The sequence below is a fragment of the Podarcis muralis genome, chromosome 9 (assembly GCF_964188315.1).
Source record: "Podarcis muralis chromosome 9, rPodMur119.hap1.1, whole genome shotgun sequence".
Lineage (NCBI taxonomy): Eukaryota > Metazoa > Chordata > Lepidosauria > Squamata > Lacertidae > Podarcis > Podarcis muralis.
Window position 1 is genome coordinate 6,091,678 of NC_135663.1, and position 69,547 is coordinate 6,161,224.

Genomic DNA, 69,547 nt, shown 5'->3' on the forward strand with positions numbered 1-69,547 from the left:
CCCTTTTCAAATTTGCCATTAAAAATGACCTCATTGCCCTTGATAATTTCACACTTGGTCTTAGTGAAACACACTCGGAAATCTTGTGAAGTGAGCTGCGATACGCTCAGAAGATTATGTGCCAGGTGTGGGACATATAGTACATTCTTGATTGTTGTGTTGAGGCTTTTAAGAAACAGTCCCTTCTCCCTTGCTCTGCAACAGCCCTCCATCAGTTTGATGAATCTTTCCCTCCTGCATCTCAAGCTGGATGAACAGGCTTCTGTCTTTGCAAAGGTGTTGGGTGGCGCCTGAGTCAATGACAAAAGACAACTGCAAACGTTGACTGGAACAGTGTGTGATCAAAGCTTTGGGTTGGGCAGGTCCCTGGGGCTTCCCCCCACCTCATCCTCTGGAGTCATGTTTAGATTTAGTGCGCTTTTTACAAAACTTCTGTAGATGTCCCACTTCTCCGCAGTTGAAGCATCACTGTGGTTTAAAAGCTATGTCCCCCTCCAGACTCTGTGCAGATGGTTTGGGAATGTTGCTAGTAGCCCTCTCCTAGCTATGATTGATGGCTACTCTCTGATCCATCTCATTAAGCAAAACACCCCCCTACAGGATCAACAGTTAACTGTGCTGCGGGGACAGCTGAGCAGCAAATGAATCAAAGGTTGCATCCAAACTGTTGATAATCATGAAACAGAAAATATATTCAGCAAGCGTCACTCCCCTCTTCTTAAGCTTCTCCCTAAGGAATTTTAGCTACGTCAGATGTGATTCCAGATCACAACCAGGTTGAAGCTGCATTTGTCAAAGCTTCTTAAAATATATGATAGAAGAGCCAGCAGCTGTTCTCAGATGGATATCTCTGAGAGCATCCCACATCTGCCTTGCAGTTTGCTTACCTTGCAGATTGATTAATTGGGCGTCAGAGACTCTCAATGCAATTGTGCCTCTAGCCCTCCAATCTGCGGCAGTCCACGCATTCATGAGTGGGGCTGGGGCATCCTCCGACACGACATGCCATAGCCTCTCATGCAGCAGCAGACTCTCCATTCGAAAGCTCCATGTGGCGTAGTTCGTCGCATCTAGGCAAGGAAATGTGAAAGCCTTGTTTCCACCCTGGGTTGCGGCCATTTCTACCATTCTCTTCAGCCAGCAAATGCAGCCCACAACAGCAGATATTTATGACTGGCAAAGCAATTCTCTTTCAGGCTAATCAGCAAACTAGCAGCAAAACAGACAGACATGCCTCATTAGCAGCTGGACTTGACCCACTTTCCATCATGTCGCCATAAATCACACAATTCTGGACCCATAACCAATAACAGATCACAGGACGCTCCCCTTGTTCTCTGAGTACCATACACAGCAGCGACACACATCCAAAAGATATGTGCACACATTAGCAGAGTCAGCAAAAACAAGATTGTGCAGGAAATGTAGCATTAAGGATTTTACTTACAGCAAAGAAAACAAACAAACCGAAAGAATAATGGCGTGCTGTGAGAGCGTCTTCTCACACATCCTCTCTGTCTGGAGAGAGAACAAAGAGCAAAAGTTGTCGATTTGACTTCCGCCCATATACATACAGTGGCAAGAAATGTAAACATTGGATCATGTGACCCTTTGCAATAGTTGGCAGTGAAACTACTGACAATAAGTACATCAAACATTAAAAACCTCAATAACAAGGCTGCCTTCAGATGTCTTCTAAAAGTCGGATAGTTGTTTATTTTCTTGACATCTGATGGGAGGGCGTTCCACAGAATCTGCCATGCTAATCTGCCCGGGCAGCCATGGGCCCTCTGAGAGGTTTTTTTGGGGAACCACGATGCTCTCGTGGTCTCGCCCTTCTTCAAAGCACTGGGGCTCTTTCAGCCGAAACAGCTCCCGGCTGCCATAACAGGAGACCAACCGGAAGTCAGCACAAAATTGCATATTAATGCCAGGTTCCTAAGGTCATTCCCTGCTGGTGTCAGGTCTGGGAAATGTCTTCTTTGGGGGACCACACTGCAGGGGTGGGGTGGGGGGGCATCTGAGAAGAAGCAACCTCTGCCACTACCTTGCAATTGGGGAGCTAGGCACTGGATATCTCAAGGGGGTCAGTTGTCAGACATCTCTCTTCTTTGTGTGTGGCAGGGAGGGCCTATGGGCAGTGGTGTAGCGTGGGGGTGCAGGGGGGGCCGGCCGCTCCGGGCGCAACATCTGGGGGGGTGCGCTCGCACTTGCAGCTCTCTGCCCCTACCTGGCAGGGGCGCAAATTACTTGCCTTGCCCCGGGTGCTGACAACCCACGCTACGCCACTGCCTATGGGGATATCCAGACACGGGTATGTTCCACTGTGAGGTACACCTCCTCTTTTCTGCTCTGTGGAACCATACAAATCTGATACGGACAAGCAATTGCTATATGCAGCAAGGAAAGAGATTCTGTACCTATTAAATTTTACTGGTTCTCCTCTGTGGAACCATACAAATCTGATACGGACAAGCAATTGCTATATGCAGCAAGGAAAGAGATTCTGTACCTATTAAATTTTACTGGTTCTGCTCTGTGGAACCATACAAATCTGATATGGATAAGCAATTGCTCTACGAAGCAAGGAAAGAGATTCTGTAACTATTAAATTTTAAGTGGTTGGCATCTGTCTGTCTTGCGAGACAATGGAGTGTGCCTCTACCTTAGCAGCACTGAAATGACCTCCTTGGGGTGCAAACCTGGGCAGGGTGGATAATGACCCTGCCCAGATGACAAGACCCCCTCTCAGCCTTGCTGATGTGGTCCAAAGGAAAGCAGAGCAAGACGTTTGGCACCAACTTAGTTGCAGGGCTTATTCTTACATGACTGCCTTCTTGTTGATACCGATACAGTGCTACCTTGGTTCTCAAACTTAATCCGTTCCGGAAGTCCATTCCAGAGGGATTGTTTTCCCATAGAAACTAATGCAAAATGGATTAATCCATTCCAGAAACTTTTAAAACAACCCCTAAAACAGCAATTTAACATGAATTTTACTATCTAATGAGACAATTGATCCAGAAAATGAAAGCAATAAACAATGTACTGCAGTCACACAATCAATCAATCAGTAGCTGAACTGGGTTCCACACAGTCACAAAAACAAAACAAAAAAGAGCCGCAAAAATGAAAAATATATAGCAAAAACAGACAGACATCAGCGTAACAGTCAAAACGGAAGTGTGGCACTCAAATCGGAAGCATAACACTCAAAACGGAGAATCTTCGACTTCCGAAGAAAGTTCACAAACCAGAACATTTACTTCCAGGTTTGCAGTGTTTGGGTTCCAAGTCATTTGAGTACCAAGGCGTTTAAGAACCAAGGTACCACTGTAATTCATTTTCAAAAGCACTTTCCCTGTTACATGCCAGTATGAATAAAGAGCAGAGGTGGTCTATTTTGTTGGAAAAACTGGACACGAAGAAAGGGTTTAATTTCCTTCATGAGTGTAAATCACCCCAAGAATGAGATAAGCCAACAGGCGCATGGTCAGCCAAGCCAGTTGCTATGACAACAGCCTATTGCCACCCATTTAACTGATTCTGGCACATCAGCTCATTGTGTCCGGGGTCTTGTGCTGCGTGTTGGGGTCAGGCTTGTGAAGTGAGGGAGTCTGTTCGGAAGTATTGATTTGGAGTCTGTGTTACGTCTTCAACTGCTGGAGCAGCAGAGATACTTTCTACTGGTATGTATATATCTGCAAAAGCTGTATGTATCAACATCCGGAACTGTTTTACTGAAGCCTTGTCTTCTGCCACAGTAAACGATTGGGACCTTAGGCTGCCTCTGTGGGGTGAGCGGAACTGGGGGCAACTTCTGCTACCTGGGTATCTCACCTCAGATCGCCAAGACATCCCCGTTCCAGAGTTTCCTCCTTGTGCAAGGCAAGTTACTCATCCCCTGGAGTAACGTTGCACACAGAAGCTAAGGTGGCTGAAAATGAGGAAGAATCAGTCCCATCTCCACCCACCGCAATGAAGACCCAACAAGTGCATTTAAAATCCTGCTAATGTTTTGACCTGTTTACAATGGTTTTGTATCTACATTGTAAACATTTCCCATTCTTTTTAAACTTTCTTGTCTTCTTGATTTCTGAGCTTCCAGAAGTATGGCTGTTTTGTGGTGGCTGCAATCGTGGCAGAGGAGGAGGACGCAAAGGGAGGGAGGGAGTGGAGGGGGCGGGGCCAGAGTGAGAGGGGCGGGGCCTCCACCGAGGTCATGATAGAAGTGTTGCGTTGATGCAAAGGGGAGCTATGAAGGGTATAAAGAGCCAGGTGGTCCAGGAAGGAGTCAGAAGCCAGGAGAGGAAGACAGCCTGCGAGTGGGATTTGCAAGCCCACCAAGATGCCTGAGACCTCTCTTCTAGTCTATGTCCTCTGCCTACTCACCTTGTCTTCAGCTAGCTACATCCAGAATTGGCCTTGGCGAGGAAAGAGAGAAGTCATAGAACGCAAAGAATACAGACCGGTAGGAGAGAGAGAGAGGAGAGAATCTCAGTTGATGCACCTGCAAATCTCAATTGATGCGCCTGTCTCCGAAAGAGACTGCTTTTCTGCTCCTTTGCTGGTTCTGGGGGAATTGTTCCAAAGGTGTCTTTGTGTCCCTAATCCCTTTTCTGCTTTGCTCTGCCTCTCAGACCTGTTTGTGCTCTACAGGGATGGAGCACTGCTCCTTATGGAAGAGAGAGAGGTGCTGCAACTGCTGTAGCCAAAGAGTGAAGGAATGCTCCCTCAAGGCTGCAGAGACGACCCTTCCTTTAAAGGACATTTAAAGTGCACCCGCCCCAAATCCTGGGAATGGCAGTCTACCCCTCACAGAGCTACAATTCCCAGGACCCTTAACAAACTACAATTCCCAGAATTATTTAGGTGCTTTAAAGGTGTCCTAAACACACGGGGTGTGCGCTGCTGTAGATTTACATGTCTATATGAGAGGGAGATAAGACAGTAAGCATCTTAGGAAAGACTTTAATTTGGTAATGGTGCAGGGATCTCGAAGCACAGCTTTCAACCTTGAATGCCGGCCCATTTCTGTTGCCTGTGTTAACTGCTGCTCTTCTCTGTACTTCTGTTCCCTAGAGAAGCTTGCAGGGATAGCAGAGCCAAGTGTGGTTGCTTGGGGTTCAGATTTGGCCCACAGCTTGCCACTAACCCATAGGTTAGACATGTGTCAGTATCTTCATTTATCTGTGAGCTGGACATTGTGAAACCCTCGCTTGAGGGAAGCAACGAGGTCATGCTCTGTGCACAACTCATGCACTAGAAACATTGCAGATTAAATTTATAAGCATTTTTCATACCAGCACTTGTACTGAAGTATTTATTCCCTTTTGATGCTCTTTTTCCAAGCTGCATAGCAAGTACACTGCCTTCCTGCAAGACCATTCCTTTGCAAGGGCCTCAATCTATGCCTCAATAATTAAATGTGAGTTCAGTGCAAGCCTAGACATAGCGACTCAAAAGTAAGCCTTATTGAGTTCAGTAGGACTTGCAACCAGGTAAGTAATTACAGGATGGTAAAGTAAAGCAAGGGTGGGGATGCTGAGGTCCTCCAGATGTTGTTGGACTACAACTCCCAGTATCCTCTGGGGTATTTGGCCATGTTCTCTGGGGGTCTGATGTGAGCTGCATTGCAACACCAGCTAGAGAGCGGCATGTCCCCCATCCCTGACTTTAAGCTTCAGCACCTACTTAAAACACTTTTCTTTTATTCAGATGATTTTAATACTTTTTGCAAGTTGCTTAAAGGCTTCATTACAATCAAGCAGGATATAAAATTTGTTAAAGAAATACATATTAATTGGTTGTGATCAGCTTGTTGAGCCAACGTTCACATTTGCACTCGGTTCAAATGAAGATTCCTGGTGTGATTGGAGTAAAAAGAAAGTCCATTTGTGAACTTTGCTAAATAGAAAACAGATTCAGAGAGAGGCACATCACTCTGCCTGGTAGATGTGGTGAGAAATATTAAATATAAAATGATTAACTAATACAATGCCTGTATGAAATGGGGAGAGGGAGAGCAATGTGACCACCTTGAACTCCTTCAAGAAAAGGTAGGATATAAGCGTTGTCATAATCATGATAATGTGCATTAATATTCAGTGTGTCTACCCTGAGTAACGTTAAGTGGGATGTCACCCATGGTGTTTAGACCTAGGACAATATGCTTAGGACTGTAGCCTCAAATGGTTTTCAAAGGGGAATTAGAGAAATCCATCCTGGGGGACAGGTCTGTGTTAGCCAGCATGGTTGGATGAAACCTTCAGCTTCAGAGGTAATATACCTCTGAATACCAGTAGCCAAGGCAGGGACAGGGATTCCCCTGCTTGTGAGGTACCTGGCAGCACCCGGCTTGTTGCTGTGGGACAGGGAACGGTGGTCTGGATGGATTTTCGTGAGCCCTGCTGGATCAGACCAAACACCCATCTAGTTCAGCATACCTGTAGTCACGTTGCCGTAGCCAAACTCGAACTCAGCACCACCCATTCTCTGTCTGTCTGTCTTTCTGTCTGTCTCTCTCTCACAGTGCATCACCTGTGGTCCTGAAATGAAAGGAAACTGCTTTGGCCCCAGCATCTGCTGCGGAGAAGAATTTGGCTGCCTCATTGACACCGAGGAAACTCAGCGCTGCCTGGAGGAAAATGACCTGCCTGACCCCTGCACATCCGGCTGGAAGTGGTGTGGTGAAGACGGGAGATGTGCAGTGCCGGGCACATGCTGCACTGTCGGTAAGGGTATCCGTGTGCGAGAGATGAAGCTCAGCAAGAGGGGGTGCTGGAGAGAGGAAGAGGGGGAATGTGAGTCAGAAAAGTCAAGTGGAAAACCACCGCCAAGGCAAAGACACATTAACTGCTACAATTCATGACCAAGGGTCATTTAGTACGGCCCCTGAAATGCAGGAATCTCAATTAGATCATACAAGACAGAGGACCATCCGACTTACCATTAAAAACTTCCATTGCCAAGCAGCTCTTACGCTCAGAGGGTTCAGCAGCAGAACGTTCTTCCTAATGTTTAGTCAGACTCTCCTGTCTTGTGTTTGAATCTATTGCTTTGGGTCCTGGAGCAGCAGAAAAGAATCTTGCTGCGTCTTCCATGGGACAGCCCTTCAGATATTTGAAGACGGCTCATATCACCTCTCCGTCTTCTCTTCCCCAGGCTAAACATACCCAACACTCCTTCAACCATTCCTCATCAGGCTTGGGTTCCAGACCCTTGGTCACCCTGTTCGCCCTCTTCTGTTTTTTTTTTTAAAATAAATTTTTATTGAAGTTTTAACAAACACCATAGCATAAAAAGAAAAAAGAAAAGAAAAGAGAAAAAAAAAAAGTACAAAAGATAAAACACGTATAACCTCAATTTTTACTTTCTTTAAGCTTACTTTCACGACTTCCTCATACCTTCCCTTTCTGTATTCTAATTTCAGATTCAATTTTCAGCAAATCCTTTCCCTACTTTTACAATAATTTTAGTAACAAATATTTTCTTCCAATTATCCCTTACTGCTTTTAACCCCTTAATAACCAATCCAACATTTTTCTAACCTTCATTAATTCCTGTTCGCCCTCTTCTGAACACATTCCAGCTTGTCAATATTAAACTGTGGTGACCAGAGTTGGACACAATGATCCAGGTTGGGTCTGAGCAAGGCAAAATAGAATAGTATTGTTACTTCCTTTGACCTGGACACTAGACTTCTGTTGATGCAGCTTAGATTAGCATTCACTTTTTTTGCTGCTGCATCACACTATTCTCTCACGCTAAGCTTGTGGTCTACTAAGACCCCAAGATCCTTTTCACATGTTCTACAGTCAAGCCAGGTGTCACCCATCCTATATTTGTGCACCTGTTTATTCCTGCCTACGTGTCAAACCTTACATTATCCCTACGGAAATTCATTTTTAAAAAAAGTTTGGGCCCAGTTCTCCAATCTGTGAAGCTCATCTTCAGTCCTGATTCTCTGAGGTCTTAGCTACCCCTCCCAGTTTGGTGTCATCTACAGATTTGATGATCATCCCCTCTATGCCTTCACCCAAGTCATGTTGAACAACAAGGGGCCCAGGACAGAACCCTGCAGCAGTCCTTTTCTCCCAGGATTGGGAGGAACCATAGGGGAGTCCTTTTGGGCCTCAGTTAGTCAAACAGCTACAAATCCACCTAGCAGTTCACATCCTCTAGCCCACATTTTACCAGCTTCACTGCAAGAATACCAGGAGAGACTTTGTGACCAACTCAAAAGGCTTGCCAGAAGATTAAAGCACAGGAAATTTCATATTTGTTTTTACTCCTCTCTTCCACAGAGAGCTGCACTGAAGATCCGGAGTGCGTACGTCCCTGAAGTCTGCAGGGAGGCAGCCTCCGAAACATCGGTTCTCCAACTTGTATTTCAGAACGCCCTCAGAAAAAGAAGAATCCGAAGAATATCCTAAATAGCGTAAAGAAAAAATAAAAATTTGCAAATGAAATTTGCAGCTGCTCCTCTCGTACATGTTTGCTATGTTCTTTTATTTGGCTAATTAGTAGAAATACATTAGGTGTGCTGCAAAACCTCCGCAGCTTCGCTTCTGTTTTACTCTGCTGGGTTTGGGTGCTCACATGAGCAGCTGTGAGTCCACAGCACCAGGACCTGCTCCTCAAGAATGCTGCGTTGGTGTTCCTGTTACCGGAGGAGTCATCTGAGGGTCCGAGGAGGTGCTGCTATCAGCCAGCTCAGAGAGAGGCTGCCAACATCTGGTGTTGCGTGTTTATAGCACATTCAAATCACTGTTTTTTACTAATGTAGCTGAGTCCCAAAGTGGAGCTTTTCAAACTGAATTCCATTAACTTTGCAGCTGTGGGACACAGAGCTGTCTTTCCCATTGGTGTTAGTGGTACATTGCGCCAGGGCGCCAGCCTCTCTGGGGCACCCTAGAGAGTGGGGGAGCTGCGCAGCTTTGCTGGCAGCCTCCCCTTTCCCTGCACGCCTCGCTAGCTATTTGGCTGGCAGGTGCGCAGCTTCCCTCCCAAGTCTCTGCTAAAGATGGCCCTGCTCCCGGTTGCGCAGCCTTCCTGGGCTGCCTTTTTGGGCGCCTGACGCTGGAGAGTATGTCTGCCAGCACGTTTTCCTGCTTGATCGCCACTGCCCGCTTGATCGGGGCAGTGGGGGAGGCAGAGGAGATTTTCCACCACCCTCTCCCTTGTTTTGGAGTTGCCGGGGGGGGGGGGCGCCGGGGGGATCTTTGGACCACAGCGCCGGATATGCTTAAGACGGCCCTGGTGGGACAGCAGGGATGATAAAATTCTTGTCCTACAAACTCTTGCCACCTTTGCATACCTGAAATTGCGACCATGCACAATCTTTCATTCTGAGGCAGTACAAATGTCTAATGATCTAGGGATGCTTTCCCTTGCTTTCAGACTGATTCATCTTTGGATCATGCAAACTTTGAAGGACGGCTAGGTTGGGACAGGTCAGTAGGTATGTTCCTTGATCAGCATCTGAAAGTGGCTTTAAAGGTAAAGGGACCCCTGACCATTAGATCAAGTTGTGCCCAACTCTGGGGTTGCGGCGCTCATCTCGGTTTATTGGCCGAGGGAGCCAGCGTGCAGCTTCTGGGTCATGTGGCCAGCATGACCAAGCCGCTTCTGGCGAACCAGAGCAGTGCACGGAAATGCCATTTACCTTCCCGCCGGAGTGGTACCTATTTATCTACTTGCGCTTTGACGTGCTTTCGAACTGCTAGGTGGGCAGGAGCAGGGACCGAGCAACGGGATCTCACCCCGTCGCGGGGATTCGAACTGCCGACCTTCTGATCGGCAAGTCCTAGGCTCTGTGGTTTAACCCACAGCGCCACCCGCATCCCTGAAAGTGGCTTTAGCTGGTGGCTAAAAGTGAAAGTGGTTTATCACTTCCCAGATTCTGCACATATTTTATGATTGATTGTCTTTCAATATTATTGAAATCTGCCTTGGTAGAAAAGTAGGATAGGCATTTGTGGTGTGTGTGCATTATTGATAGGCACCCCAAAACAGAGGTGGGGGGGCAGCTCTCTCCCAACCCAGGGGAAGACCTCTTCATCCTTAACAGCTGCATAATCAAGGGGCTGAAAATTAAGCCTTATATGATGAACACTTGAAGGAACTGGGTATGTTTAGGCTGGAAAAGAGGAGACTGAGAGGAGATATGATAGGCATCTTCAAATATCTTAAGGGCTGTGACATGAAGGGGGGAACACGCTTGTTTTCTCCTGCCCTGGAGGGTAGGACTCAAACCAATGGCTTCAAGTTTCAAGAAAGGAGATTCCGACTAAACATTCGGAAAAACTTTCTGACAGTAAGAACTGTTCGACAGTGGAATGGACTCCCATGAGAGGTGGTGGCCTCTGCTTCCTTGGTGGTTTTTAAGCAGAGGTTGGATGGCCATCTGTCATGGATGCTTTACCTGAGATTAGATGACCTTTGGGATCCCTTCCAACTCTTAAGATTCTATGATTCTATGAGAGGTTGCATTCAGCAAGCCCTGATTCCTCCAGACATCCACTTTCTCTCAAGCAGAGTGATGACAAACCAGTGCAAATATTTTTTTGTCTGTGGTCTCATTGTCTCTTCTACTTAAGCAGATCTGAACTAATGTGAATTCATTCCGTAGGTCCATTCTTAACCCGAAACCGTTCTTAACCTGAGGCGCGCTTTCGCTAATGGGGCCTGCTGCTGCCACCGCACCACCGCTGTGCGATTTCCAGTCTCATCCTGGGGCAAACTTCATAACCCGAGGTACTACTTCTGGGTAAGCAGAGTTTGTAACCCGAAGCATTTGTAACCTGAGGTGTTTTTAACCCGAGGTACCACTGTACAGTGATACCTCGGTTTTCGAACGTAATCTGTTCTGGAAGACCGTTTTGATTTCCAAAAAGTTCGAAAACAAAAAACTCAATTTGGAAAACTCAATACAGAGGCCGCATTTTCGACTTCCAAGGCATGTTTGAAAACCAAAGCATTTACTTCCAGGTTTACGGTGTTTGAAAACCGAAATGTTCGTCAACTGAGACATTTGAAAACTGGGGTACCACTGTGTATGTTCACCCAACTAAGGCAGAAGTGGAATCAAAGTACGCACCATAAATCATTCAGCTTTTCTCCCTGTTCAGTGAACTTTAACTCTGGAAAAAGCTATCCCGCGTCTCCAGCCTTTAAGCTAGACAGGAGCAGACAAGGGAAGGAGAAGGGAGGCAGAGCACAGCAGCTCATAGCACAACACGGTGCAAATGAGCCAAGAGATCCTGTGCAAATGAGCCAATGCCCTCCTAATGTGATTAATTTGATGAAGGCTTTGCTCCCATAAGAGAGATCATCACCGCCTGTGAGGTTGCTGCCCCATCCACTGCCATGCTAAAACTAACATCTCTCAAAACATTCTTATTCTAATCATAACTGATTTATCAATCGCCTTCTAAGCTGCCTCCTCAAGGTGATGTGCACCGAAGATTCTGTATTTTTTGCACCATAACACTCACTTTTTTCCTCCTAGAAAGTAAGGGGAAATGTCTGTGTGTGTTATGGAGCAAATGCCTACGGATGGCGGGGGGATCTACTGTAGTCATGAGCAGAGGATCCATGGTTCCCCTTCCTTCCCTCCTCCGTGGCTTGGTTTGAAACAGCAAAGCGGGAGAAGAGCCGCTGAGTGGGGAGAAGAGAGGGACAGAGAGCCTGCTTGCTTTAAAGGAGCAAAGCGGGAGAGGAGAGGAGCCGCTTACACAAGTGTAAGCGGCTCCTGTCCGGTTGGCTCCTTTAAAGCAACCATGCTCTCTGTCCCTCTCTCCTCCCCACTCAGCTCGCTAAATAGCAGCAAAGTTTTTCAGCTTGCTAAGCCGGGGAGGTGTGAGAGAAGCAGAGCCTGCTTGCTTCAAAGGAGCAAAGTGGGAGAGGAGAGGAGCCTTCTCCTCTTATACCCCTCGCCTGCATTATTAGCAGTATCCTTCTCCACCCACCCCACGCGTGTTCCTTCTCCCCTTAAACCCCTCGCCTGCATTATTAGCAGCATCCTTCTCCACCCACCCCACGCGTGCTCCTTGTCCCTTGAGTGCTTTTCCTTCCCTCCCCACCTAAAACGTGGTTACAAAGCATGGATCCACATGGATCCTCAGGATTTTTGCATTGGGCTACTCCAAACTCACCGTCAGATCACATGTCTGTGGCCACAGCATGAACCACAAAAATCATACATCCACTGTTTCGTTTATAATTTTTTTTTTCTTGTTTTCCTCCTCTAAAAACTATGTGATTGTTATGGTTGGGTGCGTGTTATAGAGCGAAAAATACGGTAATTAAAAACAGTTAAAGACGCAAAAAAGCAACAAATGCATTTGAAACAAGACTGAAACCCTGACAAGTTGACACTCTTGGTAAAAATCCACTTAGCCAGCCAGGAAAGCCTGTCAGAACAAAAATGCATTTGGCTGTTTCCAGAAAGGGCAGATGGCAGCTGTCTGTCCTATCATGACAGGACTGCTATTCCACAGAACAGGGGCAGCCACACTAAAAGCCCTGGTCTGAGTTACTCCGGAGAGGGGCTCTGAGATCTTGGGAACTTACAGGAGAAACTGCCCTGTGGACCACGGCCTTCTGCTGGGTGTTTAAGGGATAAGCCGGTCTCTCAATTATATATATATGTTTAAGACAATAAACAGCAACAACAACAGCATCAAATTTAGTGGTGGGTTGCATGTTACTGTATTATTGCTAGGGTGGTGCTGTGGGTTAAACCACAGAGCCTAGGACTTGCCAATCAGAAGGTTGGCGGTTCGAATCCCCGTGACGGGGTGAGCTCCCGTTGCTCGGTCCCTGCTCCTGCCAACCTAGCAGTTCGAAAGCACGTCAAAGTGCAAGTAGATAAATAGGTACCACTCCAGCGGGAAGGTAAACAGCTGCTCTGTTTGGTTCACCAGAAGCAGCTTAGTCATGCTGGTCACATGTTATGTACTGAGTTGAATAGGATCCAAAATGCAGCAGTCTGGGGGGGTTCCGCTAGGGGCGCCACGGAAGATGGCCGACAATACCTTCTCTCCAGCTCACACGAGGTAATTTAGAGGCTGAGATGGAAGTAATCAGCCTCCCAAATTCTTCCCGGTGGAAGGGAAGATGCAGTCTCATCTGCGGCTGCCCACAAACCACCCCCAAGTTCATAAAGAAGGAGGGGGTGGGGACACTGGATGGAAAGCCCTCGAGGGAGCTCAGATCTCCTGGATGCTGTCTCTGTGAGCGCTCCAAGTTCCATTTCTTAAGATAAAAGATTGGATATAAGAATTATGGACATGCTTCGAGTGAAGAAAGGGTATTTAATCTGCTAATTAAGCCAGCCACTGAGGTGCCAAGAGTGATGGAGTGGAAGAAAGAAAATATCAAAGAATAACATCTATGCTGGTATGTTGAAACGGAACAGAAAGGAGGGGGGGGTAAAACTTTTTCTTTTCCTACTACAATACTACTTAACAACCCTCCCCTCCCCCGAAGAACCGTCTACATTACTTATAACAAGTGAGATCGGAAAATATAAACTGTGTGGAAATAATAATATTAACTAAAGCCTTTGTTCTTTGAAATATTTGGAAGAAGATAAAAGGCTCTCCTGTACACACTAGTTAATCGGGATCCACCATTATGAGACAGACTGAGTTGCAGAGATTGATAGTCATAGGGGGAGGCAAGCTCTTACTTTGATATTATATCTGTATTTCAAGATTTGGCAAACCTCCTCTGGAAAGACTAATGTTTGGTGCAACCTGTCTGAGAAAATTAATGAGCAAACGCCTAGATTTTATTTCATCGGAACTGAGAAAAGATGGCGTCTGCCACCCGAGAAGGACCTTTGGATGGATTCAGCATAAACACCAGCGTGTGAGGACCAGCTGCAAAAAAAAAAAAAAGGAGAGTCATACAAAGTTCATACAGAAGTATATTATTGCTCACTTCAGCTCGCCTGTGGAAACAACTCAGAGGCTATGAAAGAAAGAAGGATTACAACAAGAAGATTTAAAGAAAGGACTATTGGACACTCAAGGCAGTAGAAACATGAGATGATGGGACCCCACTGAACTCGAAGCATGGGAACCCCCAACAAAAAAATTATAATTTGGCAAAATATTTGGACTTTATGATATGTATTTGTACAATTTGGAATATTTAATGTGATTTAATTGGGTTGTTAAAATGGAAAACTTAATAAAAATTATTATATAAAAAAACCCAAAATGCAGCAGTCTGATTGGTCCTAGAACAATAGGATTCAGAATGCAGCAGTGTGATTGGTCCTAGAACAATGCAGCAGCATGATTGGTCCACAGGAGCCACCCAATCCAGCTCCAGGTGGAAGTGAACCCACAACCTGATTGGCCTACAGGAGAATCCCAAAAATAGCCAATCACGTGCAGCCCATAGTGTAAATAATGTATATAAAGCAAATATTTTGGGGGAACTTTCATTCCTCCTCACCACTATGAGCTGAATAAAGAGCATGAAATCCACTCTTGACTCCGAGTATATTTCACTACATGACCCGGAAGCTGTACGCCGGCTCCCGCGGCCAGTAAAGCGAGATGAGCGCTGCAACCCCAGAGTTGGTCATGACTGGATCTAATGGTCGGGGTCCCTTTACCTTTTGTTGTTGTTGTTTAGTCGTTTAGTCGTGTCCGACTCTTCGTGACCCCATGGACCAGAGCACGCCAGGGACTTCTGTCTTCCACTGCCTCCCACAGTTTGGTCAGACTCATGTTTGTAGCTTCGAAGACACTATCCAACCATCTCATCCTCTGTCGTCCCCTTCTCCTTGTGCCCTCCATCTTTCCCAACATCAGGGTCTTTTCCAGGGAGTCTTCTCTTCTCATGAGGTGGCCAAAGTATTGGAGCCTCAGCTTCACGATCTGTCCTCCCAGTGAGCACTCAGGGCTGATTTCCTTCAGAATGGAGAGGTTGGATCTTCTTGCAGTCCATGGGACTCTCAAGAGTCTCCTCCAGCACCATAATTCAAAAGCATCAATTCTTCGACGATCAGCCTTCTTTATGGTCCAGCTCTCACTTCCATACATCACTACTGGAAAAACCATGGCTTTAACTATACGGACCTTTGTTGGCAAGGTGACATCTCTACTTCTCAAGATGCTGTCTAGGTTGGTCATTGCTTTCCTCCCAAGAAGCAGGCGTCTCTTAATTTCGTGACTGCTGTCACCATCTGCAGTGATCACGGAGCCCAAGAAAGTAAAATCTCTCACTGCCTCCATTTCTTCCCCTTCTATTTGCCAGGAGGTGATGGGACCAGTGGCCATGATCTTCGTTTTTTTGATGTTGAGCTTCAGACCATATTTTGCGCTCTCCTCTTTTACCCTCAACAAAAGGTTCTTTAATTCCTCCTCACTTTCTGCCATCAAGGTTGTGTCATCCGCATATCTGAGGTTGTTGATATTTCTTCCAGCAATCTTAATTCCGGCTAGGGATTCATCCAGCCCAGCCTTTCGCATGATGAATTCTGCATATACGTTAAATAACCAGGGAGACAATATACAGCCTTGTCGCACTCCTTTCCCAATTTTGAACCAATCAGTTGTTCCATATCCAGTTCTAACTGTAGCTTCTTGTCCCACATAGAGATTTCTCAGGAGACAGATGAGGTGATCAGGCACTCCCATTTCTTTAAGAACTTGCCATAGTTTGCTGTGGTCGACACAGTCAAAGGCTTTTGCATAGTCAATGAAGCAGAAGTAGATGTCTTTCTGGAACTCTCTAACTTTCTCCATAATCCAGCGCATGTTTGCAATTTGGTCTCTGGTTCCTCTGCCTCTTCTAAATCCAGCTTGCACTTCTGGGAGTTCTCGGTCCACATACTGCTTGAGCCTTCCTTGTAGAATTTTAAGCATAACCTTGCTAGCGTGTGAAATGAGTGCAATTGTGCAGTAGTTGGAGCATTCTTTGGCACTGCCCTTCTTTGGGATTGGGATCTAGACTGATCTTCTCCAATCCTCTGGCCACTGCTGAGTTTTCCAAACTTGCTGGCATATTGAGTGTAGCACCTTAACAGCATCATCTTTTAAAATTTTAAATAGTTCAACTGGAATACCATCACTTCCACTGGCCTTGTTATTTGCAGTGCTTTCTAAGGCCCATTTGACTTCACTCTCCAGGATGTCTGGCTCAAGGTCAGCAACCCCACTACCTGGGGTGTACGAGGCATCCATTTCTTTCTGGTATAATTCCTCTGTGTATTCTTGCCACCTCTTCTTGATGTCTTCTGCTTCTGTTAGGTCCTTACCACTTTTGTCCTTTATTATGGCAATCTTTGAACGAAATGTTCCTTTCATATCTCCAATTTTCTTGAACAGATCTCTGGTTCTTCCCATTCTGTTGTTTTCCTCTATTTCTTTGCATTGCTCGTTTAAGAAGGCCTTCTTATCTCTCCTTGCTATTTTTTGGAAATCTGCATTCAATTTCCTGTATCTTTCTCTATCTCCCTCGCATTTTGCTTGCCTTCTCTCCCCCGCTATTTGTAAGGCCTCATTGGACAGCCACTTTGCTTTCTTGCATTTCCTTTTCATTGGGATGCTTTTCATTGCTGCCTGCTGTACAATGTTACGAGCCTCCATCCATAGTTCTTCAGGCACTCTGTCTAGCAAATCTAAATCCTTAAACCTGTTCCTCACTTCCACTGTGTATTCATAAGGGATTTGATTTAGATTGTATCTTACCGGCCCAGTGTTTTTTCCTACTTTCTTCAGTTTAAGCTTGAATTTTGCTATAAGAAGCTGATGATCTGAGCCACAGTCAGCTCCAGGTCTTGTTTTTGCTGACTGTATTGAGCTTCTCCATCTTTGGCTGCAGAGAATATAATCAATCTGATTTCGATGCTGCCCATCTGGTGATGTCCACGTGTAGAGTCGTCTCTTGTGTTGTTGGAAAAGCGTGTTTGTGATGACCAGCTTGTTCTCTTGACAGAACTCTATTAGCCTTTGCCCTGCTTCATTTTGCTCTCCAAGGCCAAATTTGCCCGTTGTTTCTTTTATCTCTTGATTCCCTACTTTAGCATTCCAATCCCCTATAATGAGAAGAACATCCTTCTTTGGTGTCGCTTCTATAAGGTGTTGTAAGTCTTCATAGAATTGGTCAATTTCAGTTTCTTCAGCACCAGTAGTTGGTGCATAAACTTGGATTACTGTTATGTTAAAAGGTCTGCCTTGGATTCGTATCGAGATCATTCTATCATTTTTGAGATTGCATCCCAGTACAGCTTTCACCACTCTTTTGTTGACTATGAGGGCCACTCCATTTCTTTTGCGGGTTTCTTGCCCACAGTAGTAGATATGATGGTCATCCGAACTGAATTCGCCCATTCCCGTCCATTTTAGTTCACTGATGCCCAGGATGTCAATATTTATTCTTGCCATCTCATTTTTGACCACCTCCAACTTACCCAAGTTCATGGTTCTTACATTCCAGGTTCCTATGCAATATTTTTCTTTACAGCATTGTACTTTCCTTTCGCTTCCAGGCATATTCGCAACTGAACGTCCTTTCGGCTTTAGCCCAGCCGCTTCATCAGCTCTGGATCTACTTGTACTTGTCCTCCGCTCTTCCTCAGTAGCATGTTGGACGCCTTCCGACCTGAGGGGCTCATCTTCCAGCGTCATAACTTTTATATGCCTGTTGTCTTTGTCCATGGAGTTTTCTTGGCAGGGATACTGGAGTGGCTTGCCGGTTCCTCCTCCAGGTGGATCACGTTTGGTCAAAACTCTCCACTATGACCTGTTCATCTTGGGTGCCCTGCTCAGCATAGTTCATAGCTTCTCTGAGTTATTCAAGCCCCTTTGCCACAGCAAGGCAGTGATCCATGAAGGGGCCCTTTACCTTTACCTTTACCAAATTCACCTATTAATACAGCAACTCTGAAGGGCAGTGATTGTATTGCAGGTCTTTGGGGAGGAGGAACAGAGAATGTATTGTGGACAGATTTCACAGCCTCCAACATTTCCCCAATGAAAATAGGGACGTCAATAATAATAATAATAATAATAATAATAATAATAAATGTTATTATTTATACCCTGCCCACTCTGGGTGGCTTCTAACGTATATAAAAACATAATAAAACATTAAACAATTTAAAAAATCTTCCCTATCTGTTGCGTTTGCAAAGTAAAGGAAGGACTGGACCCTGATTAAAAACAAGACACGAGGCTTTGACCAGCAAGGCTCTCGGAGAAAGTGCGTACACCACACCCCTCACCAGGCCATTTTATTAGCAAAAGAATCTTTTACACAGTGCTCGTAAGAACCAATCATATTTCCTCTGAGCATTTCATCAAACCCACGTGGGGAAAAAGTTACACTACAACACTAATTAGCATGCATATATTTTGGGGTAAATAAATTGAGAACTACAAAGGGGTAGTAAATAACTTGAGAACTACAAAGGGGTGCATCTGGCAACCCCAGAGGTGAGAAATAAACATGATAAGAAGGATGGCCAGAAAGACCAGATCACTACCACCTTCATGTGAGATCTGTTTCCTGGCTCCAAGATTAACATCTTAAGATTATATATAAGAAAACTACATCAAAGTAACTTGCCTACTATCTTTATGGCACAGGATGCCTGCCTGGCGAAGCAACTGCTGTGTACTGCTGTGTACGTGACGTGAGGAGAGAGAAATGGGCAGTAGAGTCAAAAGGGCCAGAGATGCAGAGGTGTAGATTGATCAAAAATCATATCAAAATAGTTTAAACCCAGTCAACGCAATGCTTTCATTGCTGACACAGATGGCTTACTCTATATTTGTTATAATTCCTCATAGCAATCCCACCTGATCACTACATCTCTGGATATTTGCACTCCTACACTATCAAGGGCTGCCTTCTAAAGGTTGTGGAGTTACTTATCTCCTTGACTTGGGGGGGGGGTCGCCAATACCCATACCCTCCAACATTTCTCCGATGAAAACAGGGACATCCTAAGGAAAAGTGGGGCATTCTGGGATCAAATCAGAACCCAGGACGGCTTCTATAAATCCAGGACTGTCCCTTGAAAATAGGGGCACTTGGAGGGTTTGAGCTTTTGCCCCTACCAAAACCAGATCTCCAAATGAAGCATAATTTGAGACTGTGGCACCTCTGGTTTTGTATCCCATGCTCTGTTAAATCTGTTCTGGGCTTCCTCCAACCCTCCAGGGCAGGTCTGGGGAAAGTGCAGGAGGTGGGCAGAGGTGGAGAAAGGGAGGGTGGTATTTCTACCGTGCACATAAATCATTGCACTAACAGAACAAGGGCACTAGGTATTTCTCATTGGTCCTAAGTATAGGGCAATGACAAGACTCCTGCATCTTTAATAGTACTAAATACTAAGGTGCAAAGTCCTGCCTTCTTTTGCAGCTGACTACTCTGTCCGAATGACCGATTAATCTGGATGAAAAGCAGGTCTGAAAAGCAGAGTGTGGTCCAATCTGAAGGTCAGCTTGTCTTTTTTAACACCATTCCACCAGCTCTGCTTTCCCTTAAGTTGGTTTTCTTCTTCAAGCCCAGCAAGAGGGAAATGCTAATTTGTTATGTTGTTCTGGTCATAACCACCTTGGCTTAAAGGCAGCTGTTAGGTAAGGAAGAAGATCAGTTTTCCAGACTGCATTAAGGAAATTACTGAAAAAGCAGTTGCATTAGAGAGAGCGGCAATCATGCAAGACCTTTTATTCCTGACTCAGAAGAGAATAAAGGAGATGCTAGGTCAGGGTGGCTGGTGCTTGGAGGTTATCTTCAAGTTATGGCCCTTTTGTGGTGTTTTTCTACAATCGTCTTGAAATATACTCGGCGTTGAGTGTGAATTTCATGCTCTTTGTTCAGCTCATAGTAGCAATGAATGAAACTTTCCCCAAAACGTCTAGCTATATATACATTATTTACACAATGGGCCCCACGTAATTGGCTAATTCCGGGCTGCTCCTGTAGGCCAATCAGGTCGCTGATTCACTTCCACCTGGAGCTGGATTGGGTGGCTCCTGCGGACCAATCAGACTGCTGCATTATGGATCCTATTGTTCTAGGATTCAGCTCAGTACATAACACATCTGAAAGTGGAACCAGAGCAGCACACAGAAACACCATTTACCTTCCCGCCGGAGTGGTACCTGTTTATCTACTTGCACTGTGATGTGCTTTTGAACTGCTAGGTTGGCAGGAGCAGGGACCGAGCAATAGGAGCTCACCCCATCACGGGGATTCGAACCGTCGACCTTCTGATTGGCAAGTCCTAGGCTCTGTGGTTTAACCACAGGGCCACCCGCATCCCTAGGTACAACACTATATAGAATGCTATATTATCAGGCAATGCCCATTCCCAAAGCCAAACTCCTTCTATTACATTTACTGTACTCAGAAGGAATTCTGTTGAGCAGCGTTCCCCTGCAATCTGAATTAGAAGTTTCCTTCTTGTGACTTCTGCTTCTAATTGCTTCCTAATTGCAGGCTTCTGCTTCCAAGGTGCATCTAATTTTATCTTAATTGCATGGGGCAGCTGAAGCATTACCGTATTTTTCACTCCATAGGGCGCACCGGACCATAGGGCGCACCTAGTTTTTAGGGGGGGGGGATAAAGAAAAAAAATTATTCCCCCCCCCAGCCCCAAAGAGCAAAGAAGCCAAAACAGCAAGCAGGATCCATCCCGCTGGCTGTCTTGGCTTCCTCTTTAGCCGTGCGCAACCTCTCCACCCGGGAGAGACTGTGCGCGGCTTTGGCAGAAGCCAAGACAGCAAGAGGGATGGATCCCGCTCACTGTCTTGGCTTGGTTTTTAGCCGTGGGGCTGGGGCGGGGGAAGCCCAAGCTTCCCCCGACCCCAGCCACCAGAACAGGTTCGGGAGCGACGGCAAGGTTGCGTGCAGCCTTGCTGCCGCTCCCGGAGCTTGCGGGGCTGGGGGCGCGCTCCTAAGGCTTGTGGATAGCTGCCTGAAGCCCGGGGAGTGCAGTGGGAGTTGGCGCTGCGCTCCCCGGGCTTGAGGCTTCAGCCTGCAAGCCTTTGGAGCACGGCGGGAACTCCTGAAGCCTGGAGAGTGAGAGGGGTCGGTGCTCATCGAAAGCACGTCAAAGCACGGAGGGAGCGCACCCTCTGTGATTCGGAGGCTTCGCGTTGCTATCGCTGAAGCCAAGGAGCCTGCATTCGCTCCATAGGACAAACACACATTTCCCCTTCATTTTTGGAGGGGGAAAAGTGTGTCCTATAGAGCAAAAAATACGGTACATACAAATTGTCTTAGAATTGAGCCTTCTTCTTCCCTGAAAGGGGAAGGAACTTTTAATTACTGGCTTCCTCTCATCATGGTTTTCTTTCTTCCCTCTACAGCAAAATAATTGCACTCTATTGTTCTAACCAACTAAAGCAGGCTGAATTCACTACCAGTGTGGATTTGTGTCCAGAACACAGCTGCAATAAAACACCAGCGTTAAGGGGCCCAAAGTTTCCCCACCATGTATTTGAAAATATCAAGCGTTTCCCTGCATATATGACACAGGACAAAACATGCAACACAATGCAATAAAAGACTTTTATTATTTGCTGTGTGTTTACATTTCCGTCTCCAAATTTTTATTTTTTCTTTACGCTATTTAGGATATTCTTCGGATTCTTCTTTTTCTGAGGGCGTTCTGAAATACAAGTTGGAGAACCGATGTTTTGGAGGCTGCCTCCCCGCGGACTTCAGGGACGCACGCATTCCTCATCTTCGGTGCAGCTCTCTGTGGAAGAAAAGAGTAAACACATATAAAAATTCCTGTGCTTTAATCTTCTGGCAAGCCTTTTGGGCTGGTCACAAAGTCTCCCCTGGTATTCTTGCAGTGAAGCTGGTAAACTGTGGCCTAGAGGATGTGAACTGTTAGGTGGATTTGTAGCTGTTTGACTAACTGAGGCCCAAAAGAACTCCCCAATGGTTCCTTGCAATCCTGGGAGAAAAGGACAAGTGGGGTGTCATCAAATTTGCAGATGACACCAAACTGGGAGGGGTAGCTAAAACCTCAGAGAATCAGGACTGAAGATGAGCTTCACAGATTGGAGAACTGGGCCCAAACTTTTTTTAAAAATGAATTTCCATAGGGACAAATGTAAGGTTTGACACGTAGGCAGGAATAACCAGGTGCACAAATATAGGATGGGTGACACCTGGCTTGACTGTAGAACATGTGAAAAGGATCTTGGGGTCTTAGTAGACCACAAGCTTAGCGTGAGAGAATAGTGTGATGCAGCAGCAAAAAAAGTGAATGCTAATCTAAGCTGCATCAACAGAAGTCTAGTGTCCAGGTCAAAGGAAGTAACAATACTATTCTATTTTGCCTTGCTCAGACCCAACCTGGATCATTGTGTCCAACTCTGGTCACCACAGATTAATATTGACAAGCTGGAATGTGTTCAGAAGAGGGCAAACAGGGTGACCAAGGGTCTGGAACCCAAGCCTGATGAGGAATGGTTGAAGGAGTGTTGGGTATGTTTAGCCTGGGGAAGAGAAGACGGAGAGGTGATATGAGCCGTCTTCAAATATCTGATGGGCTGCCCCATGGAAGACGGAGCAAGATTCTTTTCTGCTGCTCCAGGACCCAAAGCAATAGATTCAAATACAAGACAGAAGAGTCTGACTAAACATTAGGAAGAACGTTCTGAGTGTAAGAGCTGCTTGGCATTGGAAGTTTTTAATGGTAAGTCGGATGGTCATCTGTCTTGTATGATCTAGTTGAGATTCCTGCATTGCAGGGGTCGTACTAAATGATCCTTGGTCATGACTTGTTAATGTGTCTTTGCCTTGGCGGTGGTTTTCCACTTGACTTTTCTGACTCAGATTCCCCTTCCTCTCTCCAGCACCCCCTCTTGCTGAGCTTCATCTCTCACACACGGATACCCTTACCGACAGTGCAGCATGTGCCCGGCACTGCACACCTCCCGTCTTCACCGCACCACTTCCAGCCGGACGTGCAGGGGTCAGGCAGGGCATTTTCCTCCAGGCAGCGCTGAGTTTCCTCGGTGTCAATGAGGCAGCCAAATTCTTCTCCGCAGCAGATGCTGGGGCCAAAGCAGTTTCCTTTCATTTCAGGACCACAGGTGATGCACTGAGAGAGAGAGAGAGACAGAGAGATAGACAGAGAGAGAATGGGTGGTGCTGAGTTCGAGTTTGGCTACGGCAACGTGACTACAGGTATGCTGAACTAGATTGGTGTTTGGTCTGATCCAGCAGGGCTCACGAAAATCCATCCAGACCAACGTTCCCTGTCCCACAGCAACAAGCCGGGTGCTGCCAGGTACCCCACAAGCAGGGGAATCCCTGTCCCTGCCTTGGCTACTGGTATTCAGAGGTATATTACCTCTGAAGCTGAAGGTTTCATCCAACCATGCTGGCTAACACAGACCTGTCCCCTATGGGGTTTGGAACTTAACAGGTTAAGTTGTTCCCATGATGCCTCAGCATTCTGACGTCAGCTTTCGAAGCTGGGAGGAGTTTTCTCTCTTCTTCTCTGTTCTTTGAGGGAGAAGGTCGCAGTTTGCCATGGCTGCGGTGAGCCCAGGGGTTTTCTGGGGAATGTCGGAATAAAGGACTGTAAATAGACAAACCGGGCTCTGTGTGTTTGTCGGAAGCTAAGTGAAGCTAAGTGACAGTTTTACCGCTGTGTTCACTCTGCTGAGGCGTGACTGGAGCGACTGGAGACGGAGCAGAGTCTCGCAGAGGAAGTGTGCCGGACCGGCCATAAAGAGCTAATTGGGGACCGTAAATCAATTAGCGGGGGTCACGCCAAATCAATAAATCGTACAGGTTATGGGTAGCCTAATTACCGATCGTAAAGCTCTCACTGGAGGCTGCCGGAAAGCTTTGAAGTCTGCGGTTTGAAGCAGAGAAGCTGCGGCAGGAGGCGGTGAGTTTTTTGCCTGTTGCTAAGAGGCAAGGAGTAGCTGCGGAGCTCAGAGCAGCTGAGAACGGGTGCTGAATAAGCTGGTGAGTAAGCTTGGGGCCCCGGGAAGAAAAAGGACATTCCGTCTGAAAAGCTCACTCTAAGAAGTTGGGCAAGGGCGTAAAGTCAGCAAGGGCTGCCTGGGGATGTGCTGAGACGTTTGCGTGAAACTTCAGCAGGAGGCCAGAGCCCTGGAGAAGTAATGAGAAGCCTAGAGATGGCTGGAGCCCCTGTTCCTGATGTTTTAGCCTCAAGGAGCACTGGTGAGCAGGTCGGGGGGGGGGCGAAGAATTCCAAAGGCACGTTTAAAAAGTTTTCCACTGTACGTGCTGGAGTGGAGTGGCGGTTCAGAGGGGGCGGAGCTGGCAAGGAGTGCTTTTCCGGAAGAAGGAGGGCCAGGCCAGCTGGAAGGAGCCCCGGGCAGTGTTTTTCCACTCGTCGTTGCTACATTTGCACGTCAGCTGACCACTTGCGTCGAGATTGCCCCCACCGGAGCAGAGAGGCAAGGCAGGAAATTTCCAAGGTCGTTTCCCATGGGAATCAGTCTCGGAGAGGAGGCCAGCGTGGGAACGCAAGGGAAGGACGTGGCTCAGACACTGGGGAGGGTTGTTTTCTTATCACTGCTTCTATGGCAACTGTGAAGAACAACTCCAGCCAGGACACGGTGACACGCTGGGTTTTGGATACTACTGTCAGTCGTCACCTGATAAGCAAGCCTGCTGGCGAAATGCGGAACTGCAGGGCTGTTTCAACTGGAATCACTGTGATGTTCGCAGACGGAACACGAAAATCAGTTTCTGATGTGGCTAACATGTTTTTTTCTCCTTTACAGGAGGAGCTAGAGGTCTACGTTGTGCCGGGACTGAATTGTTGTCTATTATCTGTACCAGCTCTTTTGAAGCAGGGGTACAAAATTTGCTTTGAAAATGACACCTGTTCCATTTTCAGAGGGGGGAGACAACTTGTCAACGTGGAAAGCAAGAACAATTTCTTTGTTCTGGAGTCACCTCTGGAGGGTGGTGGGAATGCTGGAAAAGCACAGGCGCAGTGTGCTAAGGTTCCCAGTCATGATTCATGTGTTCATGTGTGGCACAGGAGAATGTCTCATGCTTGTTTGAAAGATGTGCAGAAGTTGTCCAGGTGCACAAAAGGGTGCAAACTCCGGGAATGTGGGAGGTCCCTAAGGTGCAGGGCATGCAAAGGTGCAAAGGTACATGGTTTTCCCGGGTTTGGGAGGGTAGCCAAAGAGCCCTTTGAGCTTGTTCACACAGATCTGTCAGGACCCATGAGGTGTGAGAGTCTGGGTGGGGCCAGGTTTTTGCTGACGCTGACAGATGACCACAGCCAGGTTGGCTGGTGTTTCTCTCTCAAATCACAGGGAGAGGCGGCGCAACTGATCCAGGATTGGGTTGCGGAGGTGGAACTAAGGTTCTCCACCAGGGTGCAAGGGTTCAAGAGCGACCGAGGGTCACAGTTTACTGGGTCTGCTCTGAAGGAGTTTTTCAAGGAAAAGGGAATACGTCACCAGGTGACGGGTGCAAAGTCTCCTCAAGGGAGAGGCGTGGCAGAGCACAGGAGTGAAACACTGGCTGAAGCTGTCAGGGTTTTGCTGTGTGACTCTGGGCTGCCTCAGAGCTTTTGGAGTGAAGCTTGGAAAGCTGCCAACTTTGTTTTTAACAGGTCCTATAACCACGTTATAGGGGAAACACCGTTTTTTCTGTTGCACCGGAAAAAGCCACAGGTGCATTTCTTCCGCGTGTTCGGGTCCAAGGCTTTCGTGCCGGTACCAACAGCTCAGCGGAAGGCAGGTGGTCCAAAGGTTCAGGAAATGATCTTCTGTGGGTATGATCCTGCAACCAATGGGTGGAAGTTTGCATACCCAGAGGGTGATCAGACCAAGCTGCTGGTCAGCAAGCATGCTGAGTTCTGTGAGCAGGGTGGTTGTTCACGGCCTGGGGATGGTCCTGATTTTCTCTCAGAATGTCTGTCTGATTCTGAGGAGGAAAGGGAGGAAAGGGAGGCAGAGGCTGATCCCGGTGATGGGGACCAGTTCCAGGATCAGGGTTCAAGGCAGGTTTGGGCATCTCCAAGGGTTGTGAAAGGAGTGTCCAGGTGTGAGGCTTTATCTCCGGTTAGCGTAATGGAGAAAGCTCACAGACGGGTTGTCAAGTCAGAGGGGGAAGAGTCTGACGGAGAAGACACAACTGCTGGCCCAAGTGGGTCAGAGGGAAGTTCAGATGAAACACCTCAGTTTGTGCCCAGGCGGTCTTCTCGGGCCACAAAGGGTGTTCCACCGGAGAGGTATCAGGTCACAGGTGCGTGGGCAAGTTTCGCACAGTGTGATTCTGGGAGTGTTGAAGGGGTTCAACAGGTGCCTGGGAAAGATGCCGGGAAGGGGCACAAGGCAAAGGGAAAGGTGTTGAACTCAAAAAGGTCTTGTCAGAATGTGCGGCAAGAGGGGGTATGGGGTTTGGAACTTAACAGGTTAAGTTGTTCCCATGATGCCTCAGCATTCTGACGTCAGCTTTCGAAGCTGGGAGGAGTTTTCTCTCTTCTTCTCTGTTCTTTGAGGGAGAAGGTCGCAGTTTGCTGGGGAATGTCGGAATAAAGGACTGTAAATAGACAAACCGGGCTCTGTGTGTTTGTCGGAAGCTAAGTGAAGCTAAGTGACAGTTTTACCGCTGTGTTCACTCTGCTGAGGCGTGACTGGAGCGACTGGAGACGGAGCAGAGTCTCGCAGAGGAAGTGTGCCGGACCGGCCATAAAGAGCTAATTGGGGACCGTAAATCAATTAGCGGGGGTCACGCCAAATCAATAAATCGTACATCCCCCAGGATGGATTTCTCTAATTCCCCTTTCAAAACCATTTGAGGCTACAGTCCTAAGCATATTGTCCTAGGTCTAAACACCATGGGTCACATCCCACTTAACGTTACTCAGGGTAGACACACTGAATTTAATACACATTATCATGATTATGACAACGTTTATATCCTACCTTTTCTCGAAGGAGTTCCAGGTGGTCACATTGCTCTCCCTCTCCCCATTTCATACAGGCATTGTATTAGTTAATCATTTTATATTTTATATTTCTCACCACATCTACCAGGCAGAGTGATGTGCCTCTCTCTGAATCTGTTTTCTATTTAGCAAAGTTCAGAAATGGACTTTCTTTTTACTCCAATCACACCAGGAATCTTCATTTGAACCGAGTGCCAATGTGAACGTTTGGCTCAACAAGCTGATCACAACCAATTAATATGTATTTCTTTAACAAATTTTATATCCCGCTTGATTGTAAGGAAGCCTTTAAGCAATTTGCAAAAAGTATTAAAATCATCTAAATAAAAGAAAAGTGTTTTAAGTAGGTGCTGAAGCTTAAAGTCAGGGGTGGGGGACATGCGGCTCTCTAGCTGGTGTTGCAATGCAGCTCACATCAGACCCCAGAGAACATGGCCAAATGCCCCAGAGGATACTGGGAGTTGTAGTCCAACAACATCTGGAGGACCTCAGCATCCCCACCCTTGCTTTGTGCGATAACAGTTTCAATCCTGTACTGACTTACCTGGTTGCAAGTCCTACTGAACTCAATAAGGCTTACTTTTGAGTCGCTATGTCTAGGCTTGCACTGAACTCACATTTAATTATTGAGGCATAAATTGAGGCCCTTGCAAAGGAATGGTCTTGCAGGAAGGCAGAGTACCTGCCATGCAGCTTGGAAAAGAGCGTTGAAAGGGAGTAAATGCTTCAGTACAAGTGCTGGTATGAAAAATACTTTAAAATCTAATCTGCAATGTTTCTAGTGCATGAGTTGTGCACAGAGCATGACCTTGTTGCTTCCCTTGAGGGAGGGTTTCACAATGTCCAGCTCACAGATAAATAAAGAGACTGACACATGTCTAACCTATGGGTTAGTGGCAAGCTGTGGGCCAAATCTGAACCCCAAGCAACCACACTTGGCTCTGCTATCCCTGCAAGCTTCTCTAGGGAACAGAAGTACAGAGAAGAGCAGCAGTTAACACAGGCAACAGAAATGGGCCGGCATTCAAGGTTGAAAGCTGTGCTTCGAGATCCCTGCACCATTACTAAATTAAAGTCTTTCCTAAGATGCTTACTGTCTTATCTCCCTCTCATATAGACATATAAATCTACGGCAGCACACAACCCGTGTGTTCAGAACACCTTTAAAGCACCTAAATAATCCTGGGAATTGTAGTTTGTTAAGGGTCCTGGGAATTGTAGCTCTGTGAGGGGTAGACTGCCATTCCCAGGATTTGGGGCGGGTGCGCTTTAAATGTCCTTTAAAGCAGTGTTTCCCAACCTTTTTTGGGCAAAGGCACACTTGTTTGATGAAAAAAATCTCGAGGCACACCACCATTACAGCCCCGTGACGTCAGCGCGCAGCGTCGCGCCGGGAGGGATGCATGAAAGTGTAAGTTTCAATTTTTTCCCCTCCCCTCCTGTGTAAAGGGGAATGCACTCTGCTAAGTAAAGGCACTTGCCACAGCAGCGTCAACGTCACAGCACCCACCGGCACCCAAGAGAGAAGGGGTCTCAGCAGCCCTTTTGCCAGGAAGAGGAGCAAGAACGAGAGGAGGAGGAGGAAGAGGAAGCCTTTAAGGCTTCCTTCTGCCCACTCTCTGTGAATTACCTGCCCGGAGCGGGTTTCTGGGGGGGGGCCCTGCTGCCGGTGTCCTCCCCGTCGAGTCTCGCCTTGCCCGGCGCGTGGCAGCCGCCCTTTCCCACACTCTGCCGGCTGTGCTGCCAAGCCCCGCGGCTCGGCCTGTCAGCGTTACCGGGCTCGGCGGGCGGTAATTCCCGAAGAAAGCCGGCGGCGCTTGAAGAGCTGGCAAGCCCCCATTTGCATGTCTGTTTTCCGCAGCCCTTGGAGAGGATTAAGTTCCCTCCTTCCTGCCGGGGAACCTCCAAGCTTTGGGGGTGGGGGGGAGGAGGCAGCAAAGCGAGGCAGGAAGGAGAGCGCGGCTTGGCTGGGTGAGCTTTGGCAGGGGCAGGGAATGAGAGCCGCGAGGCGGGCGCTGCGGGCGGAAGCACTGCCCGCCGAGCTCGCAGGCAGCCAGGTAGGCAGACGGCGAGAGCCCCGCGCTGGGCGGCCTCTCCTCGCCGCCGCCGCCCCGCCTCTCGCCGCCCGACTCGCCCGCCTCCCTCCCACGGAGGTAGGCTGGTGTGCCGTGGGAGGGAGGCGGGCGAGTCGGGCGGCGAGCACACGCGGGGCGGCGAGCGAGCTCCCTCCCACATCCCATCGCCGCTCGCTTCGGCCGGCCTACTGGGCTGTCGCAGGCGGAAGGCCTGCGCATGCGTGAGGTTTTCGCGCCTTCCTCCAGTAGGCCGGCTGAAGCGAGCGGCGATGGGATGTGGGAGGGAGCTCGCTCGCCGCCCTGCGTGTGCTCGCCGCCGCCGCCCCGCCTCTCGCTGCCCGACTCGCCCGCCTCCCTCCCACGGAGGTAGGCTGGTGTGCCGTGGGAGGGAGGCGGGCGAGTCGGGCGGCGAGCACACGCGGGGCGGCGAGCGAGCTCCCTCCCACATCCCATCGCCGCTCGCTTCGGCCGGCCTACTGGGCTGTCGCAGGCGGAAGGCCTGCACATGCGCGAGGTTTTCGTGCCTTCCTCCAGTAGGCTGGCCGAAGCGAGCGGCGATGGGATGTGGGAGGGAGCTCGCTCGCCGCCCCGCGTGTGCTCGCCGCCGCCGCCCTTCCTCTCGCCGCCCGACTCGCTCGCCTCCCTCCCACGGAACACAAGGCAACGTTCCACGGCACACTAGTGTGCCGCGGAACACCGGTTGGGAAACACTGCTTTAAAGGAAGGGTCTTCTCTGCAGCCTTGAGGGAGCATTCCTTCACTCTTTTGCTACAGTAGTTGCAGCACCTCTCTCTCTTCCATAAGGAGCAGTGCTCCATCCCTGTAGAGCAGAAACAGGTCTGAGAGGCAGAGGAAAGCAGAAAAGGGATTAGGGACACAAAGACACCTTTGGAACAATTCCCCCAGCAAAGGAGCAGAAAAGCAGTCCCTTTCGGAGACAGGCGCATCAATTGAGATTTGCAGGTGCATCAATTGAGATCCTCTCCCCTCTCTCTCCCGCTCTCTCTCTCTCCCCCCTACCAGTCTGTATTCTTTGCGTTCTATGACTTCTCTCTTTCCTCGCCAATGCCAATTCTGGATGTCTGAGACTGATCTCTTTCCTCCCCGAGGGCAGTTCCTGATATAGCATGCCGAAGACAAGGTGAGTAGGCAGAGGACATAGACTAGAAGAGAGGTCTCAGGCATCTTGGTGGGCTTGCAAATCCCGCTCGCAGGCTGTCTTCCTCTCCTGGCTTCTGACTCCTTCCTGGACCACCTGGCTCTTTATACCCTTCGTAGCTCCCCTTTGCATCGACGCAACATCATGACCTCGATGGAGGCCCCGCCCCTCTCACTCTGGCCCCGCCCCCTCCACTCCCTCCCCCCCTTTGCGTCCTCCTCCTCTGCCACGATTGCAGCCACCACAAAACAGCCATACGTCTGGAAGCTCAGGAATCAAGAAGACAAGAAAGTTTAAAAAGAATGGGAAATGTTTATAATGTATACACAAAATCATTGTAAACAGGTCAAAACATTAGCAGGATTTTAAATACACTTGTTGGGTCTTCATTGCGGTGGGTGGAGAAGGGACTGATTCTTCCTCATTTTCAGCCACCTTAGCTTCTGTGTGCAACGTTACTCCAGGAGATGAGTAACCTGCCTTGCACAAGGAGGAAAGTCTGGAACGGGGATGTCTTGGCGATCTGAGGTGAGATACCCAGGTAGCGGAAGTTGCCCCCAGTTCCGCTCACCCCACAGAGGCAGCCTAAGGTCCCAATCGTTTACTGTGGCAGAAGACAAGGCTTCAGTAAAACAGTTCCGGATGTTGATACATACAGCTTTTGCAGATATATACATACCAGTAGAAAGTATCTCTGCTGCTCCAGCAGTTGAAGACGTAACACAGACTCCAAATCAATACTTCCGAACAGACTCCCTCACTTCACAAGCCTGACCCCAACACACAGCACAAGACCCCGGACACAATGAGCTGATGTGCCAGAATCACTTATATGGGTGGCAATAGGCTGTTGTCATAGCAACTGGCTTGGCTGACCATGCGCCTGTTGGCTTATCTCATTCTTAGGGTGATTTACACTCATGAAGGAAATTAAACCCTTTCTTCGTGTCCAGTCTGCTGTTTATTCATGCTGGCATGTAACAGGGAAAGTGCTTTTGAAAATGAATTACAGTGGTACCTTGGTTCTTAAACGCCTTGGTACTCAAACGACTTGGAACCCAAACACTGCAAATCTGGAAGTAAATGTTCTGTTTTGCGAACTTTCTTCGGAAGTCGAAGATTCTCCGTTTTGAGTGTTATGCTTCCGATTTGAGTGCCACACTTCCGTTTTGACTGTTACGCTGATGTCTGTCTGTTTTTGCTATATATTTTTCATTTTTGCGGCTCTTTTTTGTTTTGTTTTTGTGACTGTGTGGAACCCAGTTTAGCTACTTATTGATTGATTGTGTGACTGCAGTACATTGTTTATTGCTTTCACTTTATGGATCAATTGTCTCGTTGTTTTAGGGGTTGTTTTTAAAAGTTTCTGGAATGGATTAATCCATTTTGCATTAGTTTCTATGGGAAAACAATCCCTCTGGAATAGACTTCCGGAACGGATTAAGTTTGAGAACCAAGGTAGCACTGTATCGGTATCAACAAGCAGGCAGTCATGTAAGAATAAGCCCTGCAACTAAGTTGGTGCCAAATGTCTTGCTCTGCTTTCCTTTGGACCACATCAGCAAGGCTGAGAGGGGGTCTTGTCATCTGGGCAGGGTCATTATCCACCCTGCTCAGGTTTGCACCCCAAGGAGGTCATTTCAGTGCTGCGAAGGTAGAGGCACACTCCATTGTCTCGCAAGACAGACAGATGCCAACCACTAAAATTTAATAGCTACAGAATCTCTTTCCTTGCTTCGTAGAGCAATTGCTTATCCATATCAGATTTGTATGGTTCCACAGAGCAGAACCAGTAAAATTTAATAGGTACAGAATCTCCTTCCTTGCTGCATATAGCAATTGCTTGTCCGTATCAGATTTGTATGGTTCCACAGAGCAGAACCAGTAAAATTTAATAGGTACAGAATCTATTTCCTTGCTGCATATAGCAATTGCTTGTCCGTATCAGATTTGTATGGTTCCACAGAGCAGAACCAGTAAAATTTAATAGGTACAGAATCTCTTTCCTTGCTGCATATAGCAATTGCTTGTCCGTATCAGATTTGTATGGTTACACAGAGCAGAAAAGAGGAGGTGTACCTCACTGTGGAACATACGGGTGCCTGGATATCCCCATAGGCCCTCCCTGCCGCACATAAAAAAGAGAGGTGACTGACAACTGACCCCCGTGAGATATCCAGTGCCTAGCTCCCCAGTTGCAACGTAGTGGCGGAGGATGCTTAACTCTCATCCTGTTGCAAAATGTTCAACAGCTGCATTGGAGACATTAACACGAGACTGTTGGGTGTGAAGGCTGTTTGATACCTCCATGTTTTGATTCAAGGACTGCCAATGTAGTGCCCATTGGTGAGTCAACCCTCACCAAACCTCCTCCCTCTGTTTTGCAGTGTTGTGCTTTGATTGGGCCCAAACAACTCCCCCCAACTCCGAGCAACTCCTCCTCAGGTGCCCCCCCACGCCACCCCTGCAGTGCGGTCCCCAAAGGAAGACGCTTCCCAGACCTGACACCAGCAGGGAATGACCTTAGGAACGTGGAATTAATATGCAAGGGGGAATCTTGTGAATTGCAAATGCATCAATGAACCCCTCTCAGAGGGCCCGTTGCTGCCTGGGCAGATCAGCATGGCAGATTCTGTGGAACACCTTCCCATCAGATGTCAAGGAAATAAACAACTATCCGACTTCTAGAAGACTTCTGAAGGCAGCCCTGTTTGGGGAAGCTTTTAATGTTTGATGTATTTATCGTGTTTTTAATATTCTATTGGGAGCCGCCCAGAGTGGCTGGGGAAACCCAGCCAGATGGGTGGGTATAAACAACTAAATAAATAAATAATGCAATGACAAAAGGCCAGACTCCGAAAACATGGGAAGAAGCGTATATCACATTAATTCCCAGACAAAGAACAGATTTAACGAATGTAAAGAATTATAGACCAATTTTGTTGTTAAATAATGATTATAAACGTTTTGCCAATATTCTAGCAAATAGATTTAATTTGATTTTAAATCAGGGCTTTCTTCCTGGTTGCCAATTGAAAGACAATATGAAAAACATAGTTGATATAATTGAAGATTTGGAGACAGGAATGACAAGCAAGCCGCATTGAATTTCATAGACACAGAAAAGGCATTTGACAACATTTCTTGGTACTTTATGAAGAAAAAATGGGAATTGATGGGTTTGGGGAGTGGGTTTTTGAAAGGGATAGAAGCAATTTATTCAGAACAAAAAGCGACGTTAATAGTTAATAATGTTTTGACAGATAATTTTGAAATTTCTAAAGGAACAAGACAGGGGTGACCATTATCACCTTTATTGTTCATATCAGTTTTAGAGATTCTGGTACAAAAGTTAAGAGAGACACAAGGTGTAAAAGGAATTAAAGTGGGCACAAAGGAATACAAGTTAAAAGCCTTTGCAGATGACTTGGTTAGAAGAGCCACAAGCCAGTGTAATGGAAGCATTGGAAGCAATTGAAGAGTTTGGGCAATTAGCAGATTTTAAAGCCCACACAAAAATGATGGTTAAAAGTATGAATCAGGGACAAATTAAAGAATTACAAGATAAAACAGGAATTTTGGTGGTCAAAAAGGTAAAAATTTGGGTATCTGGTTGACTCCCAAAAACATAAATCTATTTAAAGATAATTATGTATCTGTGTGGAAAGAGGTCAAAAGAAATTTAGAAATATGGGGGAGATTGAAATTGTCATTCTGGGGAAGAATCTCTGTGATAAAGATGAATGTACTACCCAAAATGTTATTCTTATTTCAGACAATCCCAGTGATTAGTGGAATAGGACAGTTTAAAGATTGGCAAAAAGCGTTGTCAAGATTTCTCTGGTGGGGAAGAAACCTAGAATAAACTTCTTACAGATAAAAGAGAAAGAGGCGGATTCTTGCCACCGGTTTTAAAGATATATTATGAAGCGTCCTGTCTGACTTGGCTAAGGGGTTGGATGAAATTAGAAAACACAGATGTATTAGATTTGGAAGGTTATGGAAACAGATTTGGGTGGCATGCATATTTGTGGTATAACAAAGTTAAATTACACAGAGGCTTCCTGAATCATGCAATAAGAAAACTGTTCTATGAAGTATGGGTTAGACCCACCATTGTGGGTCTCACCAGCAGAAGCAATTTCAGTCAAGAAGTTAAATATGAAAGACAATTGGCCTACAAATAGGGAGTTGTTAATGGAAAGTGATAAAGTGTTAAAGTGTTAAAAATGAAACCATATGATGAAACGTGTGATAAGTTAACAGGTTGGCTACAGTACCACCAAATAAATGACATATTTAAAAAAGACAAAATGAAGACTTGAGACTTCTGGATCGAAGCTGGAAACCAAATATTAGAAAGTAAAACAAAAATCCTATCAAAAATGTATGAGTTACTTCTAGAATGGTATACAAAAGATGAGGAAATTAAGGAAGTAATGATAAAATGGGCAATAGATATTGGGCATAACACTGATTTTGATAAATGATCAAGGCTATGGAGTATGAGTATGAAATTTACCGCATGCATGACAACAAAAGAAAACATAATGAAAATGATGTATAGGTGGTATTTGACTCCTACCAAATTAGCGAAAACGTATAGAATGAGAAATATGAATTGTTGGAAATGTAAGGTAAAAGAAGGGGATTTCTATCACATGTGGTGGACGTGTGACAAAGTTAAACTATTTTGGTATAGTATTTATGGTGGCGCGAGATGGATCGTCCAATTAAGAGACAACCATTTCGGGCTATTATGGACCTGCAGGGGAAGTGCCAAATAAAAAGAAATCAAAATTCTTTCAAAAATTGGAAACAGATCTTTTGGAGTTTGCAGACAAGAAGGTAATACTAATGAGAGATTTGAATTGGGTACCATCATTAGAGATGGACAGAACAATTAGGAAAAAAGACACCAAAGTAGGGAGGCTACCCTTAACCTTTTTTGATATGACGGAGACATTGGAAAGTAAAACATATGTTTGATAAACAGTTCACCTTTTTTCACATGTACATGGCAGTAGTGCCCGACTGGATGCAGTTTGGATTTCAAAATAATTAGAATCAAAAGTAAAAAAAATAATGAAATAAATCCCAGAACTTTGTTGGATCATAGTTCTATAATAATGGAAATTTCAAAAGAAACTCAATCCACCTTTAGATGGAGATTGAATGAAGATTATTAGATGACAAAAATTTGTTAGAAAAGGCAAAAAGGGTTCTGGGAGATTATTTTGAATTAAACCTCAACAATGGAACCAAACTGCAAACAGTATGGGATACTAGAAACTGTCAGTGGCCACACCTGGGAAAAGACTTCCACTAGCCGGCTAAACTAGGTGAGGGTAACTAATGGGCCTCAACCCACATTTCCCAGGATTAAACCAGTTTAAAATATGTAGTATTGATGTTCCCTGGAGGTGTCCGACTCGGAGCCTATTATGTTAAGCTCAGACCAAAATAAGACGTCAGAGGTGCACTACTGACCTGCCCTTGCCATAGTACTTTATGACAGTAACACGGAGGTTTTGCTGGGACAGAGTTCAAAGGCTCTCTCCAAACATCCGTTTTATTGCACATGTATGATGAATTGTAAAGGGACTCCTGACCGTTAAGTCCACTTGCGGATGACTCGCTTTACTGGCCGAGGGAGCCGGCGTTTGTCCGCAGACAGTTTTTCCGGGTCATGTGGCCAGCATGACTAAGTCGCTTCTGGTGAAGCAGAGCAGCGCACAGAAACGCCACTTACTTTCCCACCGGAGCGGTACCTCTTTATCTACTTGCACTTTGACGTGCTTTCAAACTGCTAGGTTGGCAGGAGCAGGTACCGAGCAACGGGAGCTCACCCCGTTGCGGGGATTTGAACCGCCGACCTTCTGATCGGCAAGTCCTAGGCTCTGTGGTTTAGAGCACAGCGCCACCCGCGTCCCTTCATGATGTTATCAGGGTGGTCACACTCCATTCCACTATCAATGCTGTTTGTGCTTGCAAAAGTTTTGGGGTAGACTCACAGTTGGGACCAGTGGCGTACCAAGGTCAGGTGGTACCCGGTGTGAAATCCCCCTCCCCCACTGAAATTCCCCTCCCCCCCTTGTCAAAAAAGCAGCACAGGCTTTTTTGTAGATGTAGATCCTGCCTTCTCACCCTCCCTCCCTCCCTCCCTCCTTCGGATAGCTGCATGCACGCATGCATGCCTGCCTGAACATGCCGTGCACCTGGGGTGCGCTGCAATCGGCGCCCCATTGGGAAGGAACATGTTATGTACTAAGCTTGGATCCTAGAACAATAGGCAAGTAGGATCCTAGAATGCAACAACTAATTGGCTTGCAGGAAAAGACCAATCAGGCTCCAGGAGGAAGTTAATCAGCCTATTAGGCTGGTAGGATCCTAGAATGCAACAACTGATTGGCCTGCAGGAAAAGACCAATCAGGCTCCAGGAGGGAAGCAGAATCAGCCAATCAGGCGGGACTCATTGTGTAAATAATGTATATAAAAGCCTGAGGTTTGGGGAACAATTCAATCACTGTTTTACAAGCTGCAATAAAGAGCCAGAAATCACTACAGGACTCTGAGTATATTTAAGAACAGGCCAGGAAAAGGAAGTAAATGGGACAGGAAGCCCCATTGCTGGCACCAATCAGCGCTGCGACCCCCACCCATCCTCAAGCCTGCGTCCCTCTCCTTGAAGCCGTCTCCCCTGAACACACCCACAGGTCACACACAGGTGACCTACTGCCCACCCAGAAAGCCCCTCCCCTCAGTTACACACCCCAAATCACACCCTCCTATCCAGTTACACACCCCAAATCACACCCTCCACACCCTCCTACACCCCCAAAATACAGATACATGGGTTTGGGGGAGTCATGGGTGGGTGGGGAGGTGATGTGACCCCCCCCTTCAAGCTGAAGGAGGGTGGCATTCAGTGCCCCTCCCAAGTCTACAGTGAGTCAGGGGAAGGGAGAGCAGCAGCAGCTGCTTTGCTGCTTTGCCACTTGCTGGGTTTGGGGGAGTTGCGGGGGGGGGGGGCTGTGCCAAATGGTACCCCTCTTTAGTCTGACACCCGGTGTGGCCCGCACCCCTCGCACCCCCATTGCTACGCCCCTGCTGAAGGATAAAATGATAAACCCAGAAGGAAAAGCATATGCTTACCCCATTGGAAAAACGATGGCCAAGCTCAAGCAAGTCTGTGATTGGAGATGCATGCATCGCAGATGTTGTTGTTGTTGTTTAGTCATTTAGTTGTGTCCGCCTCTTCGTGACTCCATGGACCAGAGCACGCCAGGCACTCCTGTCTTCCACTGCCTCCTGCAGTTTGGTCAAATTCATGCTGGTAGCTTCGAGAACACTGTCCAACCATCTCGTCCTCTGTTGTCCCCTTCTCCTTGTGCCCTCCATCTTTCCCAACATCAGGGTCTTTTCCAGGGAGTCTTCTCTTCTCATGAGGTGGCCAAAGTCTTGGAGCCTCAGCTTCAGGATCTGTCCTTCCAGTGAGCACTCAGGGCTGATTTCCTTCAGAATGGAGAGCTTTGATCTTCTTGCAGTCCATGGGACTCTCAAGAGTCTCCTCCAGCACCATAATTCAAAAGCATCCATTCTTCGGCGATCAGCCTTTTTTATGGTCCAGCTCTCACTTCCATACATCACTACTGGGAAAACCATAGCTGTAACATAGCATAGCATCGCAGATATTGCCACCCAAGTTGGAAAGTGCTTCTTTTCTATATTTGAAAGAGGAAGGGAGGATGTAAAGAGGAAGCCCTGGGCAAGAAGATGGGGATTTTAGCTTCAACAGGAGCCCTCGCCCCCAGCCTATCAATACCTGTATATGATCCTTCAAGCCAATTGATTTGGTCTTCTTTCTTCCAAAGAAGGGAACAAACAGCAAGTGACGATGACATCGGGAGGTGCTTGACTCAGAGGCTTTTGGGGTCAGGCAGGGCTGCCGCTTGGTGGCGCAGAACGTGCTTTCTGTGCATATGCAGACTGCTGTAGGCTGTCTACACATGTTGCCAGCTTGAAATGAAGCCGTGCTGTTCATTTTCTCAATTCGGATCAAAGCTGGTCTGGGGTGGGGGTGAGCAAATGCAGCATTTCGTAATAAAACCACAGCACAGAGACGGATTGTGGCCAACGCTGTGTGTACGCCGCTTCCCAAATCGTCATCCGGAGCACACTGGATGAAGAACCAATGGAAATGTGAGCACAGCATCATGCTCAACCCTTCACACCTTCCTATCTCCTTGCATCTGAGGTGACTTGTACTGGCAGGCATCGATCCATAGGCATAGCAAGCAACACTTACTAGCATCTTCTGCTTGTTCAGGCATCCCTCGACCTTAATGGAGTTGAGATCGCGGCTTGGCTTGCTTCCTTGAGTCTTCCGTTCTGGAGCCACCTGCTCTGCTGGTGCTGCTTCAGTGCACAATGAGAATAAGAAGAGCTTGACCGCTGGATCAGGCCAAAGGTCCATGTCTCTTCTCAGAGGGGCCTGCAAGCAAGGCAGGAGTGCCACTGCGCTCCCTACGCCATGCTTCTGATTCCTAGCGACTGGTATTCAGAGGCCTACTGTCTCTGACAATGGAGGGACAATGTAGTGGCCACTGACACTCATCCTCCATGCAATGGTCTAACTCTCCTTTTAAAGTCATCTAGGTTTGTGGCCATCATTGTCTCCTGTGGAAGGGAGTTCCAAAGTTTAACTATGTGCTGTGTGAAGTAGGACCTCCTTTTGCCTGTCCCAAATCTCCCAAATCCTCTTCACTGAGTGGCTCTGCATTTCATCCAGTTGCAGATATATATCTATTCCCTTGCAGTCTGTCTGATCAGAGTCTTATCAAAGCAAGGCTTGCCAGTGGGGAGATGAGTCGATCAATGGCGCCGTAAGTTGGATTTGCAACTTTCCTGCCCTCTCAGTCTAATGATGTCATAACAGCGGAGTAGATAACAGAATATCCTACATTACCCTCTGAATCTCATCCCTAATGAGTTGCCTTTTAATAGTCCTCACAATTTAAAGCCGGTGACCTGAACGTTCTTGAATTCACAAGCGAGGAGCGAGGTCCTCTTTGACCTCTGAATCTGACCTCCTGCGCCCCGTTTAAGTGCCAAATATTAAGGCACAAGAGAGCAGGTAGCAAGATTGCTTCCTGGACAACGGTTAAGAGCCTGCTGGTCAATTAGGAAAGCTAAAAGTGCATTACAGAGCGAAGGCGTTCAATGCGGTTAAGATTTTCAAGTCCTTGTCCGCAGCTGCAGAGTTGATGAAAGTGCTAACTGACTCTAACGAAGGTCAGGCAAAAAGGAACAGGTATGGCAGCAACAGCTATTAGCCCCGGTTTCATTAATAGTCAGTATTTCTCATTTATATTCAGCATCACAGTCATCGCACCCTTGAAGAAGAAGAACCAATCCTCTCCCAGTAGGCCACTCTAAACCTTGTTTGTAAATATGTGTGTAACAGCAATCATGGTAGCCCATGTGGACCACTAGGTTTGGAAAGTTGGGCAGATCTCCTTTTGCTACACCAGGATGGGAAGCCTCAGGCGAAAGGGACAATTGCACCACTTAAGTCCTCTATCTGTCCCTCAAAGTCTCCCTAAGCCAGATATAGTGGTACCTTGGAAGTTCATTCCAAAACCAAGGTGTGCTTTCCCATAGAAAGTTATGCAAAATGGATTAATCCGTTCCAGACACTTTTAAAAACAACCCCTAAAACAGAATAGAATAGAACAGAATTTATTATTTATACCCCGCCCATCTGGCTGGGTTTCCCCAGCCACTCTGGGCAGCTTCCAACAAAATATCAAAATACCGTAATACATCAAACGTTAAAAGCTTCCCTAAACAAGGCTGCCTTCAGATGTCTTCTAAAAGTCTTGTAGTTGTTGTTCTCTTTGACATCTGGTGGGAGGGCGTTCCACAGGGTGGGTGCCACTACCGAGAAGGCCCTCTGCCTGGTTCCCTGTAACTTGGCTTCTCGCAGTGAGGGAACCACCAGAAGGCCCTTGGTGCTGGACCTCAGTGTCCAGGCAAAATGATGGGGGTGGAGATGCTCCTTCAGGTATACTGGGCTGAGGCCATTTAGAGCTTTGAAGGCCAGCACCAACTCTTTGAATTGTGCTCAGAAACATAGTGGGAGCCAATGTAGGTCTCTCAGGACCAGTGTCATGTGGTCTTGGCGGCCGCCCCGAGTCACCAGTCTAGCTGCTGCATTCTGGATTAGTTGTAGTTTCCAGGTCACCTTCAAAGGTAGCCCCACGGAGAGCACATTGCAGTAGTCCAAGCGGGAGATAACCGGAGCGTGCACCACTCTGGCGAGGCAGTCCGTGGGCAGATACAGTCTCTGCCTGTGTACCAGATGGAGCTGGTAGACAGCTGCCCTGGACACAGCAATTTAACATGAATTTTACTCTCTAATGAGACCATCGATCCATAAAATGAAAGCAATAAACAATGTACTGCAGTCATACAATCCATCAATCAGTAGCTGAACTGGGTTCCACACAGTCACACACACACACACACACACACAGAGAGAGAGAGAGAGAGAGAGAGAGAGAGAGAGAGAGAGATCCAAAAACAAAAACACAAAACAAATAGCAAAAACAGACAGACTGCAGCGTAACACTCAAAACGGAAGTGTGGCACTCAAAATGGAGCACGTTCAGCTTCTGAAAAAAGTTTGCAAACCAGAACACTTACTTCCGGGTTTGCAGTTGTTTGAGTACCAAGGCGTTTGAAGAACCAAGATACCACTGTACAACACTCCTCATCCTTGCTTGCATCCTCCTTGAAGGTTTTTGCCTGGCTGGAATATGTCATCGAATGTTTCTTCCTTGCCTGTGTGGAAGACAGAGAGTGATGTGTCGGACTGGGGGGCAGGAATAGCCATAGAAGCACAGAATTGTACAGTTGGAAGGGACATCAAGGGTCAGCTAATCTAGGGTACCTTTGTACTGGCCGAATACAGGGCAGGGTGGGGCAGGGAAGTTGGGAAGGTGATTTATTCTTTCTCCATCTGGTGCTGATATGACTTCAAAGCAAGTCATTACAATCTATTGTGGCCTAACAGGATGGCCCCAGCACACTGATGTGTGGGGAGGATTAAGGGACTGGTAGGCATTGGGGACCAACCTGAGTCGTTTTTGCATTTAACAGCGAACCTACCTAATTCACACTTTCTGAAACAAGAGAACCGTCCTTCAAAATGTGCACTTTTCCAAATTTTGCAATGTAGCCCAAGTAATGCATGCAAAAATGGATATCCTAGGGTTAGGTGTGCATATATTGGTGAAAATAGCGTACAGAAATGCACTTAGGGAAAAGACAAACCTGTTACTGAAGTTCTCACCCTGGGCCAGCAGGGGGGTACTGTAGATAGTTATGCAAATGAAGGATCGAAAGTGACGTTCAGTGATTGGATAGTTTTAGAAAGTTGCAACAGTTACGTTGTTCTGGAGCTCTATATAAGCAGGCTGACTGAGCTCTCCAGTTCAGTTCTGTTCTGGCTTCTGAATAAACAAGAGCTGTTTGAAGAATCACTGTGTCGTCTGATATGTTCGCCCATAACTTAACAAAACCTATGGTTGTGTACAGTATATGCGGCAAAACGGCATACGAAAATGTGTTCTGTTGTGAGAAAATCAGCCTAAAAAGCTGAAAAGTTTTGCTGAGAACTTTAAAACAATAAGAAATAAAATTGCAAACTGAGAGAAATTGGAATTGACAGATCTGTCCGTCCCTAGCAGAGGAAAGGGGCAAAGGGTACAATGGTTGCACATCCTTCTTCAAACTTGCAATGTGGAGATATCAGGAACAGGGCCTATTCCATTTTACAGATCTTAAGTTGTAGAGAGGCTGCAGAGAGTTAGATTTGAAATCCCTTAATTCTGAGAGTTGACCCTACCAAGCTACAAGAACTCATCTGACTTGGAGTGAACTAGCTCCTTATTTTTATCCAAGGGGGTGAGAGGAATGGCTTACCCAATTTTTTCATTTATGCCAACCCATTTCTAGTAAACTGCATGCACGGTAACGCTAACCGGAACGGATTCTATACTTCAGCAGCCTAAGAAGAAGTTAAGGCCACTCTTTGTGCACCATCTACTGGTTCAGTAGACACACTCTGTGCATAGCAACAACTTCTTGACTTCGGCAAAGAGATCCAAAATAACTATAAGCCCTCTTTGGAGAACGCCTGGCCTGAAACGAAAGTTTCAGGAGCATTAGCACAAGTGGTTTAAATGTTTTTAATCGCCCTAAGTATGTTACTATTTTATTTTTAATAGTACGGCTTTACCACTTTGGTGTTTGCCGTCCTAGGCTCCTTTGGCAGACACAACCATAAACTTAGAAGGGACCATGAGGCTCATTGTTATGTACTGAGTTGAATAGGATCCAAAATGCAGCAGTCTGATTGGTCCTAGAACAATAGGATTCAGAATGCAGCAGTCTGATTGGTCCACAGGAGCCACCCAATCCAGCTCCAGGTGGAAGTGAATCCGCGACCTGATTGGCCTACAGGAGAATCCCGGAATTAGCCAATCACGTGGGGCCCATTGTGTAAACAATGTATATAAAGCAGACATTCTGGGGGAACTCCCATTCCTCCTCACCACTATGAGCTGAATAAAGAGCATGAAATCCACTCTCCACTTGGAGTATATTTCACTCATCCTAGTCCAAGCCATTGCAATGCAAGAACCTTTTGCCCAACATGGGGCTCAAACCCACAACCTTGTGTTTAAGAGCCTCACGCTCTAGCCACTGAGCTATTCCAACGGGAAATCTTAAACATTTTCATTGTCTCCACTAGAAGCTGAGTTTTTAGTGTTGGCAGGCCCAAGCTGTGGAACACTCTTCCAGAAGAGACAGCCCTAGGCACCATTTAAATTTTTAAAAATGTATTTCTACCATTTAAAATATCATTTTGTACTGTTTTCATGCTGTTTTATATTTTACTGTATATATTGCTGCACACTGACATCTTATATTGTATGAACAGGTGATATGTATGGGTAAATACCGTATTTTTCGCCATATAGGACGCACTTTTCCCCCTCCAAAAATGAAGGGGAAATGTGTGTGCGTCCTATGGGGCGAATGCAGGCTTTCACTGAAGCCTGGAGAGTGAGAGGGGTCGGTGCGCACCGACCCCTCTCGCTCTCCACGCTTCAGGAAGCTATCCGCAAGCTGTGGGAGCCTGCAGGAGTTCCCGCCGGGCTCGCAAGGCTTGCGGGCAGCAGCCTGCAGCCCGAAGCACGGGGCACGCTCCAGAGCGCACCCCGGGCTTCGGGCAGATATCGGGCAGCCACACAAGCTCGGAGGACAGCGGGGAGTCGGAGCGCCGCCATCCCGCTGTTCCCCGACCTGGTTTGGAGGCTGTCAGCCTCACAAGCTCGGAGGACAGATATCCGCAAGCCTGGGGAGACCGGTGCGATTTCCTGCCGGGCTCCCTAGGCTTGCGGATAGCAGCCTGTTCTGGGGGCTGGGGTCGGGGGAAGCTTGGGCATCCCCCACCCCAGCCCCGCGCCTGGGGGGGAAATAATTTTTTTCCCTTTATTCCCCCCCCCAAAAAAAACTAGGTGTCCTATGGGCCGGTGCGCCCTATGGGGCGAAAAATACGGTACTATTACTGTACTGGGACGCGGGTGGCGCTGTGGGTTAAACCACAGAGCCTCTTGGGCTTGCCAATCGGATCGAATCCCTGCGATGGGGCGAGCTCCCATTGCTCGGTCCCTGCTCCTGCCAACCTAGCAGTTCGAAAGCACAAACTGCAAGTAGATAAATAGGTACTGCTCTGGCGGGAAGGTAAACGGCATTTCCATTCACTGCTCTGGTTCACCAGAAGCGGCTTAGTCATGCTGACCACATGACCCGGAAGCTGTACACCGGCTCCCTTGGCCAATAAAGCGAGATGAGCGCCGCAACCCCAGAGTCATCCGTGACTGGGCCTAATGGTCAGGGGTCCCTTTACCTTTACTATTACTGTATTAAATAAATAGATCTAATAATAATGGGTGGTGTTTGTGCTTTCCACAAGCAGATGTCCTCCTAAAATGGCAGGAGATTTTTTCCGAGAGGGCTATGGTCCAGGCCAGAGTCTCACACAGATCAGATCTCCCCAAAATCCAGGGGGAAAGTATGTCAGATCTCCCGAAAGCCCAACGAAAAGTATTCATATTCTCCTCCCCAACCTCGGGTGACATCAAAGACTTCTTCAATTAGGGAGAACTCTTGGCCTTTGATGCATCTTCCACCCAGTTTGGAACGAAACGGGAGAGAAAATTGCCCATATTTCAGTGGCCTCACATCTGCGACCTTGTCTTATTAGACGTGACACTTGGCGTGAAGAGCAATGCCTTGTGCTTTTTAAGGGAAATGAGTAACAAGGGCTATAGCACGGCTCAACAGGCCTGTCCACCAGTATATATATACCTACGGCCGTAAGGGCAAAAACCAGAAGGACCTTCTCCATTCCTGCTCCTCAAGAGAAGCAGCTGGTGGCAACCAGGACGACCATGTCTTACAATATGCTAGCCTTCTGCTTGGTTTGGCTCCTGGCTCTCTCTTCGGCTTGCTACATCCAGAATTGCCCCATTGGAGGGAAGCGCTCCCTTCTGGACATGGAAGTCAGAAAGGTAGGACATGGCGGGTTTACGGCAAGGTGGGAGAGGGCTTTGGCTCAGTGTTAAGAGGATCCGCATGCAGAAGACTGCAGGTTCAATCCCTGGGCTCTCCATATCAGACTGGGAAAGAATTCTGTCTGTTGGTGTGTGGGTGTGTTTGTGTGTGTGTGTGTGTGCTTTAAATGCATGGTTTGCATGCCATCCGAACCACTTCAACTGTAAACATCGCCAGACATTGGATTATGTAAACCAGACTTGGATGAAGCTACATTTCCCCCGTTTTGTGCCCCACACCAGTGCATCTCCTGCGGGCCAAGAAACAGAGGGCATTGCTTTGGTCCCAACATCTGTTGCGGGGAAGAACTAGGCTGCTACTTTGGCACAGCAGAAACCATGAGATGCCAGGAAGAAAACTTCCTCCCAACGCCTTGCGAGTCTGGAAGGAAGCCGTGCGGCAACAGCGGAGGGACCTGCGCCGCATCAGGCATCTGCTGCAACAATGGTGAGGACATCTCTCCATCAGAAACCCGCCCTTTTCCTTTTCTTTTAAAAATATATATTTTTTATTTTATATTTTTATAAAATAACCAACACATAACAAACAAAATACAGAGCCCTCTTTCCCCCCCCCTATGACTTCCCTCAACTTCCTTTTCTGGTTTTTTGCATAATAACTTCTCCTGCACCTTACTTTGTTTTATCTTAATACTGAGTTCTCTATATTACTTGTTGTTGTACTCTTATCTTATTTGACAACCTCTTTCTATATTTGTTTTAGTTGATTGTAAGTGTTCACTCAAACCCTGTCAGTGAGTCCATCTCTTTCCATTGTTTCTGTATATACAACATGAATGGTTCCCATTCTTTTTTAAAGTCTCTACAGTATTGTCTTTTTCTCCAAGTCTTCCCGTCAGTTTTGCCATTTCAGCATATTCCATCAGCTTTCCTTGCCATTCTTCTTTTGTTGGAATTTTGTCGCTTTCCCATTTTGGGGCTAACAATATCCTTGCCACGGTTGCAGCATACATGAAAGGTTTATTCTTCTCTTTTGGCTGAAACCCGCCCTTTTCACCTATAACATTCATTGCAATGCTGTCCGTATCTGTGCAGCGCCATGTGATTTCCAGCACTTGTGCTTTCCACAGTGCGCATATCGCCCTTTTTGCTTTTTCAAGTAAGCGCGGTTTGGTTTCTGATAGTTGGAAATTCCTGTGGGCATAGAAAATTGCTGCTGCTACAGCTGCTGTCAAGCCTGCTGTTAAAGGGTCGAGGGTGAACATGGAAAGCATAGCGCCACATCACATCTCTGCTCGGCTACATAAAGCCAGTTTAGATGTGGGTAGGACCTATGTTCTTGTGCAGAGGTTGAAGTCAACATGTGGGTGATGGGGATGGGAACCCCAGGAATGGTTCTGATACCCCATTTATATGCATTTTAAACATTCACAAATTGCTACCGTGAAACAGGAATACATGCAGCTTTCTTGCAGTGAAATGATATTTTTGAATGAAAAGTGGCTTTTCTTAGAATCATAGAACTGCAGAGTTGAAGGGAACCCAAGGGTCATCTAGTCCAGCCCCTTGCAATGTAATTACTTCTTAGCACAAGGTTACCAGATTTTTTTTCAATGAAGCCGGGGACACTTTTCAGGATTTTGTCAGGGGACTGATTTGTAAATCTGGGGACTGTCCCTGGGAAACGGGGATGTCTGGTAACCTTATCTTAGCAACTAGTTGATGCCAGCCTAAGCAAATCAACATTACCCCGCTCCCCCTTATGTGATGCCGAGGAGCATGAAAGAGTGATTGAAATGCCCAAGAGTTGCCTAGAATACTGTTTTCTCAATTTTACGTTTCCCATTTCCCTTTTGACAACTGTTGGGGACTAAGGCTTGGGCAGCTGAAAGGGACCAGAACTCTCTTGATGAGGTGTGGGGAACCATCAGGAACAAGAGCAGGGGGCGGGGGGTTGCAAATGCAGCCCTCTAAGCCTCTCTGGCCCTTGGGTCTCTCCCCAGCCCACACCTGCTCCCCAATCCTGCTTTGAACCCTTCTTGAATGTTTTTGCACGGCAGGAATGTTCCTCGATGATGCCTCTTGCTTGTGTGGATGGAGAATAGAGAGGGGGGTATGTAAGAAACTAGGGATGCGGGTGGCGCTGTGGGTTAAACCACAGAACCTAGGACTTGCCAATCAGAAGGTCGGAGGTTCGAATCCTCGCCGGCTCCCTCGGCCAGTAAAGCGAGATGAGCGCCACAACCCCAGAGTCGGCCACGACTGGACCTAATGGTCAGGGGTCCCTTTACCTTTTTATGTGAGAAACTAGCCAACTGTAAAACTAGCCAAAGGTAAAATCTACATGCACCGCCCCACCCACTTTTGCTTGTTGCCCCTGGAAGTTGACTACAAGAAAATGCAGCCCTTGCCTTTAAAAGATTCCCCCTGGAATTCCAGAGATATATAACCAGAAAGCAATTTGCTAAGCTGCCTCTGTGTGTCTCCTCCAATCATGCAGGCAACACTTCTCCCCTCTCAAGATGTTGGCAGGTGCTACTCAAATTTTGGCACTACAGTGGTACCTCGGGTTACATACGCTTCAGGTTACAGACTTCGCTAACCCAGAAATATTACCTCAGGTTAAGAACTTTGCTTCAGGATGAGAACAGAAATCGTGCTCCGGTGGCGCGGCAGCAGCGGGAGGCCCCATTAGCTAAAGTGGTGCTTCAGGTTAAGAACAGTTTCAGGTTAAGAACGGACCTCCAGAATGAATTAAGTTCTTAACCTGAGGTACCACTGTACAGACAGCTGTCCAGGTAGTCTCTGTTGTTGGGCTGCCTCAGTATGCAAACTGCCATGGGCAGATCTGTTCCTATGAAGATCAGAAACGGCCACAAAAGACGTGGCCCATGTTGGTTTCTTTTGACGAATTTCCTTGCCATTTCAGAGGGCTGCACGGTAGACTCTGCCTGTGACCAAGAATGAGAAGACAACAAGGAACAAGGATCACGTGAATCCACTTTTTGATTATGAACTTGCAGGCAACACCAGTGGGACACGTCAAGTACGCATGCTGGATGCCAACGGCCGACAAACTTGTGCAAATTAAAAGTTGCATATCAGCAACAGAAGTCTATGATTTGTGTTCTCCTGGCTTTTCAATAAAGTTCTATTAGCATGTCTATTGCTTATGTCACTGTTCGTCTGCTTAACAATATGGCATGGAAGGGGGATACATTTGTTTATTCATTCATTTACTTGGGTCATTGTTTGCCTGTTGGCAAAAAAAAAAAAAGTCCGCCAAGACTACCATAAAAAGATTTTTAAAGCACACATTAAAACAGTAAAATGTATTGTTGCAAATTCTCAAAAAATGCTACAAATTGCAGCAAGAACTAGTCACAATTCCAACCAATCTCAACCTCCCAAGGCTTGGTGGAATAGAAAGGGCCTTTTTCAAGAGCCCACATAGTGCAGGGTAGAATAGGCAATGATCAGCAGCTAAAAAAGGGCTTTTAGCAATGTGTAATATTTGGAGGGAGGCGAGGTAACAGGCAGTGTAAGAACACAAGTACACAACAATGTCCCCATTCCCTCTGAAATGTTGGAGTGCATGGAAGAAACACTTCGTAAAGGAAAGCGTGGCGGCTCTCTGAGGTAATAACAATAACCCTTTGACGGGGCCTTCTTGGTAGTGGCTCCCCACTTGTGCAAGGCTTTCCATCATTCTTAACATTCAGGAGAAATTTTTAAAGCAGGCACTTTGGAAAATTCTGTTCCCGGCATCCTTGGAATTATTAGCTGTGAGGATATATTACTGTTTAATTTTGTTATTCTTATTTTTAATTGTACTGCTTCGTTGTTTGCCACCCTGGGCTCCTTTGGTAGGACAGCAGATGAGAATAATGCTAATACTTTAGTAAATAATAATACCCGTGAGGAGGACCAGGAGCCGAGGCATGGTTGCCCCTCTCATTTTATTTTATTATTTGCTGCATCCCACCTTTTCTCCTCCAAAGAGCTCAAGGGGGGCTACATGCCTCTCCCCACTCATTTAATCCCACACAACCTTGCAAGGCAGGTTAAACGCTTAACTTGAGTGACAGGGAAGAGGAACTACATTTCCCATCACGCCCACACCCTACTTCCGGTGCCCTGCCCGCCCTCCAGCAGATGAGGCGCCGTCTTTCCCGCTCATTTCCTTGATTGACAGCGAGAGGGAGGACTACGTTTCCCGTCATGCTCACGCCTTATTTCCGGTGTCCTGCTCACCCTTCCTTCCGCCTGCCTTTATTTCTGAGGTAGGCCGCACTCGGGTCTCACCCGCCTCACAGACCCAGCAAATACGGGGCCTAATAGCAGAAGAGGGGAGTGGCGAAAGCGAGAAAACCACCCGTAGCCCGGGTCTACTTCCGGTGTGTAGGCCACAAGGAATCGAGTTGAGGAGGAAGACTCCATTTCCCATCGTGCCTCAATCCCACTTCCGGTATTCAGCCGCTCGTGAGGCAAAAGACCGCGAGGAAACTACATTTCCCATACTGCCCCAGTCCAGCTTCCGGCGTGCGGACTTTCCCCTCAGGATTTTGCTTCCTCTCTAACTGCCGCGGCCGCCGGGATGCTTCGCGGACTGGTCCCCTTCTCCGGCCGGGGCGGCCTTCTGGGCCGGAGCCTGGCGCCGCTCCTGGCCGCGCCTTCGCGGGGCCGCAAGACGCGCCACGACCCCCCGGCCAAATCCAAAGCCGGCAGGGTCAAGGTGCCGCCGCCCGTCGACCCGGCCGAGCTGCTGGTGGTGCTGGGCCGCTACGAGCGCTATAGGCGGGTCATGACCGCCCTCAGGTGAGGCGCTGGGGAAGCCTGTCACTCAGCCCGGCCGGCCAATCAGGGCAGCCGGCGGGCCCGTGGAGGCGGGGACCTCGAGGGGGGGGGAGTCTGGGGGGTGCGAGTGGCGGGAAGGGTTCTGGTTCTTCTCCCTTTCTCTGCTACGCCAATTTATTTAGATTCATGTAGGTAAGTAGCCGTGTTGGGCTGACGCAGTCGAGATAAATTTTAAAAATTAAAAAAATTAAAAATTAGTCCAGTAGCAACTAAAAATTAGTCCAGACCAACTAAGTTCTTGGGAGAAAAGCAATGACAAACCTAGACAGCGTCTTAAAAAGCAGAGACATCACCTTGCCAACAAAGGTCCGTATAGTCAAAGCTATGGTTTTCCCAGTAGTGAAGTATGGAAGTGAGAGCTGGACCATAAAGAAGGCTGATCGCCGAAGAATTGATGCTTTTGAATTATGATGCTGGAGGAGACTCTTGAGAGTCCCATGGACTGCAAGAAGATGAAACCTCTCCATTCTGAAGGAAATCAGCCCTGAGTGCTCACTGGAAGGACAGATCCTGAAGCTGAGGCTCCAGTACTTTGGCCACCTCATGAGAAGAGAAGACTTCCTGGAAAAGACCCTGATGTTGAGAAAGATCACACAAGGAGAAGGGGACGACAGAGGATGAGGTGGTGGGACAGTGTTCTCGAAGCTACAAACATGAGTCTGACCAAACTGCGGGAGGCAGTGGAAGACAGGAGTGCCTGGCATGCTCTGGTCCATGGGGTCACGAAGAGTCGGACACGACTAAACAACAACAGCAACAACAACAAAAGTTTGTTCTGGATATAAGCTTTTGTGTGCATGAACACTTCTTCATGAATCTAGAATCATGGAAGAATCTAGAATCTCCATGAATCTAGAATCATGGAAGGCAGCACATTGAGCCGCATGAAATGGAAGTCCATGGTGTCCTGAAGAAGTGTGCATGCGAACGAAAGCTTGTACCCAGTACAAACTTAGCTGGTCTCTAAGGTGCTACTGGACAGAAGTTGGATGACCACCAGTCACATTGATTTAGTTGAGATTCCTGCATGGTAGGGGATTCCATGATTTATATATTAAATGTGCATACCGCCCTTCATCTGAAGAGTTCAGGCAGTTCACAGCATAAAAATACAAGATAAAAACACAACTGCACAAACATAAGTTCTGAATGATTGATAGGCATTCATCAGGGTTGGGGGACCTGCGATGGGAGTTGTAGTCCAGTGCCATCTGGAGGATCACAACCCTGCATATGACACATGGGCCCCTTGTGACTCTTGCCTCTGCAGGGACGATATCAGTAACAAAGGAGCAGCTGCTTTTTTAACATTCCCTCCTATGCTTTCTACCAGAGGCGAGTTCAAAGAAGAGGTGCTGCGGAAACATTATGCAGAGAAGTATGGGGAAGTGTGGAAGAAGAGAGAGGAGGCTGCTAACAAGGAGCATCAAGAGCTGATGGCCTGGAATGACGCAGAGAACAGACGTCTACGGGAACGGAGGTGAGCATGGCACGTCTCTCGATTTTTAAATCTGCTGTTGATTTCGTTACTCTTCTTGCTTTTTTGTGTGTGTGCTAATAGCCACTTGGCCTTTGGCTCTTTCTGCTGTGTGGAGAGCAGCAAGTGCTAAGTTCCTTCTGTGTCCCTAACCCCAGGGAGGAGCGCCTCCGAAAGGAAGAAGCAGCTGATCAAGAACGCCGACGGCAAGGAGCCCAGAATCGGGCTACCTATATGGAAGAAATTCTCAAGGAGAAGGAGAAAGAGGTGCTCCAGTTGCAGGTAGGGAAGCCGGCATTGCTGCAAACAGCTGCCTTCACTTTGACGCTTCTTCCGTGGAGCAATCTTTTTGCTACTGCGGACTGGTTAAATGACAAAATGCTACCTAGTTTTGGTGATGCTTGGGGGACACAAAATAAAAGAGAAAGTTCATAAGAGAACAGCCAGGGCTCCAACCAGGGTCCTTTGGCTATTGTTTTAGGTTACCAGAGGAGGGTGTGGCTGGGTTAACAGTGGTAGGAGTCCAGGTACAGTGCTGGGGGTTTTTACTCAAGGCCACTGCTGCCTTTTCTCCAACACTTTGGGCGCTGATGCAATGACAAAAGACTTGAAACGGACAACCCTGTGTGTTTGGAGTGTTGTTCAGGGGGAGAAATACTGTATTTGTAAAATGCCTTCTTTTCCTCTTTTGCTGATGCAGGAAGAAGCCAAGAACTTCATCACCCCTGAAAATATAGATGAGCGGATTGAGGAGTGCCTAGACAACCCTCGCAACTACAATTTTGCCATTGATAAGGAAGGAAGGATAGCCAAGCGGAGCCTCTTGCCTTAGCAACTCATACCAGAGGAGCCTGGGCGTCCTGGTATTCCCTGCCAGAGTGGTTGAGTGTCCTTTCCATCCAGCTGCCAGAATCACTTTGAGGGGACCAGCACTGGCTTGCTCAACTTCATCAATAAGACTGCTTTGAGACATTCACCCTGAAAGATGTATATCTTTGGGGTTTTATACTTCCAGAACATTGGTGCCCTTCTTGAAGACTTTGTTGCCGTAATAAAATATTGGGTTTCTCTTAGAGGTTTCATTCGCTATGTCCTGAGCATTTTAAAGGTTTATGGCAAAGAGGGGCCACAAAACGTCTCAGTGAGGATTGGGCACAGAATGGTGAGTGACCATTGGGGAGGAAGCTTGCAAATGGGGGTGGAACAGGGTGGATTCTCGTTCTCAGGCTAACCAAACACTGATTAGTGCACATACGGCAATGTGAGTGGCAAAGAGAGCATATTACAGCTTGGTACCTGATTGGGAGATATCTTTTGGATAGTTCAGAAGGGGAAGGATCCCTGGAGCTCTTGAGGGCTGACCTTGGCCAATTGGCTGCACATTTTGAGTATAAAGTAGCTCAGCTTCTGAGAGACTTTGACTCCACAGTTGTTGCAGTTCCAACTGAAGCACCAGGAAAATTATGTTCAGCCCTCGGAGTTATGCTGTGGGCCCTGTTTTATCCCCAATGCTATCTAATATCTATATGAAGCCATTAGAAGTGGCCCTCCATATCTTGCTAGACTAGAACTTCTGTGCTATACAGTGGTATCTCGGGTTACATACACCTCAGGTTACAGACTCCACTAACCCGGAAATAGCACCTCGGGTTAAGAACTTTGCTTCAGGATGAGAACAGAAATCGCGCAGCAGTGGCATGGCAGCAGCGGGAGGCCCCATTAGCTGAATTAACTGAAGTGGTTCTTCAGGTTAAGAACAGACCTCCAGAACGAATTAAGTTCTTAATCCGAGGTACTGGCTGCGGTTGATGGAACAGCAGGTTCCCCATCCATGGTCTGACGGTACAAAACACTCTTTGGAAAATCCCCTTCTCGCTTCCAAACTACTTGCAATCAGAAGCATGCAAGAAGAGCTTACAGAATAAGACCAAATGCCCATCTAGTCCAGTAGAGCCCGAGACTCTTATTAGTCTCAGGGTCTTGGGTTCGTGCCCCACATTGGACAAAATATTCATGCATTGCAGAGAATTGGACGAGATGATTCGCGCGGTCCCTTCCAACTCTACAGTTCTTTGATTCTATGCTCACAGTGGCTAACCAGATGCCTATGGGAAGCCCCCTTGCAGGACATGGGTGCAACAGCAGTCTCCCCACTTGTGATTCCCAGCCACTGCTATTGAGAGGCATTGTGTTACCTTGGCTAGCAGCCATTAATAGCCTTACTCTCAATGAATTTGTCTTGCCCTCTTTTCAAGCCTTTCAACCTGGTGGCCGTCACTAGGTCTTCTGAGAGAGATTTGACCGTTTAACCATGTGTCGTGGGCCATGCTTCGAATTTCTCTGTAACTTTAGATTAAGTGGCCTGCAAAGTGCATCTTAACACCTGCAAATGGTGATGTGTCTTTGGGCACACATGCAGAGTGCAAACACAGATGTGTGTGTAGCAAAATAAAGTATTTTATTCAACATAATTGAGTTTTACAAGTACATAAAGAGAACTCCCTGCAAATCTCCATTCTGACTGGACAACAGTAAACACAAATGCTTTTTTCAGTCACTAGAGTAGTACGTTCACATGCTGGGAATTTGAGCAAAGACTGCTACAGTGTTCTTGAGAATTTAACAATGGGCTGGGCACATCACTCCCACAAACAACACGTTAAGCTGAAGAGGAGGGGAGGGTCATCTGTTCAGATGCAAAACGTTTTCCAAAAAACATGCAAAGGGGCATCATTTTTTCTTCTGAAGTTGTCTTGCTAGCATGTCAGCCTGTTAAAATGAACGCAACAGCATATCAGCAATAAGGAATTGAATGTTCCAGAGTGAGCAAGGATCTACTTCGGTCTGAAAACATCTTAGCAGGGAGCAGATGCAGAACTAGTCCCCATGCATGCAAATACTAGCTAAATGATTCTGTTGAAAAGGGTTGTGCATGAAAAAGATGTAGCATGAGAAAATATTCCGTGATCAGTGTCTGAACTGTGGAGACGCATGCATGGCAAGTTGCCACCTGGTATGTCAACAAAATTAGGCTGGAGTAGGGGAGGTCAGTTAGCAGCTATTAGTGCATGCTGTACTCCTTTCCTACAGACCCTCAGGTGTTAAGATCTGCACAGGAAGGCCCTCTTGTTGGTATTATTATTATTAAAGGTAAAGGTACCCCTGCCCGTATGGGCCAGTCTTGCCAGACTCTGGGGTTGTGCGCCCATCTCACTCAAGAGGCTGGGGGCCAGCGCTGTCCGGAGACACTTCCGGGTCACGTGGCCAGCGTGACATCGCTGCTCTGGCGAGCCAGAGCCACACACGGAAACGCCGTTTACCTTCCCGCTAGAAAGCGGTCCCTATTTATCTACTTGCACCCGGGGGTGCTTTCGAACTGCTAGGTTGGCAGGCGCTGGGACCGAGCAACGGGAGCACACCCCGCCGCGGGGATTCGAACCGCCGACCTTTCGATCGGCAAGCCCTAGGCGCTGAGGCTTTTACCCACAGCGCCACCCGCGTCCCTATTATTATTATTATTATTATTATTATTATTATTATTATTATTTGTATACTGCCCTTCCTCTGCAGATCACAGGGCAGTTCTCAACATAAAAGCACAAAATAAATGCTAAAAACAAGAACAAGAAAACCCAAACCAATATCCTAACCCTCTACATCCACCCTGTTTAGTCCAGCCATTCTGGTTACTTTGGGATTGTGGTAGCCCAGGAGAGGCCCAGTCTCCAAACTGCAGAATTCCCTCCCTGGACACCTTCACGATACAGCTTTCATCATATGCTGAAGTTACACTTTTTAATCCTTTTTATTTGACACCTGAGATAATTTTGTAAGGACTCACCCCATTCTTCTGATTGCTAATTGTTTTAACTGTTTTTAGCATTGGAATGTATATATATATATTGTTTGCCTTACCTAAAGAGCAGTTAAGAAATAATCATCGTTGTCATATTACTCTTTATCACTGGAAACACAACACCACATTTAGAGATTTTTCTGAAGACCAGGTGCCGTGGGACAAAGATCAGCACTGGGGCAGAGCCCTCCTTCCCAGTTTGTGGTCTTCCTGGAAGCTCAGCGTTTCCCCAGTGCTTCACCCCAGCAGCTGGCATTAAGTGATGTACTACTGCCTCTGAAGCTTTAAGATCCAGCTACTTTTAGTTGTCACCAGCTGCCTTAAATGAGCGAATCCAAAGAGGAATTTGCAAAGCCGTGCAAAGATTAATCTCACTCTGCTCTCTAAGAGGCTCTGAATCTACAATGCCACTCCCTTGCTTACCAGAAGAGTCTTCACAATTTTATCCCTCGGGATCTTCAGATAAGTGCAGTCTTCCCCGTCACATAATTTGATATCTTCAGAGACCTGAATTCAGAGCAAGAGAGAGAGAGAGTGGGCTTAGGCAGCTCAACTGACTTAGGCAGGTGATGCCAGGGTAAGGACAGCATCGGCGTACCTCTGGACTTTGTGGCAAATCAATCTCTCTCTTCCCTCCGGGGTACCAGCCGTGGGACCAGTGCTGAGCGCTTGATAGATGCATGCTGATGGTGAGCATTATGCACAGAGAAAGCAGGAGGGACCTCTGGTATGCCATAGTGATGCCTGGAGCCTCACTGCCTCAATAAAATCTGCAGAGGGAGGGAGGAAGGGAAGAAAAAGAGCATTGGGAAGCTGTGCAAGGGCAGGAATTGCAAGGCGTTATTTTCTAGTACAGTGGTACCTTGGGTTACACATGCTTCAGATTACAGACTCCGCTAACCCAGAAATAGTACCTCGGGTTAAGAACTTTGCTCCAGGATGAGAACATAAATCGCATGGAGGCAGCGGGAGGCCCCATTAGCTAAAGTGGTACCTCAGGTTAAGAACAGTGTCAGGTTAAGAACGGACCTCCAGAACGAATTAAGTTCTTAACCCAAGGTACCACTGTATTGGGCCATTCTTACAAGACTGCCATTAATAACCAAGTTACACATGGGCAAACTGAAAGCCGCAGGTGTGCAGACAACAGGTGATGCCCCTTAACACATACATATCGTGCCGATGTTGGAAGGACTTGCACATTTTCTTTACTTCCCACCGAGCCAGCTTCGAGATCTTGCTTAAATGCAAAGCCCCAAACCTCTCTGGACCAGGTCAACGGAAATACCAGCTTCCCCTCCCTTGGCCATTAAGAGCATTAAGATAAACAAATGGAACCTGGGTGGGCTTGCCATGGTCTCGTGTTAATGCGGAGATGGGCTTTTTCACTGGTAGCAATAGTATTGCAGCATGTGCTTCCTGCATTGGCCATTCCACCAGCTTTTTGAAGACACGCCTATTTTTGCAGCCGTTCCCTTGATCTCTTGTCCTGTCTCCTGTTTTAATTCCCATGTTGTTTTAATGGGATTGCTTTAAGTGGGGGCTTGAGCAGGACTTGGAACGCTTTGGAAGAGAGGTTACTGTGGTCCACCAGTGGTAGGGAGCAAGGTTTGCTGCTGCCCACCCTAATGGTGTCTCCAAGTACTGAATTGTATTTTCCCCCATTGGACTGACTGGCTAGCACCTATTTGCTTATATGGAAGTAAAAATGGGGTCCCTGGAGACATGGTTGCTGTGATCTTCATCCCAGCCCACATATAACTGGGGCGGGTACATTTCCCTCCTCCATTCCAGTCCCTGAAACTGGTCACACTTACATCTGGGTAACTGCAGATATTCCTCCTAAGGCTGCTGGAAAAACCTGCCATTTCTTTCATGGGGAGTCAGTTATTACTAGACATAACAGAGTAATCCAATGTTTTTTACAAAAAAATTTGCATCTACTGGTGCTCATCTAACAGCAGTATTTTTTAACTAACTGCAGTGGGAAGTGCTCTTTTTGCAAATAGTGCATTACTCAGGCATTCAGTGCTCACATCAGCAACAACCTTATCTGCTGAAAAAGATCCCCTTTTCCAAGCACCCTCCCTGGTGATGAATCTGTGTGCAGCACTTTGCAGCTATAGCTAGAAGTAATTCACAGAGATAAGCAAGGAACTACCTGGGGGTACCTGCAGCACAGCGCTACCGCAACTTGGCAAAAGATGGCAAACACCCAAAGGTAGAAACAGCACAAATATGGTCTGCCCTGGGAGATATATAAAACACATTTGCAATTAACATCTTTAGAACAAATCCCCTCCAACAAAACTAGCCAGATGTGACGCTCGGCTTGCAAGTAAGGACGTCGTTCAAGTTACCTGCAAGACACGAATGGTAAAAGACGCTTAATGAAAAGTCTACTCACAGTGACTTGATTGCTTTTGCTCCTCTCCCTCTGTCCTGAAATTCCTCGGATGCTCCAGCAATTTGCTCTGGGTATTTATATTATTCTTTGTGTACTTCAGCGCAAGCAACTGGTTGCCCCATTGGCCAAGGCTGTTTGCTGACGATTGCTGCATCAGACTCTACGGATGGCAACATGCATCTAAGCCTCCCTCCCATCAGGACGGTGCTCAGCTAATACTCTTTCAGCAATCTGTCTTCTGACCCTTTCATTTGGCAGGAAAACTGGGGAACTCTGGAGTGAAAAGGTTCGATGCACTCCAAAAATAATTGTTAGATGGGACCGCTTGCCTCAGATACTTGCTGGTCGGAAACTCTGCAGGCTTTGCTTGACCCAGGTGGCTGCAGAGCCCACTAAAGGGTTGGAAAATGTATGGAATAGCTGTTGATAGACTCCTAGAATTGTAGAGTTGCAAAGGGACCACAGGGTCATCTAGTCCAACCCCCTCCAATGCAGGAATCTTTTGCCCAGTGTGGGACTTGAATCCAGGACCCTGAGATTCAGAGTCACGGGCTCTACTGCTCCCCATAGTAAAGGTAAAGGTAAAGGGACCACTGACCATTAGGTCCAGTCATGGCCGACTCTGGGGTTGCGGTGCTCATCTCGTTTTATTGGCCGAGGGAGCCGGCGTACAGCTTCCGGGTCATGTGGCCAGCATGACTAAGCCGCTTCTGGCAAACTAGAGCAGCGCACGGAAATGCCATTTACCTTCCCGCCGGAGTGGTACCTATTTATCTACTTGCACTTTGACGTGCTTTTGAACTGCTAGGTTGGCAGGAGCTGGGACCGAGCAACAGGAGCTCACCCCGTCGCAGGGATTCGAACCGCTGACCTTCTGATCAGCAAGCCCTAGGCTCTGTGGTTTAACCCACAGCGCCACCCATGTCCCTTAGAGCTCAATAAAAATTGGCTACCAACGCCAGAGTGCCTGTGATATCACAGAATCTTAGAGGTGGGAGGGACCCCGACGGCCATCTAGCCCAACCCCCTGCAGTGCAGGAATCTCAACTAAAGCATCCATGACACATGGCCGTCCACCACTTCTCTTGGGAGTCTGTTCCACTGCTGAACAGCTTTTACTGTAAGAAATTTTTTCTCCTCCAGAGCAGGAGAAAACAAGCATACTCCCTTCTCCATGTGACAGTCCTTAAGATATTTGAAGATGGCTCTCATATCTCCTCTCAGTCTCCTCTTTTCCAGATACCCAGCTCCTTCAACTGTTCCTCATAAGGCTTGGTTTCCAGACCCTTGACCACCTTGGTTGCCCTCCTCTGCACATGTTCCAGCTTGTCAACATCCTTCTGAAATTGTGGTGCCCAAAATTGGACACAGTATTCCAGGTGTGGTCTGACCAAGGCAGAATGGAGTGGTATTATTACTTCCCTTGATTAGGACACTAGACTTCTGTGGATGCAGCCTAGGATAGCATTAGCTTTTTTTGCTGCTGCATCACCCTGTTGACTCATGTTCAGCTTGTGGTCCACCAAGACTCTAGATCCTTTTCACATGTACTGCTAGTAAGCCAGGTGTCCTGCACCCTATATTTGTGAATCTGGTTCTTCCTGCCTAAGTGCAGAACCTTAACATCTGTCCTTGTTGAAATTCATTTCGCTAGCTTGTGCCCAGCTCTCCCATCTGCTAAGGTCATTTTGAATTCTGATTCTGTCTTCTGCGGCACTAGCTACCCCTCCCAGTTTGATGTCATCTGCAAATTTGATGAGCATCCTCTCAATTCCTTCATCCAAATAATTTATAAAGATGCTGAACAACAACGGGCCCAGGACATCTGTATCAACAGCTGTTAACCACATATTTTTTAACCACAGTTTTTATCCGTGGGCTGTTGGGCTGATGAATGGGAAAAAATTGTGGTGCAATTGACTTCCAACAAGCACACAGAGCATGAACAAGACTGAGTTTATGTGGGGGGGGGTCATTTAATTTCACTGCACACAGGTGGTATAGTGACAATAATATATTATTATTATTATTATTATTATTATTATTATTATTATTATTATTATTGTGGTGGTGGTGGTGGTGGTGGTCATCCCTGTTTATCCTTTTCTGCATTTCATTTTTAAAAACATGTTTGGCCTTCCCAAATTATGGTGGAATCTAGACACATTAAAAAAAACAAAAAAACAAAAAAACCCATGAAAATGCTTATTTTAAAAACAAAAAAAAGTTTGGAAAAATATATTGAATTTGCCATTAGTTCACCATCTCCATCTAGTGTCCCATTTGTATAATGCACTTAAAACGTTATATTTACAGCTGTACAGCTGAGTGTTTCTTTCATATCTCACAATAAATTCATTAGCCTATCTGTGCCGCAAGACTCTTCGTTTGATGTTACTGCATGGAATTCTTACTGTATTTTTACAGCCGGGGAGAGACATTCCTGGATTTCTTTTTGCCTCAGGTGTTAAAATAACGATGCCCTTTGACTTGGGAGGTTCACGCTGTTTGCTGTTCTGCCTCAGGCAGCAAAATGTCTCCTGCTGGCTCTGCTTCTTCACCGTGGCTTTGCATGCCAACAAGGCAGACATGTGGGCAGGGTATAAATAATAATAATAATAATAATAATAATAATAATAATAATAATAATAATAATGTACTTGGGTGTCCTATCACAGCTACTGTGGCCTGGAGGAAGCCCAAACAAGCTAAGACAACTCCATGCCACTCTCCCCAGTGGCGTAGCGTGGGGGGTGCAGGGGGGGCCGGCCGCACCGGGCGCAACATCTGGGGTTAGGGCAAATCCATGGGTTAGGGGGCGCAAATCCACAGGTTACGGGGCGCAAATTACTTGCCTTGCCCCGGGTGCTGACAACCCACGCTACGCCACTGACTCTCCCCATCCCAGTTGAAGGCTATTACTCTTCAGAGGAAGCCCTCAAAATGAACAGAAGTTTATATTCTTTTGCACAATCCCAACAATATGAACCACTGGGAGCCATTAAGCAGTCAACATGCAGGCAGGGAGCTGTTTGCTCAGAGAGAAAGTGATCTGTCAAATAAACAGGGTTAAATTAATTTTGCACACTTCCAGGTAAACAGAATGTTTGTAAATTCATTTATTCCTCAGACATAAAAGGCCACGGAGACTTCAGACTCTTTTCAACGGCACATAATCTCATTCAAGGAGCCTCTAGATTCTTACTTCTCCTTGTGCCCTCCATCTTTCCCAACATCAGGGTCTTTTCCAGGGAGTCTTCTCTTCTCATGAGGTGGCCAAAGTATTGGAGCCTCAGCTTCAGGATCTGTCCTTCCAGTGAGCACTCAGGGCTGATTTCCCTCAGAATGGAGAGGTTTGATCTTCTTGCAGTCCATGGGACTCTCAAGAGTCGCCTCCAGCACCAGAATTCAAAAGCGTTAATTCTTCGGCGATCAGCCTTCTTTATGGTCCAGCTCTCACTTCCATACATCATTACTGGGAAAAGTTTAAGATAGGGCAGATTTAAACTGCAATCCTAAAATTCCTATGAGCATCCAAGTTTAAACTGCCTTCTTGCCCAACTGGCAGATGTTTCTTTCCATCTAGTGATAACTGGCAAGATGTTTTTCTGCCTGCCGTTTCCAAATGCAGAGGAAATCGGTCTCCCACATCTGGATCAGAAGCTGTTGAGCGACTGGAAGTAGCTTAAGGATTTGATGTGCTGGTCAGATGTCAGACAGCAGGCTGGCATTTCTGCATCTCTGTGTCAACTAGGTTGAGTTTAAGTCCTTGCGCAGGTGATATTACATACCAATTAATTTGCATCAGGTTAAGAGTATTGTAGGGACGCGGGTGGCGCTGTGGGTAAAAGCCTCAGCGCCTAGGGCTTGCCAATTGAAAGGTTGGCGGTTTGAATCCCTGCGGCGGGGTGCGCTCCCGTTGTTCGGTCCCAGTGCCTGCCAACCTAGCAGTTCGAAAGCACGTCAAAGTGCAAGTAGATAAATAGGTACCACTCCAGCGGGAAGGTAAACAGCGTTTCCGTGTGCGGCTATGGCTCGCCAGAGCAGCGATGTCACGCTGGCCACGTGACCCGGAAGTGTCTCCGGACAGCACTGGCCCCCGGCGTCTTGAGTGAGATGGGCGCACAACCCTAGAGTCTGTCAAGACTGGCCCGTACGGGCAGGGGTACCTTTACCTACCTTTACCTTTAAGAGTATTGTAGGGACGCGGGTGGCGCTGTGGGTAAAAGCCTCAGCGCCTAAGGCTTGCCAATTGAAAGGTTGGCGGTTTGAATCCCCCGTTGTTCGGTCCCAGTGCCTGCCAACCTAGCAGTTCGAAAGCACGTCAAAGTGCAAGTAGATAAATAGGTACCACTCCAGTGGGAAGGTAAACAGCGTTTCCGTGTGCGGCTATGGCTCGCCAGAGCAGCGATGTCACGCTGGCCACGTGACCCAGAAGTGTCTCCGGACAGCGCTGGCCCCCGGCCTCTTGAGTGAGATGGGCGCACAACCCTAGAGTCTGTCAAGACTGGCCCGTACGGGCAGGGGTACCTTTACCTTAAGAGTATTTTATTGCTTAATTACTTGAGGGACTGTTAGAGGCAGGGGGACATTGACCCAGATGTGGTGGTGTTGCCTAGTAGTGGGGAAATAACAGAACAGAATCTTCTGGAGTATCTCTGGATTCGAGGCTGGTGGTTGTTTCTTTCAGGTGCTTATTATGGAGTTGAAAATCAGGCCATGAATGCGTAAAATTTTAATTTAGGAATGGCTCTGATATCACAAGGAGGGAAAGTTTTTCCTGCTCCATGCATCAAAGGCGCTCCTACTCCAACAAGCCAAGTTGTCTCAAAAATAGAGATGGAGGAATCTGTCATTTTGGGTTTCTCGGAGTTTCACATTTTTTCCAAACTTAAGCTCAATTCTCTTCGCAGCTCCACATCAGTTTGTGATTTTAAAAAGTCCTCGTGGAAATTCATCAGAACAGTGTAAAGATACACAACAACAAATCTTAAACTAGTTACCTGGGAGTAAGCTCCATTGACTACAGTGGAACTAAGGCTGAATTTAGGTTTAATGAGGCCCTAAGCTACTGAAGGTAATGGGGCCCTTTATATATCCAGCTGTCCCTTGTCAACAACAAATTGTTGCTGTTTTTTGTGTTGAATATATGCTCTATGGTAATTTATGGACCTAATAGGTATCTAAAGCCATTTGCACATAACAAAATATGTATTTTATCAAAGTAATTCTTGATCTGAATTATTTGGAGGGAGGGGGACCAAGAGAGTGGGGCCCTAAGCTATAGCTTGTTTAGGTAAAAGGTAAAGGTACCCCTGCCCATTCGGGCCAGTCTTGCCAGACTCTAGGGTTGTGCGCCCATCTCACTCAAGAGGCCGGGGGCCAGCGCTGTCCGCAGACACTTCTGGGTCACGTGGCCAGCGTGACAAGCTGCATCTGGCGAGCCAGCGCAGCACACGGAACGCCGTTTACCTTCCCGCTGGTAAGCGGTCCCTATTTATCTACTTGCACCCGGGGGTGCTTTCGAACTGCTAGGTTGGCAGGCGCTGGGACCGAACGACAGGAGCGCACCCTGCCGCGGGGATTCGAACCGCTGACCATGCGATTGGCAAGTCATAGGCGCTGAGGTTTTACCCACAGCGCCACCCACGTCCCGCATAGCTTGTTTAGCTTATACCTAAATCCGGCACTAGGTGGGACTTACTTCTGAGTAGACAGTCAGGCTCCACTGACAATAAAGGAATCAACACTCCTTGTATTTCCTAAGAAATGGCTGGCTGCGGAAGCAATCAAAGAGGGCTCCCATACATCTGAGTTTTCCCAGACATAGCCATGTCAGAATTGTAGATTTTGCACAAAAACAAAACTCAACAATTTTCACTTTTTGGCAACCCTAGGTGACCTTTTCCTACAAAATTATAGGAAGGGCTTCAACAACATTTCCTTCATTTGGTGCAGGTATTTTATTTACAGGATAAACAGGTCTTCATTTTTGCTCCTACACCCCCCCCCCTTTTCATAGTTCTCCAAGACGTGGAAGAGAGGAAAAAGGAAACCTGGGACATTGTGGGAAGAAATAAAAAACCGAGATGGCTCCTGTAATTCCAAAACTGTCCCTAGAAAATTGGGACACTTAGAGGGTATGTGGGCTCAGGGATGTTTTACGTGTTGCATGCTTACCAGATACATATTAAAGGTAAAGGTAAAGGGACCCCTGACTGTTAGGTCCAGTCACGGACGACTCTGGGGTTGCGGCGCTCATCACACTTTATTGGCCGAGGTACAGCTTCCGGGTCATGTGGCCAGCATGACTAAGCCGCTTCTGGCAAACCAGAGCAGCGCACGGAAACGCCGTTTACCTTCCCGCCGGAGCGGTACCTATTTATCTACTTGCACTTTTGACGTGCTTTCAAACTGCTGGGTTGGCAGGAGCAGGGACTGAACGGGAGCTCACCCTGTCGCGGGGATTCAAACAGCCGACCTTCTGATCAGCAAGTCCTAGGCTCTTTTAAGGACTCTATATGGGCTCTTGGATACCCCATAAGAGAAAGGGAGCAGTTTCTTCTTATAACAGGTTCAAACCCCACATTGGGCACACGATTCCTGCATTGCAAGGGGTTGGACTGGATGACTCTCATGGGCCCTTCCAACTCTACATTTCTATGATTCTATGGTCTAGAAACTGTGTTTATAGTTGCTCATTGAGGATGTCACTCCAAAGTGCTTCAAGGGAAGCAAATCAAAATGAAATCTGGGGTTGTTGATATCTTCAAGGGGGGAGAAAGCAATTCAACTAACATTAAACATTTTGTGGTCCCATATTAATAATTTTAAACCTGAGAGTGCGTAAGCCTACTGCTGAAAAATGGCGAAACAGAGAGGGCCTCGCTTCGTGAGATCACACCCAGCATCTGACCTGTTTTCTTTTTTCGCTCGTTATGTTATTGGCTTATCAAATATTGGTATGAAAATGTAAATATTGTTGGGATGCAGGAGCAAACGCCATGTGTGATTTGGGTGCCCTGGGTTGCATGGCGTAAATCTCAACAACAGGTTTGACAAAACAAAACAGCCCATCTGTTTGCTCAGCCCAATTATGTCTAGCAGAGACTTTGACCTGCGAGCTGATAACTTTGCAAGTTGAATCAGGAGCTGAATATGAAAGCGTCAAATGTTTGTCTGGCTGCTGTTTGCTTAGAACTCGTCGAGTGCCTGACTTATGAGATTGTCACGACGACACCGGAGGAAATGAGGTGCTTCGCTGCATTGGACCTCTAATTCAATTTATTTTTAGGAGTCAGCTACCTGTGTTTGTTCTTTGGTATACATTACCCTTATTCTCTCAACAACAGCATCCAATTAAAGTCTTGTGTTTAGAAGACCCAAGGGTGCAAAGGCAAGAGGAGATAAAATTAGTTGTGGCCTTATTTAAACTTTTTTGATTTGCAAGTTTTCTATTTTGTAAAGGATTTGCGAGTTTTCTCGCTGGTGGAGGGAAATATTCTTACTCCACTTTGATCTTCCCGGATTGAATTGAAATACCCGGGAAATGCTCCTAGCGCCAACCTGTCACTGCCATCTTAAAGCAGAGCAGATTTGCATTGATCGCACACCCAAAAGCGCCATCCATCACTTGTGCCTCTGGCACACCTTTCATCCTGGGATATCAACGCACCTTCCAGCTTGGGATATTAATGCGACCGCTTTGCATTTATGATGAGCTCCATGTCCAATTATCTCCATGCTTCTTAATAAAAAACAGTTAAACAGCCCTGTTGTTTCAGCAGTGCAGACTTACAGAGATAGCAAAGTTTTAAATCTACTGGTCCAGAGCCTGGTTAGTTCAGCCTTTGCTAACCTGGTGTCTTGCAATTGTTTTGAACTACAACTCCCATCAGCTCTAGGCTGGGTAGGTACAAATTGTGGGTGTGTAATATGTATCTAGGGACGCGGGTGGCGCTGCGGGTTAAACCACAGAGCCTAGGACTTGCCAATCGGAAGCTGTATGCCATCTCCCTTGGCCAATAAAGTGAGATGAGCACCGCAACCCCAGAGTCGGCCACAACTGGACCTAATGGTCAGGGGTCCCTTTACCTTTACCTTTTGGTCCCACTTCACGGAACACAGTAACTCAAACATCCTGTCTCCGTCACTTCCCACTTTGTGGAGTCAAAACATATACTGTCATGTGAAAGACAACAATCCCATGACTGCAATCACGGAGCAGGAATTCTAACACCTCTGGTGGGGAACACATCTTACGCCTTCTGGGATAGTTTGTCCACCTTCATATGATTAACTCCTTTCCATTACATATCGGACAGGCTTTGTATCCATTGGTTTTTTTGGTGCCTATTGCAGATCCTCCCCTTTCTGTGTGGCTTTTAAGTGGGAATCTTTATTGAGCCTTAATCTCAGGGTTATTGGTTTGTTTTAGGAATTCTAAGGTCTCACACATATATAAATTATATGTTCATAAATTTACAAGGCAGATACATAAGTATATAAACCATGTATCTGAAATACAGTGGTGCCTTGGTTTAAGAACAGTCCGGTTTAAGAATGATTTGGTTTACAAACTCTGCAAAACCAGAAATAGTGTCTTGGTTTGAGAACTTTATCTCAGTCTAAGAATGGAATCCAAACGGTGGAAGGGCACCGGTGGCGGGAGGCCTCATTTTGGAAAGCGCACCTCGGTTTAAGAATGGTTTTGGTTAAAGAACGGACTTCCGGAACGGATTAAGTTCGTAAACTGAGGTACCACTGTAGTACAGGAGAACAATCCTGAAACCATTTTGACTTTCCCAAACTGACCTCAAATATTTCTCTGGAAGGAAATGGGAAAGCCTCTCCATTGTCTTTTGCTTACCTGTCAAGGGCGTATTTGTGAATGAATAAGGGGAGCCTGTGACCTGGATTCAGGCGTATTTGGATTTGCAGATGATATAAAAAAAATAAAAATTAAGGAACCACTGAAAGAGGGGGAAGGAAGTCAAGTTTTGAAATGTTAAACTGATTGTAAAAGTAATGAAATGTATAAACTTGGAAAGTATAAATAAAAACTTTTTTTAAAAAAAGCAGGGCTGGGGACCTGTGACCTTTCTGACATGGCTGGAACCCATCGGCCCCAGCCAGCAGACCCAATGGTCAGGGATCATATGAGTTGTAGCCCAAGAAAATGCCAGAGGCCACTGCAGAAAAGCAGGAGAAAGGAAAAAGAGAGTACATGAGTTCAGCCAAGCGAAGGCTTGCATGGGAGAGAGAGGGAAATAGTAGCATCTTTCCAAGTACGGTCCAGGCTCTGATGTCAGGGCAGATGAGGTTGTGGCATCCAGTGCTTAATCCGTGGGCTGAAGGATGCAGCTTGCCAGAAGCTCCCCAAGGTATGACCATGACCAGTTAATTCCATAATACAGTGTTAATTGGGATGGCGGTGACCTTTCGATCAGCGCTGGCTTGCAGTCCGGTGGAAGCATTGGAATTGTAGCTTTGCAGAGAGGCAGCGGGGAGCCGGGCGATGAAATGTCACACGGATCTCTCTCGTGGAAGACAGAGCCTAGATGCCCTCTCGCTCCTGCCCTCAGGTCCTCCTCTTGCAGATGGCAGAGCGGATTGCTCTACGAACTCAGAGAACCCTTGATGTTGCTTATTCAGGGAGAGGGTCTGTCGTTCTAAAAATTCTGCCAAATTGAGACGGTGACTTCCAGGCTGCCAATCCGCCGTATGATTAAAATTCTGTGTATGCTCCTCACCACACTGCGGTTAGAATTTTATTTTCCAATTTCCTAATAATTTAAAAGAATACATGGTGAAATCTTATCCTGCCCCTCCATCCTCTCAGCTTCCCCCCCCCCCCCCGGTGGCAGGAGGCCTCTAAGGTAGGAGTGAGCCAGCTTTGATCTTGCACTTTGATCTTAAACTAAAGTGAAATATACTCGGAGTCGAGAGTGGATTTCATGCTCTTTATTCAGCTCATAGTGGTGAGGAGGAATGAAAGTTCCCCCAAAGTATCTGCTTTATATACATTATTTACACAATGGGCTGCACGTGATTGGCTAATTCCGGAATTCTCCTGTAGGCCAATCAGGTTGTGGATTCACTTCCATCTGGAGCTGGATTGGGTGGCTCCTGCAGACCAATCATACTGCTGCATTGTTCTAGGACCAATCAGACTGCTGTATTCTGGATCCTATTGTTCTAGGACCAATCATACTGCTGCATTTTGGATCCTATTCAACTCAGTACATAACACCAAGTTACTCTATGGAACTCTCTCCCCCAGAAAGCAGTGTTGGCCTTAAAAGTTAGATGGACTTAAAAGAGGATTAGAAAAATTCATGGAGGAGAAAGCTATCAATGGCTACTAGTCATGGCGGCCATGCTCTACCTCCACAGCAATGCTTCTGAATACCTGTTGCTGGGATCCACTGGAGGGGAGAGGGATCTTGCTGTTGGTTTCTGCTTTCCTTCACTGTGCAGCGAAAGGGCTTGTCACGAGACAGGTGTTTACATTCCACAGTCTGTACTGTTGGAGTTTCTCACGGGAAAGGGAGACTGGATGTGACGTACACTGGTTTCCTGTTTTTCACTGTGTGATTCTCTCCAAGCTGTCGAGGAGAGAGGATGCTTTTTCTGCTCCGGCAGAGGCAAGATGTCTTTCTGTAATATACCAGCTTTGAACTGTAAATAAAGCAATATAGAGTATGTAGTACGTACTCCTCATCCTTCCGCTGGGCACGGAACTCTGCTTTACACCAACACGTGGTTATGGGCTCCAGAGGTCGAATCGGAGTGCCGGCAAAGGATCGGAATGCAGAGGGACAGATCGGATCGGAATCTGCTCTGCGCGTAAACATGATTGATGAGGTATGTGCTACTGCTCCGGGCAGCCTGCCAGCTTCTAGTTAATGGCTTTATGGCTGGACTTTGAACTTTTAAAGCCGTTTTGCCGGGAATACGCAAAAGGCTCCCAGGCACAAGTTACTATGCTGGGGAAATCGAAAGTAACTTTTAAGTGCGCCTTTGGAATAAGGCAGCTGCAGCAGTGACGCAGCAAGATTTAAAGCAGCATATATGACGCTGAAGGCTAATGCCAGAGTCATGATGGCCCTTCAGGATGCTTGTGGGATTCCTAAGCTCAACAAGAAAAATTATGCGGACTGGGTTTTGTATGCAGAGGCAATTCTGCGGAAAGAGGGTTTGTTTGAGGTGATTACAGAAACCCCCCCAGCTCCAGTTACAGATGCATGGAAAGCTAAGGATTCCAAAGCACGGGGAACACTTACATTGATAGTTTCCCCAGAAGAGCTCTGTCTATTGCGTGATAAGACCTCAGCCAGAGAAATTTGGGAATCTTTGAGAGAGGCTCACTTAAGGACAGAAGCTGGATCTACTATGTTTTACTTTAACAAGCTGCATAATATGGCTCTTGCTGAAGGTGGAGATGTGCGTTTACATCTGATGGAGATGCAAAATCTGAGACATGAGCTGCAACAGAGAGGACTCAACTTTCCAGAGGCTGTGTATTCTTTCATGATACTACAATCTTTGGGTTCAGGTTGGGAGTCTGTTGCAACCCAGATTGCTGTGCAGCCAACCGCTCAGCTGACAGTGGACTTTGTTACTGCCGTGGTTTTAAATGAAGCAGATCGCCGGGGTGCTAGCTGCATGGGCAAGGGGGAGTCTTCACAGACGTCATCCCATAGTGCAGTGGAACCACCAGATGGCGCCAAAGCTTTGAAGGCAGTGAAATGCTACTCGTGTGGACGTCTAGGCCATATGAAGAGGGAATGCAGATATCCCAAGGCCAAGACAGAGCAGCGCAGCGAAAGCTCATCGCGTGGAAAAGGCCGAGGCAAAGGCAAAGGTCCGGTGTCTAGGACAACGCAGCACAAGGCTATGGTTTCACGCTTCACTCCAAAGGTTGCAGAGGTCCAGAATACGTCTAGATCTTTCTTCGTTGTTGATTCGGCGGCGACCCACCACATGTGCAACGATAAGAGACTGTTTGTGTCTTTTACACCGCAGGAAGGTGCGATTCACCAGGCGGATGACCACACTATTCCCAGTAAAGGCTACGGAACTGTTGTTCTTCACAGTTTGGACTTATCGATA

At 47.0% G+C, this 69,547-nt stretch overlaps 5 protein-coding genes across 5 annotated transcripts; 3 read left to right on the forward strand and 2 right to left on the reverse strand.

Moving 5' to 3' along the window:
* Positions 1-4,295: 4,295 nt before the first annotated feature.
* LOC114604558 (neurophysin 2-like) lies at positions 4,296-8,456 on the forward strand. The gene is made up of 3 exons (XM_077934603.1): positions 4,296-4,471; positions 6,533-6,734; positions 8,307-8,456. Exons 1-3 carry the CDS (start codon positions 4,349-4,351, stop codon positions 8,342-8,344), a joined length of 363 nt encoding a protein of 120 aa, XP_077790729.1. The 5' UTR covers positions 4,296-4,348; the 3' UTR covers positions 8,345-8,456.
* A 5,347-nt stretch (positions 8,457-13,803) lies between these two features.
* LOC114604749 (oxytocin-neurophysin 1-like) lies at positions 13,804-30,577 on the reverse strand. The gene is made up of 4 exons (XM_077934592.1): positions 30,561-30,577; positions 30,049-30,274; positions 22,897-23,164; positions 13,804-13,889 (listed from the first exon to the last, which is right to left on the reverse strand). The coding sequence occupies exons 1-4, from the start codon at positions 30,575-30,577 to the stop codon at positions 13,804-13,806; spliced, it is 597 nt and encodes a 198-aa protein (XP_077790718.1).
* Positions 30,578-44,644: 14,067 nt separating this feature from the next.
* Positions 44,645-47,903, forward strand: LOC114604363 (neurophysin 1-like). Its single transcript, XM_028744417.2, has 3 exons — positions 44,645-44,833; positions 45,119-45,323; positions 47,766-47,903. The coding sequence occupies exons 1-3, from the start codon at positions 44,714-44,716 to the stop codon at positions 47,801-47,803; spliced, it is 363 nt and encodes a 120-aa protein (XP_028600250.2). The 5' UTR covers positions 44,645-44,713; the 3' UTR covers positions 47,804-47,903.
* A 1,415-nt stretch (positions 47,904-49,318) lies between these two features.
* MRPS26 (mitochondrial ribosomal protein S26) lies at positions 49,319-52,243 on the forward strand. Its single transcript, XM_028744416.2, has 4 exons — positions 49,319-49,654; positions 51,027-51,173; positions 51,329-51,452; positions 51,871-52,243. The coding sequence occupies exons 1-4, from the start codon at positions 49,434-49,436 to the stop codon at positions 52,000-52,002; spliced, it is 624 nt and encodes a 207-aa protein (XP_028600249.1). The 5' UTR covers positions 49,319-49,433; the 3' UTR covers positions 52,003-52,243.
* Positions 52,244-53,605: 1,362 nt separating this feature from the next.
* LOC114604364 (progonadoliberin-2) lies at positions 53,606-57,528 on the reverse strand. The gene is made up of 4 exons (XM_028744418.2): positions 57,434-57,528; positions 55,625-55,796; positions 55,450-55,533; positions 53,606-53,939 (listed from the first exon to the last, which is right to left on the reverse strand). The coding sequence occupies exons 2-4, from the start codon at positions 55,760-55,762 to the stop codon at positions 53,901-53,903; spliced, it is 261 nt and encodes an 86-aa protein (XP_028600251.1). The 5' UTR covers positions 55,763-55,796; positions 57,434-57,528; the 3' UTR covers positions 53,606-53,900.
* Between the last annotated feature and the right edge of the window lie 12,019 nt (positions 57,529-69,547).

Excerpts from the sequence above, each read along its gene's own strand:
- LOC114604558 (XM_077934603.1), top strand. The coding sequence starts at position 4,349 with ATGCCTGAGACCTCTCTTCTAGTCTATGTCCTCTGCCTACTCACCTTG. Across the intron at positions 4,472-6,532 it reads AACGCAAAGAATACAGACCG|TGCATCACCTGTGGTCCTGA; the intron begins GTAGGAGAGAGA and ends TCTCTCTCACAG. Across the intron at positions 6,735-8,306 it reads GGGCACATGCTGCACTGTCG|AGAGCTGCACTGAAGATCCG; the intron begins GTAAGGGTATCC and ends TCTCTTCCACAG.
- MRPS26 (XM_028744416.2), top strand. The coding sequence starts at position 49,434 with ATGCTTCGCGGACTGGTCCCCTTCTCCGGCCGGGGCGGCCTTCTGGGC. Across the intron at positions 51,174-51,328 it reads AGACGTCTACGGGAACGGAG|GGAGGAGCGCCTCCGAAAGG; the intron begins GTGAGCATGGCA and ends CCCTAACCCCAG. Across the intron at positions 51,453-51,870 it reads AAGAGGTGCTCCAGTTGCAG|GAAGAAGCCAAGAACTTCAT; the intron begins GTAGGGAAGCCG and ends TTGCTGATGCAG.
- LOC114604749 (XM_077934592.1), bottom strand. Across the intron at positions 23,165-30,048 it reads AACGCAAAGAATACAGACTG|CCAAACTCGAACTCAGCACC; the intron begins GTAGGGGGGAGA and ends ACGTTGCCGTAG. Across the intron at positions 13,890-22,896 it reads GGGCACATGCTGCACTGTCG|CTGGTCCTCACACGCTGGTG; the intron begins GTAAGGGTATCC and ends TTTTTTTTGCAG.
- LOC114604364 (XM_028744418.2), bottom strand. The coding sequence starts at position 55,762 with ATGGCATACCAGAGGTCCCTCCTGCTTTCTCTGTGCATAATGCTCACC. Across the intron at positions 55,534-55,624 it reads ATTTGCCACAAAGTCCAGAG|GTCTCTGAAGATATCAAATT; the intron begins GTACGCCGATGC and ends CTCTGAATTCAG. Across the intron at positions 53,940-55,449 it reads AAATTGTGAAGACTCTTCTG|GCTGACATGCTAGCAAGACA; the intron begins GTAAGCAAGGGA and ends TCATTTTAACAG.
- LOC114604363 (XM_028744417.2), top strand. The coding sequence starts at position 44,714 with ATGTCTTACAATATGCTAGCCTTCTGCTTGGTTTGGCTCCTGGCTCTC. Across the intron at positions 44,834-45,118 it reads TGGACATGGAAGTCAGAAAG|TGCATCTCCTGCGGGCCAAG; the intron begins GTAGGACATGGC and ends GCCCCACACCAG. Across the intron at positions 45,324-47,765 it reads AGGCATCTGCTGCAACAATG|AGGGCTGCACGGTAGACTCT; the intron begins GTGAGGACATCT and ends TTGCCATTTCAG.